We start from the raw sequence: 58,027 nt of genomic DNA on the forward strand, positions 1-58,027 counted from the left end.
ATTCGATCTCCCTCCCTCTTTCTCTCTCTCTCTCTCTCTCTCCCTGTCTCCCTCACTCCCTCTCTCTCTCTCTCTCTCTCTCTCTCTCTCTCTCTCTCTCTCTCTCTCTCTCTCTCTTCTCTCTCTTCTCCTCTCTCTCTCTCTCTCTCTTCTCATTCGATCTCCCGCTTTCTCTCTCTCTCTTTCTATCTTTGACGGGTCGTGGAGAAAGAGAGCGAGATCAGGATGGTGGAACAATCATAGTAATACTGTCACACCCTGATCTGTTTCACCTGTCTTTGTGCTTGTCTCCACCCCCCCCCCCTCCAGGTGTCTCCCATCTTCCCCATTATCCCCAGTGTATTTATACTGTGTTCTCTGTTTGTCTGTTGCCAGTTCAACTCGTCTCGTCAAGCCTACCAGCGTATTCTTCGTACTCCTTGTTCTAGTTTTTTTAGCTTTCTGCCTGCACTGAGCCTGAGCCTGCCTGCCGTTCTGTACCTTACGGACTCTGCCCTGACTACCGACCTCTGCCTGCCCCGACCCTGCCTGCCCCTCTGTACCTTACGGACTCTGCCCTGGACTACCGACCTCTGCCTGCCCTTGACCTGTCCTTTGCCTGCCCCCTGTTTATATAATAAACGTCCGTTATTCGAACTGTCTGCATCTGGGTCTTTTCCTGAGCCTTGATAAATAAATCACTAGGCAAGTCAACTTCTCCCTCTGTGACTTGGAAGTCAGACACCTTCTGACACAGTTTGGGGCCAGCCTTTCACTTTCCACCTCTCATCAGTGTGTTATCAGGAGCCATCCAGCCAACACTTCACTCTGATGGCAGCTCAAGAGAGATGCAGTAAAACCCTAAAACCTGCATTAGAAACCTGCCGTCTGAGTTGGGACCCAGCAGTCTGTCAGTGTTGGGACCCAGCAGTCTGTCAGTGTTGGGACCCAGCAGTCTGTCAGTGTTGGGACCCAGCAGTCTGTCAGTGTTGGGACTCCCAGCAGTCTGTCAGTGTTGGGACCCAGCAGTCTGTCAGTGTTGGGACTCCCAGCAGTCTGTCTGAGTTGTGACTCCCAGCAGTCTGTCAGTGTTGGGACCCAGCAGTCTGTCAGTGTTGGGACCCAGCAGTCTGTCAGTGTTGGGACCCAGCAGTCTGTCAGTGTTGGGACTCCCAGCAGTCTGTCAGTGTTGGGACCCAGCAGTCTGTCAGTGTTGGGACCCAGCAGTCTGTCAGTGTTGGGACCCAGCAGTCTGTCTGAGTTGGGACCCAGCAGTCTGTCAGTGTTGGGACCCAGCAGTCTGTCAGTGTTGGGACCCAGCAGTCTGTCAGTGTTGGGACCCAGCAGTCTGTCAGTGTTGGGACTCCCAGCAGTCTGTCAGTGTTGGGACCCAGCAGTCTGTCAGTGTTAAGACCCAGCAGTCTGTCAGTGTTAAGACCCAGCAGTACAGTGCCTTCAGAAAGTATTCAGACCCCTTGACTTTTTCCACATTTTGTTACGTTACGGCCTTATTCTAAAATTGATGTAATCGTTTTTTCCCCCCTCGCCAATATACACACAATACTCCATAATGACAAAGCAAAAACAGGTATTTGACATTTTTGCTAATTTATAAAATAAAATAAAATGAAATGCCACATTTACATAAGTATTCAGACCCTTTACTTAGTACTTTGTTGAAGCACCTTTGGCAGCGATTATAGCTTTGAGTCTTCTTGGGTATGACGCTACAAGCTTGGCACACCTGTAATTGGGGAGTTTCTCCCATTCTTTTCTGCAGATCCTCTCAAGCTCTGCCAGGTTGGATGGGGAGCGTTGCTGCACAGCTATTTTCAGGTCTCTCCAGAGATGTTCGATCTGATTCAAGTCCGGGCTCTGGCTGGGCCACTCAAGGACATTCAGAGACTCCTGCGTTGCCTTGGCTGTGTGCTTAGGGTCGTTGTCCGGTCGGAAAGTGAATCCTCGCCCCAGTCTGAGGTCCTGAGCGCTGTGGAGCAGGTTTTCATCAAGGATCTCTCTGTACTTTGCTCCGTTCATCTTTGCCTCGATCCTGACTAGTCTCCCAGTCCCTGCCGCTGAAAAAGATCCCCCCAGCATGATGCTGCCACCACCATGCTTCACCGTAGGGATGGCGCCAGGTTTCCTCCAGACGTGACGCTTGGCATTCAGGCCAAAGAGTTCAATCTTGGTTTCATCAGACCAGAGAATCTTGTTTCTCATGGTCTGAGAGTACTTTAGGTGCCTTTTGGCAAACTCCATGCAGGCTGTCATGTGCCTTTTACTGAGGAGTGGCTTCCGTCTGGCCACTCTACCATAAAGGCCTGATTGGAGGAGTGCTGCGGAGATTGTTGTCCTTCTGGAAGGTTCTCCCATCTCGACAGAGGAACTCTAGAGCTCTGTCAGAGTGACCATCAGGTTCTTGGTCACCTCCCTGAACAAGGCCCTTCTCCCCCGATTGCTCAGTTTGGCCGGGCGGCCAGCTCTAGGAAGAGTCTTAGTGGTTCCAAACTTCTTCCATTTAAGAATGATGGAGGCTACTGTGTTCTTGGGGACCTCAATGCTTCAGAAATGTTTTGGTACCCTTCCCCAGATCTGTGCCTCGACACAATCCTGTCTTTGAGCTCTACGGACAATTCGTTCAACGTCATGGCTTGGTTGTTGCTCTGCCATGCACTGCCAACCGTGGGACCTTATATAGACAGGTGTGTGCCTTTCCAAATCATGTCCAATCAATTGAGTTTAACACAGGTGGACTCCAATCAAGTTGTAGAAACATCTCAAGGATGATCAATGGAAACAGGATGCACCTGAGCTCAATTTTGAGTCTCATAGCAAAGGGTCTGAATACTTATGTAAATAAGATATTTCTGGTTTATATATTTAACACATTTGCAAACATTTCTAAAAACCTGTTTTCGCTTTGTCATTATGGGGTATTATGTGTAGATTGATGAGGATTTTATTTTATTTAATCAATTTTAGAATAAGGCTGTAATGTAACCAAATGTGGAAAAAGTCAAAGGGGTCTGAACACTTTCCGAAGCCACCGCATGTCTGCAGTGTGTGTGTCTGTGGGATGGCACTGTATCTGCAGACCAGCTATGCCACCAGTCGTCTCCGCATTGGAGCATAATTACAGCTGTGCCAGTCTGTCATTACACTGGGACAAAGCTATTGCTGGGCTGCTGGAGGTAGCTGACAGGCTCACTCACACACAGACGTTCATAAATGCAGCAAAACACTCACTGACTTCAACGTGCACAGTGACACTCTCAGCCCCTTCTGTCTGTACCGGAAGCTTGCAGTCTGGATAACCACACTAGCTACTCTCATCAAGTGTCTATATATAGGATCGTACAAAAGGCTGATGTATTTCTGTCAGTGTGGAGCGAGAGAAGACAGACTACTGTCTCCTAATGACCAAAGTGGTATATATTAGGTTATATGAGAGAATGAAAGAAATTAAGATTAGATTTCTTTCTCTTCCAGAGGAGAGTGGCGTCTTCACTCCAAAGAGGGGCGCCCAGTGCATTAGGCTCCACATTATTGAAAGCACACGCACGCATGCACCAAACGCACGCACACAAACACGCTAGTGCCCACACAGACACACACACAGACACACACACACACACAGACACACACACACAGACACACAGTTCCATTCTGGCTTAGAACGCAGTCTCTCTCTCTCCAACAAAGCTTCTTCTCAAAACATCTTGAGACTTACATAAACAATAACATAACATTACTCTGACACGGTCTCTCTCTTACTCACCCCCCCTCCCTCACACACACACACACACACACACACAAGCAACCCCTTCCCTATCCCGACCACCCCAACACACACACACACACACATGCCCCCACACCACTGCCTTCTCCGTCTTTGATCACTGGTCCAGTCTTCTCTCTGGAGCCCCAGTCTGAATTCCTTCCTATCATTCTGGGATAATTCAAACGTTTCCTGGTACATATGAGACAGCGTACACCACCACGATCCCTGGCTTCCCTCTCTCCTCCTCCTCTCTCCTCCTCCCTCTCTCCTCCTCCCCTCTCCTCCTCCTCTCCCTCCATTGTCTCTGGTCTTTAATCAGGCCACCGTGGTGCGTTGTCTCGGCCTGGGAAAATGTCTCGGCCGCGGTCCTAAGTGTCTGTTAGGAGATATACCAGAGATCACTGGGACTGTGAGGGATGCAGTGTGTGTGTGTGTGTGTGTGTGTGTGTGTGTGTGTGTGTGCGTGCGTGCGTGCGTGCGTGTTGTGTGTGTGTGTGTGTGTGTGTGTGTGTGTGTGTGTGTGTGTGTGTGTGTGTGTGTGTGCATGTGTGTTTACGTGTGTGCGTGTGCGACTGTGCGTGTGTTTGCATTCGTGTGTGTGACTGGAGTCCTTTGTGCCAGCTTACCGTATAACAGCACTCTGGGTGACGAGGGTGACCATACTCTAGATTGTGGCTCATCACACTATCTGGTATGATATTTAGCTAGCTGTGTTTATTTGCTGTAATGTTCGTGAATAGACTAACAGCTAGCTAGTTATATAACTTAAATATCTCTTCTACTTTACTAAATTCTGAACAGAACATCACAGCTAAGCAATTCGTTAGACAGCTGAGTGCGTTGTATTCGTGGGTCGTTGATTTATCATAATAAATGGTTTTGGAGCTGGCAGTGCCCGCAAATGCAGGCCCATTGCTTCACCGCTCCATCCAGCACATTGAGCGTATTTTCCGAGGTGAGGATCAGCTACGGATCCGCTGAGTCAAACTGCGATAGCACAAATATCAGCACCAGCAATATAATCATAGGGCACCAAGGCAAAAGATTACATAGTGTCCTTAATTTCACCAGCTCACCGAAAGAGAGAGCGTCTAACGTTGGCTTTACACAAACAGCTGCGCTGAAAGTCAGCCATCGAGTACGATTCTCAGGCTGAGGTGGAGGTGAGGGAGCACGTGATGGACATCTCAGGTGGTGAGAGGAATGTGATGACGGCATGGTCGACGGTGGAGAAGATCAACATGGAGAAACACCCATGCAGGGAAGACTGAGTACCCAGCAGCCCAGCGGGGAGTCAGAGGAGGGAGGCAGCTCAGAGAGCGAGTCAGTGCCACCAAGCCTCACCGGCAGCTCTGTCGCTCTCCATGCCTGGACCGGCCCAGCTTCTCCCAGAGCAGCACTCTGCCGGAGCTCCGCCCTGACGACACCAAGGCCGCCGCAGTGCTCAAACATGCCAGCGACAAGGAGTACCAAACCAAGACGGAGTTTGCCTTGAAGCTGGGATACTCAGGTGAACAGGTGGAGACAGTGCTGAACAAGTTAGGGGCTGCTGCCCTCATCAATGACATTCTGGCGGAGCTTGTAAGGCTTGGTAATAAAGGAGAACCGGAAGTTCAAGCCAGCGTTAACACCGGCACGTTCGTCTCCCGTGGAGGCCCCCTGTGTCAAAGAGGCTGTCAGTCCGGAGGTGTCACTGGAAGATGATTCCGTGGATCCTTATGATAATCTCAGGCCTCTTTGTCATTGACGGATCAAATGTGGTGATGAGCCATGGAAACAAAGAGGTTTTCTCTTGCCTTGTTATCCAATTGGCTGTTGACTGGTTTGTGGAGAAAGGACACAAAGACATCACAGTGTTTGTTCCTGCCTGGGGGGAAAGAGCAGTCGAGGCCTGATGCCCCCCATTTCAGACCAAGACATTTTGCAGAAGCGAGATAATAATAATAAGCCATTTAGCAGACGCTTTTATCCAAAGCGACTTACAGTCACGTGCGCATACATTTTTACGTATGGGTGGTCCCGGGGATCGAACCCACTACCCTGGCCTTTCAAGCGCCGTGCTTTACCAATTGAGCTACAGAGGACCACAAAAAAAAAAAGATAAAGAAAATATCCTAGTGTTCTATCTCCTTCCCATCTAGAAGAGTGGTGCGCTACGATGATCGCTTCATAGTGAAGCCGGCCTGTGACTCTGATGGCATTACTGAACGAGAAGAACGAGAAGCTTACAGAACGACTTACAGAACGACTTACAGAACGAGAAGCCGGAGTGGAAGAAGTTCACAGAGGAGCGGCCGCTGATGTACTCGTTTGTCAATGATAAATTCGTGCCACGTGATGATCCTTTAGGAAGACATGGTCCAAGTTTAGAGAATTTCCTCCGCAAGCGTCCTGTTGTTCCAGAGCATAAAAAGCAACCCTTTCCATATGTGAAAAAATGCACTTATGGACATAAGTGCAAGTACTATCACCCAGAGCGTGCAAACCAGCCTCAGCGGTCAGTGGCTGATGAACTGAGGGCGTTTGCCAAGTTGTCTGCTGTGAAGAGAATGAGCGAGGGGGCCCTGGCCAAGTGTGGCACTGGACCCACCACAGCTAAGGGGGACAGTGGCTCTGAGGCTAACCTTGTGGCCCCCAAGCGCCAGTCCGATCCTAGCATCCGCTCAGTGGCCCTGCGAGCCAGAGGAGAGACTGTCTGCTGTCCGTAAGCCCGAGGCGAATTCTGTGCCTTCCCTCGTGTCTGCCCTCAGCGTGCCCACCATGCAGCCTGCCAAGAGCCACGCGGCTGGTGCTTTGAACACGCGATCAGCCAGGCCGGCTCCCTCCAGTTCACCCACAGCTCCCCTGGAGAACATGTCTAGTGTACAGCACCCACACCCACCCATCCTAGTCAACCAACAGCCACGGCGCTTTCCGTCACTTACAGTGAACAGTTTCCTAAGTACGATTCTGTGCGCACGGACCACGGATACTGCTCTATGCTTAGTGATTTTTCTAACATGAGCATGAGCGGCATGCACAACGTGGACAGCTTCTGTAGCATGGAGCATGAGCACGGGGTTTATCGGAGAAATCCCAGCCAGCATTGCCCTGAGCCCTGCCTCAGCCACTCCAACAGTGACTCCTTCTCCTCTTATGGGGAATTATACATGAGCTCAGAGGACAGTAGCCTGGATGAGAGCATGAAGGGGCGGCAGCAGCAGTCTCCTGCACAGAACAGACTCCAGGCCTTCTCCCATGGGGGGGGGGGGGGGGGGGGGGGTTCCACCACGAAGCAATGACCCGGGTGCAGAGCTATGGCCCTGAGGAGCCTAAGCAGGGTCCAAGTGGGAAGCAGTCCATATCCCACCTGGCACCCTGTTGTTGGGGGCCAGGTCCAGCTGCCCATGGGGACTACCCCTTACCTCAGAATGTCCTCCCGTCACAGTCCTCGCAGCCGGGACGCTCCCTGGGCATGACACGCATGGACAGCATCTCAGACTCCCCCCACGGAGACCCCCCACGGAGACCCCCCACGGAGACCCCCCACAGCGGAGACCCCCCACGGAGACTCCCCACAGCGGAGACCCCCCACGGAGACCCCCCACAGCGGAGACCCCCCACGGAGACCCCCCACGGAGACCCCCCACAGCGGAGACCCCCCACGGAGACCATCCACTGTGCCGCGAACAGCACGCCAGCTGGGACCCGCTGCCCTGCGGCCAGTGAATCCTATGGATACCACTCGTACCCCCACTGAGTAACAGCCTGATGCAGCCGTGTTGTGAGCGGGTGATGGTCCGCAAGCATGCCTGACAAGATGGAGCAGATCTGTGGGAGAACCCGCCTCAAGCTGAGCACCAGGAGCGCCACGTCATCCCAGAGCACCAGTACCAAACATACCGCAACCTCTGCAACATCTTCCCCGGGCTTTCGTGGTGCACTCTTGTCATGGAGGAAAAACCCTCATCTAATGGACCCACAACAACTTCGCTGCCGTCATTGTCACGAAGCTGAGGTCTTGCCATTAAGTGTTTTCATTTCATTTTTGAAGCGACAATTGTCTGAATAGTATTATTTGATTGTCATCCAAACAATTTCTCCTCATGAAATTCAGAATCCCAAAATCATTGTAATCAAATGTAAGGGAAAACTTTGATGGTAATACTTCTTATTTGAATTGAAACGTCATCCATCCTTTGATACATTGAGGAATTAGTTCACTATACCTACATCCTCTGTAGCTCAATTGGTAGAGCACGGCGCTTGTAACGCCAGGGTAGTGGGTTCGATCCCCGGGACCACCCATACGTAAAAATGTATGCACACATGACTGTAAATTGCTTCGGATAAAAGCGTCTGCTAAATGGCAGATTATTATTATATTACATAATATTGTGCATATCTGACACTGATGTAAATACTATGGGACTTCATCGTTTATTGTGCAGTGATTTGTGGTAAATGACAGAGGGAAGTGAGTGCAACCGTACCTCAGAGCATGAACTTTGACATTTTAACGGTCTTACATCTGAATGACCTCACTGCTCCAGTCATTGTTTAATGGATTTCAATGAATATCCTAATGTAGTCGAGGTCAGTCTCTTTTGCTTTTTTAAATGTTAAGCTAATGTAAGTATTTAGAATGATGTACATTTTCTCAATCTCACTTTTTACAAAGCTACTATTTTGGTAGAACTTGCGTATATAAGCAAGCCAAACTAGGACTAGGAAAGATCAGACTTAAAAAAAACGCCTGTGACACATTTGACACATGAAAGCCGTTTCAAAGCTGCTGAAATAATGCAAAAAAAAAAGATAGATAATTGACCATGTCATTATAAAGCGATTAAAGTTTTGATGCAGACAATTGATTGGATAATAGTGTAACATCACCCCAGTGTTGTGAGCCTTTCCTATTGGTGTATTGTATGGCTTGCTGTGTTGATTGGTTACACTGATGTAACTGGTACACGGACATTATTGGAACCATTTTGAGCGTGTTTTATATCATTGGGACGTTGGCATGTGACTTAATGGCATGGGATGGCACTTCCGTTGTGTCTAACGTGACTTATATTTGTAATTACTAAGGAACTGGTGAAAGTCTCCTTGGCGAAATGCTTTAAAGAAAAGCATCCGTTTCATTTACATTTACATTTGCATCATTTAGCAGATGCTCTTGTCCAGAACGACTTACAAATTGGTGCATTCAACTTATGATAGCCAGTGGGACAACCACTGGGGAAGAAGGATTACTTTATACTATTCCAGGTATTCCTTAAAGAGGTTTCCTTATTAATGCTGAGAGAACCCATCTAAATGAACACGTAAAGAAAACAAAAAAACATTTCTGAATTTTATTTGCCCAAAATAATTTTGGGCCTTTGTTGACTTTTTTTTTTTTTTTTCATGAACTAAAAGCAGGCCATGTTGGACCTGTTGTCTCTTCGTGAGAAGGTGTGACACACTGCCTAAATGTTTCTTCCTGTGAAACACTCAGAATGCGAGGCTGCCGTCAGGGTTGTTTTCTGCCATTTGGCATTTCTCAGTGAGTAAATTATCATGATCTGAAATCAAGGTCTTGGGCCATATCCCCAATGCACATTAGTATTTAGTTTATTTTGACATAGCATGTGCATGTTTCATACTTTTTGATGAGAGCAGAGAGCCCCCTCCCCCCTCCCCTTTTGAAGTGCCTTAAACAACAAAGCCTAAAATGTCTAGAAATGACCTTTTGTTTGTTGATACAAATTGTATCTATTTCTTGATTGTACAAATATATTTATGAAAATGTACAGCATCGTGAAGTTTCATTTAAGAAAAAAATATATATATACAATGCCGTAATTGTCACGATCGCCAATGAAGTATGACCAAAGCGCAGCGTTGGGAGTGAACATGATGATTTTAATTTTTTGCACACACGACAAAACAAAACACGATCCGTGACGTCCTCAGTTACACCGACTGAATAAAGAACAAAAACCCACAACCACAAGGTGAACACAGACATTTAAATATGGCTCCCAATCAGAGATAACGAGCCGACAGCTGACACTCGTTACCTCCGATTGGGAGTCACTGACCAAACATAGAACGCGAACACCTAGACACTACCCACAGTACACAACACACGGAAATCTACACACCCTGACTAAACACAAAAAGTCCTAGAACCAGAGTGTGACAGTACCCCCCCCCAAAGGCGCGGACTGCGACCGCGCCTAACTACAAGCAAACAGGGGAGGGCTGGGTGGGCATTCCTCCTCGGCGGCGGCTCCGGCTCCGGGCTTCCTCCCCACTTCCTCTCCAACCCCCCAAAGTACCCCTGGTCCTGCCTAGCCCCGCTGGCCGGAACCGGACTGACGACACGCGCCCCTGGCTTGGTGCGTGGATCCTGGCTGGACGGCTCTGGCGGATCCCGGCTGGACGGCTCTGGCGGATCCCGGCTGGACGGCTCTGGCGGATCCCGGCTGGACGGCTCTGGCGGATCCCGGCTGGGCGGCTCTGGCGGATCCTGGCTGGAAGGCTCTGGCGGATCCCGGCTGGAAGGCTCTGGCGGATCCCGGCTGGAAGGCTCTGGCGGATCCCGGCTGGACGGCTCTGGCGGATCCCGGCTGGACGGCTCTGGCGGATCCCGGCTGGACGGCTCTGGCGGATCCTGGCTGGACGGCTCATGGCTGGCTGACGGATCTGGCTGCTCATGGCTGGCTGACGGATCTGGCTGCTCATGGATGGCTGACGGATCTGGCTGCTCATGGCTGGCTGACGGATCTGGCTGCTCATGGCTGGCGGAAGGATCTGGCTGCTCATGGCTGGCGGAAGGCTCTGGCTGATCCTGTCTGGCGGAAGGCTCTGGCTGATCCTGTCTGGCGGACGGCTCTGGCTGGACAGGGCTGACGACGCACCCCGTAGGCTCGGTGCGTTGAGCAGGGACAGGCCGGGCTGGGCTGGCGAAACGCACCACAGACTTGGTGCGGGGCGCAGGAACAGGCCGAGCTGGGCTGGCGACGCACCCCGTAGGCTTGGTGCGTTGAGCAGGGACAGACAGAACCGCACTGGGGACACACACCCCTGGCCCTACACGGGGATCAGGAACGGGCCGGACCGGACTGGAAACACCCCCCAGTACCTCTCGCCGTGCCTCCACACTTTCCATCCCCTTCGTAACCAGTGGCCCCCTTAAACTGGCGGCCATATCTGCCAACCTCTTGCACTCCTCCGGGCCGTACACCTTCTGCCCCGACGTCGTGAGCCCCCCCCTAAAAATTTTCTGGGGGTCTCTCCTCTCGGTGGACCAGGCCTCCATAGTCCTCTCCCAACCTTCGCTCTTCTGGCTCCACCACTCGTTATCCAACTGCTGCTTGGTCTCGTTGTGGTGGGTTTTTCTGTCACGATCGCCAATGAAGTATGACCAAAGCGCAGCGTTGGGAGTGAACATGATGATTTTAATTTTTGAAATAACGACAAAACAAAACACGATCCGTGACGTCCTCAGTTACACCGACTGAATAAAGAACAAAAACCCACAACCACAAGGTGAACACAGACATTTAAATATGGCTCCCAATCAGAGATAACGAGCCGACAGCTGACACTCGTTACCTCCGATTGGGAGTCACTGACCAAACATAGAACGCGAACACCTAGACACTACCCACAGTACACAACACACGGAAATCTACACACCCTGACTAAACACAAAAAGTCCTAGAACCAGAGTGTGACAGTAATGTGTGTGACACTGTGCGTCACTGGGAGTAGTCCATTGGTATGTACCTTTTCTTACTGGGCACAGTCGTTTATTTACAGGGACACTTACGTGCTACGTGGACGTGCATCGATACCCTGTGTGCAGCTGTAAGCATCGTGTCCTCTCTCTATGTGTGTTAATACTGAAACGACCACTCATTGTACAGTTTCAATGCTCTATTTAACTTGTTGCATCAAAGTTTTTTTTTGCTGTGTTGTAACCCAAGCAGCTTAGTAAGAAATGTGACCCCTCTCTAACTTATTTTATCCATATCTGCTCTATTCCTGCGTTGATACGATCTATATTTAAATGTGTAAGTCGCTCTGGATAAGAGCGTCTGCTAAATGACTGTAAATGTAAATGTAAAATGGTATTGGACAGGAAGGACAGAGGTATGGTGCCTTCTGATCACAGATGTGATTTTAGCCTCAGGGTGGCTGGAGACACAACGGTAGGGTTACGAACCTGGGGCCTGATCATTGTCATGGTAAAATCGGTTTATGACATGCTTTGATCAATCAATCAATCAATCAATCAATCAATTGATCTGTATTGTCCTTTTTACAAATGCATTAATTACAGAGTACTAATCAGCAACATAACAGATTGTCTCTATTGATGATCAACCCATCCACCTAAACTGTGGAGTATATAAGAAATACCCAATGCTAGTCTGGAACAAAGATTGGTCAGTCTACTAACTACAGAACTGACATGAGATGGAAAAATTACTGACATTCTGCAAACAGCTGACCATAACAAAATAGCTCCTGACTAAGATGGAGAAAACACAGGGTCAAGGAACCAGTAAGATCATGTGGTCAGGAAAAACTCTGGTCTCCTAGTTCTCTGGGGTGGTAGAACTCTGCTCCGTCATGAACGGGGACACACCATACATAGTGCCTCCACACCACCTCCCTCCATCCCTCCACCTCTCCCTCCACCTCTCCCTCCACCTCTCCCTCCACCCCTCCATCCCTCCCTCCACCCCTCCACCTCTCCCTCCACCCCTCCACCTCTCCCTCTACCCCTCCACCTCTCCCTCCACCCCTCCACCTCTCCCTCTACCCCTCCACCTCTCCCTCCATCCCTCCACCTCTCCCTCCACCCCTCCCTCCATCCCTCCACCTCTCCCTCCACCTCTCCCTCCATCCCTCCACCTCTCCCTCCACCTCTCCCTCCACCTCTCCCTCCATCCCTCCACCTCTCCCTCTATCTATCCCTCCACCTCTCCCTCCATCCCTCCACCTCTCCCTCCACCTCTCCCTCCATCCCTCCACCTCTCCCTCCACCTCTCCCTCCACCTCTCCCTCCATCCCTCCACCTCTCCCTCCACCTCTCCCTCCATCTATCCCTCCACCTCTCCCTCCACCCCTCCACCTCTCCCTCCATCCCTCCCTCCCTCCATCCCTCCATCAGGCCAAGTTTCCAGGGATGGGGAGTTTGAGGACACACCATAGTGGTGGTTTACACTGGGTTATATTTAGGGTTATGAGCGTGAATGGAGTTGTTATGGGGCTCCATAAATTTCATTTTCAAAAGGGGGTATGGCGGCCTGATGTACGCCTACTCAGTGGTTTCCTCAGGCCCACCACCAAGCTTGTGTGTGTGTGTGTGTGTGTGTGTGTGTGTGTGTGTGTGTGTGTGTGTGTGTGTGTGTGTGTGTGTGTGTGTGTGTGTGTGTGTGTGTGTGTGTGTGTGTGTGTGCCTTTGTGTTCTGCCTAGTTTACCACGGGAAAATCTCTACAACAAGTAATACGTCCACCGCCCAGTCGAACCCAGGACCCCTCGGTGTAAAACACACTTCAGAGGGTTTTTAGTGGATTGTGCTGAAAGGGTGCGGTCGGTGCACCCTCAAATAAACTATTTGTTTACTTTCGCTCTGTCCGAAAATAAAAAAGGGAACTAGTTTTACTCTGGAACAAAAGGCAAATGAACGTGCATTCCTCAGACGACAATGTGGCAGGCGCATAGGAGGGTGTGAGGTAGGGCGTGAGGTAGGGCGTGAGGTAGGGCGTGAGGTAGGGCGTGAGGTAGGGCGTGAGGGCGCGAGCTGCCTGTGGTAGCAACAACCCCTTGGATCTGGTGTAGGTCAGAAAGAAATGGATAGAATTCAGCTTCCTAACCTATCTGAAAGGAATGAATAGAGTTCAGCTTCCTATCCCAGTCAGAGTTACTCCAACTCAGGCGCTCTATCCCAGTCAGAGTTACTCCAACTCAGGAAATGCCTCACTGGCATTGTGTGTATTTGCTCAACATTCATGAACTGCAATAACTACATTTCAGAACTGTAAACAACTGAAATGGAATGGACCCCATCCCTGTTTTACCAAACAGGTTAAAGAGAAACACAGGCAACAACCGTATTTGCACATAGAGGTTCATCACTCGATTATGTTGTTGGTTAACGCAGTGATTTTCTGCCCTCTAGTGATGATAAAGAAAACTACAGGATAGAACTTTAAAATCGCAACCCCCCCCCATGTCTAATTTAACATGATGTGATTGGCTGAGCGCCGACACCTGACATTTCTCTCGTCTCTCATTGACCGAATCTTGTGACTCTCACACAGAATGGAGAAATGAGGAAGTGGGCAGTGGTTGTTGTGGTTACCTAGCTGCTGAGGCTACAACAGCATATCAACTTGTGTGTTTACTTACGACTACTTTCAACGTTTAGTCAGGTAACGTTTTTTTTTATACTTGTTTCAATGTTTGTCTTGTATGTTCATTTGTACGGCATGTTTGATAAATGTAACGCTAGCTAGCTATCAATACATATGTTTTTGCTTAGCACGCTAGCTAACTGACAGTGTATTCTAGCATAGACAGTTGGGTTAGTAGTTATTAATGTATTTGATTCTAGCTAGCTACAAAATACAGCTACTTCTTCATCTGTGATTCTACATAAGGTACTGGTGACTGGAGTGGAGAAAAACCTTTCTCCTTGCTAGGTACTATCTCTTGAGTTTAGAGCTTTCTCCTCGGAGACTTTCTATGGTTATCAGTTGTGATTCTTCTCTTCTAGGAAGGGTGGGGGTAGTTTGGTTGTAGACTCACATGAATGTACTGCGCAAGGAGGTCAAGGGCCTGGGGTGGAAGGTTGAGGAGAGTGAACTGGCAAGGGGTTTGTTTACTAATACATAGGTAGCCCTATCCTTTCTACATATCTCTCTGCTCACTCTCTCACCCTCTCTCTCTCTCTCAGTCCCTCTCATTCTGTCACCCTCTCTCTCTCTCTCTCTCTCTCTCTCTCTCTCTCTCTCTCTCTCTCTCTCTCTCTCTCTCTCAGTCCCTCTCATTCTGTCACTCTCTCTCTCTCTCAGTCCCTCTCATTCTGTCACCCTCTCTCTCTCTCTCTCTCTCTCTCTCTCTCTCTCTCTCTCTCTCTCTCTCTCTCAGTCCCTCTCATTCTGTCACCCTCTCTCTCCCTCTCTCTCTCTCTCTCAGTCCCTCTCATTCTGTCCCTCTCTCTCAGTCCCTCTCATTATGTCCCTTTCTCATTCTGTCCCTCTCTCTCTCTCAGTCCCTCTCATTCTGTCCCTCTCTCTCTCTCTCTCTCTCAGTCCCTCTCATTCTGTCCCTCTCTCTCATTCTGTCCACCTCTCTCTCAGTCCCTCTCATTCTGTCCCTCTCTCTCTCTCAGTCCCTCTCATTCTGTCCCTCTCTCTCTCTCAGTCCCTCTCATTCTGTCACCCTCTCTCTCTCAGTCCCTCTCATTCTGTCACCCTCTCTCTCTCTCTCTCTCTCTCTCTCTCTCAGTCCCTCTCATTCTGTCCCTCTCTCTCTCTCAGTCCCTCTCATTCTGTCCACCTCTCTCTCAGTCCCTCTCATTCTGTCCCCCTCTCTCTCTAGTGCCCAATAAGCAGCGTTGTGAAGATGGAGGTATCAGGCTACCACTCCATGCTGTCTTAACTCTCTTCTCTCTCCTCCCTGGCTCTATCTATCTATTTTTATCTTTTATCTTATCTGATCTATTAGAAAGAACTGTGAAGAGGTGTTGTGGAGATGGAGGTGTCAGGCTACCAGTCCAAGCTGCTGTGTGAGCTCAATGTGCAGCGGAAGAGAGACTTCTTCTGTGACTGCAGTATAGTCGTTGAGGGGCGGGTCTTCAAGGCCCATCGCAACGTCCTATTCGCCGGCAGCGGCTACTTCCGCGCCCTATTGGTCCACTACCTACAGGTGAGTTGTTTATGAAGTTTACCTGGTGCTGATGCAGAATACATAGTTAAGGAGCCTGAGTATTGTTTTACCTGGTGCTGATGCAGAATACATAGTTAAGGAGCCTGAGTATTGTTTTACCTGGTGCTGATGCAGAATACATAGTTAAGGAGCCTGAGTATTGTTTTACCTGGTGCTGATGCAGAATACATAGTTAAGGAGCCTGAGTATTGTTTTACCTGGTGCGTTCACTTGTTTAAAAAAAAAGGGAGATTAATAATGGCTATAGTAACCCAGTTGGCAAAGGCACTCCATTTTTTTAAATGGAAAGGACACTGGTATGGGTAAACTCTAATCTCTAATCTAAGCTTTAATCTAAACTCTAATCTAGTTTATAGCCTGTTTACAGTATGCCTTACTTCCTTGAATCGCTCCACCACCCTCCTCAGGACAGCGGTCAGCACCACAGCACGGCCTCTCTGGACATCGTGACGGCCGAGGCCTTCTCCTCCATCCTGGACTTCCTGTACTCGGGCCGACTGGACCTGCGCAGCGAGAACGTCATCGAGGTGATGTCAGCGGCCAGCTACCTCCAGATGACTGACGTGGTCTCCTTCTGTAAAGGCTACATCCGCTCCTCTCTGGAGATCTACAATAGGGATAATGAGGGGGAGAGAGAGAGAGAGGGGGAGAGAGAAAGAGAGAGGGAGAGAGACAAAGGGAGGGAACGGGAAAAAGAGAGGGAGAGAGAAAGAGAGAGGGAGAGAGACAAAGGGAGGGAACGGGAAAAAGAGAGGAAGAGAGAAAAAGAGAGGGAGAGAGAGGGTCCGGCTGACAGTGGAACCCCAGCCTTGCCACCTCCCTCTTCCAGTGCCTCTGTAGCTGTAACTGTTCCTCCGTTGTCACTAGAGGGAGATGGAGTTACTAATGTAAATTCAGAGCCCTCCCCATCCACTGTCACAGACCCGCCATCCTCAGCAGCCCTCCCCAGTGTCCCCACGCCCTCCGGCCCTAGCAGGGACTCGGAGAGCGACGACTGCAGCTCCAGAGGGGAGTTCCCATCTCATACTATCGGGGGCCGGACCCCCCACGGACACAGGGACCACCCGACGAACCCCCTTTCCTCCTCGACCTCTGGGTTGACCTTAGAACTGGTGCTCCCCAAGATCGAGTACGACCCCGATGACGAGCCCGAGGAGGGGTCCCCCGATACCAAAGACCTGCCATTGTTTATGGGACCCCCCCTCCACACCCACCACGCAGACCACCTCCATGACAGGCTGGCGTCCCCCAGCCCTTCCCCCAGCAGCGAGCGCTCCTCCCTGGGCTTCGGGGGCTGCCACGCCAGGCAGTTCGTGGATGTGCTGTTGAGAGGTGGCTCCAGCCCCCAGAGGGACAGAGGGGAGCAGGGCCTGATGTTTGCCCAGGGAATGGGCCTCTGGGGTGGGGGAGGCAGGGTGGATGAGGGCCTGGGGATGGGTGGTTCCTCCATAATGGAGATACAGAGCGACTGGTACGGAGAGGACACAGGTAATTACATTCATTTAGTTTTAACTCTATAAGGCTTTATATTAAACTTTACTTTCTTCTTGTTTCTTCCTACATATGGCGTTTTTTTCTTACCACTATCAGGCTTTGACTTTTAGGGGTTTAGGCCTGGGTTTCTTTCTGCTTTCGTGACAAGAAGATTTGCTTTAAAAAAGACCATATAATATTGTATCATTCTATTAACTTAGTAACATCGTCCTAAAGGACTAACTCATTAATGCTGCAGGTGATGTCTTTCTTGGTGGTGCCAGTTTGTACTGTATAGTGATTGATTCATTGTTTGATTGACTTTTCTCCCCTGCAGGAGATGGCTTGGTGGTGCCGGTGAAGCTCCATAAGTGTCCGTTCTGCCCGTACACTGCCAAGCAGAAGGGCATCCTGAAGAGACACATCCGCTGTCACACTGGAGAGAGACCCTTCCCCTGTGAGACATGTGGCAAGAGGTTCACACGCCAGGAGCACCTCCGCAGCCACTCACTCAGCGTAAGAGGGGGGGAGGGAGGGAGTGTGTGTGTGTGTGTGTGTGTGTGTGTGTGTGTGTGTGTGTGTGTGTGTGTGTGTGTGTGTGTGTGTGTGTGTGTGTGTGTGTGTGTGTGTGCGCGTGTGTGAAAATACAAAAACACTCAGAGACACTGATCTTTCTAAATGACCATCTCTCTGTCTGCCTGTCACTGGGTCTGTCTGTGTTTGCAAGCCATTTGGGTTCTTCATATTGAGGATACACCATCGTCATGTCTGTGTTTGTCAGTCTTGTCCGTGTAAAAATGTGTTTTATGTACTTTCTTTGGGGGGGTAGATCAGCTTTATTATTGCAGATAGATTGTGGCTTCTATCAATGTAATTGTTTGCATCATTGTCTGCACCAATCCCCATATTTTTGTATATATATATATATATATATCTTTTTTGGTGGGTATATTTCCTTCTTTATAATTTTCCCCTAACCCTACCACCCCTCCCCTAATTGGAGTAAACTAATGGACAACAACACTTAGGCTTCTACTTCCAGATTATACATACTATAGACATTTTACAGACACAGTGTATTTGACATTAGTTATCTATTTATTGTTTATCCTTCAGCCTCCCTCAACCCTTCCCATCTATCGCTGTAAACCTTCCAGTTTTCACAAAGGTTCTGAACCTTTCTATTCTCATAGTTTCTACAGATTGTACATTTTAAAGATGATCTTTTTATTTATTTAAAAGTATTATTATAATATTGATTAATTGACAATGGCTTTGAGTCACCCAGCAGTGCTGTCTGCAGGGTTAGCTCCAGGTAAATGTTGCAATTCGTCAGCCATTCCTGAACCTGCAACCAAAAACAAGCTACATATGGACAGTACCAAAACAAATGATCTAATGATTTTCTTCGCAGCAAAATCTGCAGAGCTGGGATGGTTGTATCCCCCATATATATAACATTCTATTGGTTGCAATAATTTGGTATAATCATTTAAATAGAAAAAAGTTTTGAATCCGGCGTTGTTTTGTGTATCAGTTCATAAACCATGTGCCATTGAATCGGCACATCGAAAATCTCCTCCCAACTATTTTGCAACCTGTACGGTGCAGCTGTACATTTTCTTTAACCAATTTGGGTCTTTAATGCCGACGAACAAGTGATCTACCTTCTCCCCCTTCCACTTGCCTCCTCCATTTTTGTGGTAACGCTGCAATCATGTTTTTGTAATATTTTATAGAGCAGACATTTCCAGATATTTTTTAGCTGCACGTGTGACATAACTCCACCAGTCCTTTTTATGATATAATTTACAAAGATTATACCATTTTTAAAGTTTCTTCTGAAAATAATATTTGTTTTTGTCAATTAGTATGTTTAACCATTTATATTTGTAGTAATATTTGTTCTGTCTTTTGTGGTGGATTAAACTGAAATTGCAACCAACTTTCTATGGATTGTTTTAAAAAAAAATAGCGATATTTTGGAGATTTCCTTTTCAAATAACTGAAAGTGAGAGGTTGTAATCTGAATAAAGGGAAAAGGGCCATTTTTTAAACACTGGGTGAGACAATCTTACTAATCTGCTAGAGAACCAGTTCGGATTTAAATATAACTTTTGTATGACTGAAGCCTTTAGTGAGAGGTTCAATGCTTTTAATAATTTTAGCCCTCCGAATTCATATTCATTATATACTGTAGTCTTTGTGTATAGATGTGAGTGAGTGTGTGTGTGTGTGTACTGATTGATGTTGACGTGTCTTTGTCTCTGACACCCAGGTGCACCGCTCCAGTTGGCCCGTGGTATGTAAGGGGTGCAGGTGTAGCTTCACTGGAGCCCTGTCCAACGGACTCAAACGCTTTGGCCTGTGTGACAACTGTACCTGTGTTAATACCACGGGCCACGACGACCACTCACCTCCCGCCCACATCAACCTCAACGGCCAACCAGAGGCCATGGAACGCGGGGACGGAGACAGTGATTGGCCCAGGTTCATGGATGATGCTGATGACATGGAGGCAGGGGGAGGGATCATAGAGGAACTGGGGGAGAAGGGGGAACTATACAGACGACTGTCAGAGATCCCATCCACAGTGGACATGAAGGAGAGGAGACAAGGAAAGGAAGAATTGAACTTTCAGACACAGTTTTAATCCCATCTTGCCGTCTACCTCCCCCAGTGGTTTAATAGGGGAACAATCCATGTCTGAGACAGATGTCCATGTTAACTTTGTATTGGCTACTATTTTGGACCAAAATAACTATGGTACAAAATTGCATGACCGTAAGAGGACTGGGTTTTCCCTAGGAGAAAGACATCTCTTCTAGTTGACTTGGTCATGGTGGCACAATGCACCAGGTGATGTTATACCACAGCAGTTTGTTCTCCACGGAAACAGCAGACATCTTGTCCTCAACAGCCCTCATCAACTCAAAGGAGATGTGTCGCGCTGCATGGTGGTCACTCTAGATACTGACTGGTTTTCTGATCCACGCCCCTATCTTATTTTGTTAAGGTATCTGTGACCAACAGATGCATATCTGTATTCCCAGTCATGTGAAATCCATAGATTAGGGCCTAATTTATTTATTTAAATTGACTGAGTTCCTTATATGAACTGTAACTCAGTACAATCTTTGAAATTGTTGCATGTTGCGTTTTATATTTTTGTTCAGTGTATATTTCAGGATGTTGTGTATCTCCGGAAATAATCAGAATTCATGTAAATTCATCATGTACAGTTTTAAAAACAGAGCTTATCCAAAAAAAGGTGGTCTCTTGGCCCAATTTACCCCGGGTACGAGGTAAATTGATCCGTGGGACAGGGTGAATTAATCCGCCTACAAATGTCTGTAATTAATGAAATATTACCACTGCCTTTTTAAAACCATGTCTATCTTTATTTCCCAAACACAATTCAAGACAATCACAATAGCTTTTTTTTTTTTGGTCTTGTAATAATTTTAAAGCATATTTTAACACAGGCTTAACACCTAACAAACACTTGATACTTTTAACATGGGCCAGGCCCTGTAGCTACCTCACATCCCAGTGATAACGCCCTGCAGTACGCCTGGGAAGAAAACACGTACATTAGCTCAACTTGCCACTGGCTCAACCATTGGATCAACTTACATGGCAAACATGTTAGCCCACGCAGCTACAAGGATGCACTTTCATGCTAGGTTTAGGACCTCATATTGAGGCTTATAGAGACCCCAACTGATGTATTGAACGATCTTTAAATGATCTACTTTGGTTTAGATACAAGCATCATGAAACCTCTTAACACAGTAAATACATTTGACTCGGGTGAAAAATAGTTTTTTGGGATCTAACTTGCTTACCACTTTTTCCCATGTGGTTTCTTCCTTCACAGACTCCATGAAATGATGACCTCTTCCTAAATATTTGGTGTGGTGCCAGGTAAACAACCTCTCCCTCAACAATCAGCAAAACAAGGGAGCTGATTGTGGAGTTCAGGAGGAACCAGGCTGGGCACTCCCCTCATCCTCATCAACCCCTGTGGACATTCCCCAATGGACTCTTACCCCACAGTTGTCAATGTGTATATTTGTATTATTATGATTTTGTCTCTTTGTATTTATTTTACTTGTTCATTTGACCTGCCCGGAGCCGGGAGCATAAGATGTTCACGGTACCCTGCAATTACATATGCGTCCCTGTACATATGACTAATAAAATCTATCTATCTATCCACCCACCTGTAATATTCATATGTGTCAGCATACTGAATTGTAATTGGATGCATTATACTGTCATATCATACTGTGCTATGATTGGTTAAGACCACCCAGGTGGTGAGGTCATTCTAAGATGATCATGGCCAGAGACACATGGACATGCCAGTTACAGCTAGTTAATAAAGAGCTACGTTTATAAATATCCTGTCCTCCTGCATTTTATTATTTTGTACAAAGCATACAAAACAAGACACCACCCACCCCTTTGGCTCAACTTACCCCACTCTCCCTTACCTAGAATTCAGTCATTGTAAAATTCACATAAACAGTGTGTTAGCCTATACATTACGCCTATAGGTAAGTTATTAATGACCCCCGTTGAAAGTGAATCAAAAGGATACAAATAGTGGAATCATGCCATGTTTGGACTACATAAACAAGGTCAGAATGTTGTTATATAAATTCAACAAAAGACAATTTATTTATTTGAAATCGCACTGTGGCTGTATTAGACTTTAGAATTGCGTTGTTGGCGTACCAAATCCATGAAATGGGGGATTGGCCTAGTCAGTGAAACCCACAGATCACAATTCTGTAGAGTTGACACAAATTAGTGTCCTAGCTCATATTAGGGAACTTTAGCTGTGGGAAATCACCTCCCCAGTCAGCCTGTTGTGCATATTGAACATTCATATTGCAATGTACAGCCTTACCTATGGATGTCGGGTACATGATACAGCCTTCCCTATGGATGTCGGGTCCATGATACAGCCTTCCCTATGGATGTCGGGTACATGATATTGGGCTATCAGCCTAGTCAGTGAAACCCACAGAACAGAACTGACGAGTTTTCACAAATATTAGCGTCGTACAGTGTCTCTTATTGCGGGACTCTGAAACCACTGTGAAATGAGCCACATTATACAACCGGTGGGTCTAATCCTGAATGTTAATGGGTTAAAAGTCCCGTGTAGCTCAGTTGGTAGAGCATGGCGCTTGCAACGCCAGGGTTGTGGGTTCGATTCCCACGGGGGGGCAGTATGAAAAAATGCATGCTCTCACTAACTGTAAGTCGCTGGATAAGAGCGTCTGCTAAATGACTAAAATGTAAATGAAAACCGCATTCCAGCCGGTGTCTATTCCACAAGTTACCACCGGCTAAATCTATGACGTTAAAATGCCTATTTACTCTGTTCCATCTTACTGAGCCATCCACTGTCTCCTCAACCCAGCCAGGCACTTTATAAACTTGATCTCCACCATAAAAAGCATCTAGACATTATCTCACATTTCTTTTAGACTAACATTGAGTTTTCTCCAGCGGAGATTTGTATAAACCTTGCTGTCTGTCTCTCCGACATTTGCAACATTGTTTACATTTTCAAATTCGATCTCCATAGCATCTGTCCCATAGTAATGAACGTCGGGCGGCAGGTAGTTTAGTGGTTAAGAGCGTTGTGCCAGTAACCGAAAGGTCGCTGGTTCTAATCGCCGAGCCGACTAGGTGAGAAATCTTTCGATGTGCCCTTGAGCAAGGCACTTAACCCTAATCGCTCTGGATAAGAGCATCTACTAAAACGTGTCGGGAGTAGAGAGGAGGCAGGCGGGCAGCGTTTCTCAGCCAGTCGAAATCATGAATCCGCTGGCATCATTTTTATGGATACAAACAAAGAAATGTCAATTGAAAAAAGGTAAAACGTGCAGTTAGTTTGCAGTCTTTCCAGCTTCAGTTTGAAGTGATTGTGTTCGTTGTGTTGTTGGCTAGCTCCTCTGAACAACAGTGTCCTGATGTGAGCACATTTTAATCGTGCCTCATTAGCTCATTGTTATGGATGTGTTCAAATAAATGTTAGTGGAAAACAGCTTTAACAAATGCAAATGCAGCTACTTTGCTGTTATTCTGGCTGCACTTTTTGACATGACTGTAAATTAGCCGTAGTTGGCAAACTAGCGAGCAAAGGATAAGAATTGACAGCATCCGTGCCAATATATCCTCTAAACACCGGCTTCTCGGGCATTACCACTTCCTTATCTCACCAGTCAACCTACTGTGTATTGAACATTCATATTGCAATGTACAGCCTTGCCTATGGAGCTGTCAAATGAACTAATTATTGTATTTTGTTGAATTTATATAACAACATTCTGACCTTGTTTAGCATTATCTAGTTCAAATATGGCATGATTCCACTGTTTGTGTTGATTGAATCACTTTCAATTGGGGACTTTTATTTTCAAAGGCGAGTCGCGAATTTCACTATTGTGGCTAATCTTTATTGTCGCTAGCTTCACACCGGTGTTTTCACACGTTAGTCCGACGGTAGTTATTCCTGTAAATCCACAATGGTTACTTCCGCCTCCAGTAGTTGATCTAGAAGTGTTGGAGAGACAACAGAAAGATAGGGAGGGGGTTGATCCATCTGGTTTGTTTAAGGGACGTCTGGATACTGGGTATCAGGATTTTGTGGCTATTTACACAGATGGTTCAAAAGATCCAAGGACAGGACGTACTGGGTCAGCATTTGTAGTGCAGGATTGTGGGGTGGAAGTCAGGAAACGTATTACAGATCATCTGGCTGTATATACGGCGGAGCTGATGGACATACTGTTGGCCTTGCAGTGGGTGGAGCTGATGGACATACTGTTGGCCTTGCAGTGGGCGGAGCTGATGGACATACTGTTGGCCTTGCAGTGGGCGGAGCTGATGGACATACTGTTGGCCTTGCAGTGGGTGGAGGAAGTTAAAACAAGACAGAGTAGTTATTTGCTCTGATTTCATGTGCAGTGTTAATGAGCCTCCAGTCCTTTAGCTCACGTAGCAGACAAGACCTGCTTTATGAGGTGCTACAAACCCATGGCAGGATTAAACAGATGGGTATACAGATCAGATTTACTTGGGTCCCAGCCCATGTTGGGGGTGGAGAGGAACGAGGAAGTAGATGAACTGGCTAAACAAGCACTTAGTAGTGGGGATGTTGATGTTGAAGTTTCAATGAGCAAGGCAGAGGCAAAAAGACTGATATATACAGTGATGGTGCAGAGATGGCAGGAGCAGTGGAATAGAGATAATAAGGGAAGGCATTTATTTAAAGTACAGAGGAAAGTTGGGTGGGGAGGACGGCAGGAAGGGACAGAAGAGAGGAGGCTATTTTGACAAGATTAAAGGTGGGACACAGCCGGTTGAAAAATACATTAAATGTGATAGGAAAGCATCCAACAGGAAAGTGTGATTATTGCCAGGAAACAGACACCGTGGAGCATGTATTGCTACAGTGTGGGCAGTATCAGAGGGAAAGAGAGAGGATGAGATCTAGTATGAGGGAGAAGGGGATACAGGAAATTAGTTTAAAGAGTATATTGAGTAGAACGTCATTAGATAAAGTCTCAAATATGTTGTTATCTTTTTTAAGAGCAACGGGGCTGGCAGGTAGGATTTCGTTTCTCCCTGTCTCTGGTCCACACTCCAGTACAGTAGGTGGCGGTAATGCACCATAACGTTGGATGCCAACAGCAGAGAAACCCCACTGAAGAAGAAGGTGTTTTCACCGCAACCGCACCGAAAAAAAGCCAGCGCCGTCTGCCTCACTTCATCATTCTGAAAGAACTGAAAATGATCTCTTTGATTTTTAGGAGTTTGTTACTATTTGCAGTGGTTGCAATCTCGCCGGGTAATGGAGCGCGGTATACGGCCAATTGGACAAGTATCGACTCCCGGCCACTACCCGTGTGGTACGATGAGGCGAAGATCGGGATTTTCGTTCACTGGGGGGTATTCTCCGTGCCCGGGTACGGCCAGTTTAGCGAGTGGTTCTGGTATTGGTGGAAAGGCGCACAGAGAGCGGCCGAGGTTGAGTTTATGAAGAAAAACTACCCCGTGGGCTTTACATACGCAGATTTCGCGCACGATTTCAAAGCGCAGTTCTTCGATCCTGATGAGTGGGCTGAAATATTTGAAGCTTCTGGAGCCAAGTAAGTCGCACACTGTTTAATTGTTAACCAATGGCTTACTTATTCAACTAGGCCTACTCAACACGAGTGCACGAACACTAAGTATTTGATATGGGTTGCATGTTAGGGCGGCAGGTAGCTTAGTGGTTAAGAGCATTGTGCCAGAAACCGAAAGGTCGCTGGTTCTAATCCCCGAGCCGACTAGGTGAAAAATCTGTCGATGTGCCCTTGAGCAAGGCACTTAACCCTAATTGCTCCTGTAAGTCGCTCTGGATAAGAGCGTCTGCTAAATGACTAATTATTATAATTATTATGTTTTACTTCTCGATCACACCGACAGTATTATTGCGCAAAATGGTACGCAACATCATCTGGATATGTGTACAACAAAAGTTCAACATTCACCTTCTGCTACCATTTCTGTCAACCCGTCTATATATACAGTTTGATGCATACGTTCGATAAATCCAACGTATGCACCACACAGAACGCACTGCAACTGCCTCTGCAACGCAATGCTGCAAGGCAAACACAGCGTTCCATTTGAAATCAACGTACTACTGGTGTACCGAAATGTTGTAACGGTGTTGGTGTGATCGAGGCGTTATGCATAAGAAGCACTGAACCTATAGGCTATTAGTATGAATTGTCGTGAAAAGTTGAAATGGGCTGCTGTTAGCCAGGCTAGTTTATCCACATTTGCCTAAATTCAAATTAGGCACTGGGCAGAATTATATTTTTTTTTTTTGTGAGCTGATGACATCCCAATGTTTAGCCCCTCTGCAATACATACACTGTGCATACAACATTTTTTTTTTTACATCATTGCCAGGTACGTGGTGTTCACATCCAAGCATCACGAGGGCTTCTGTAACTGGCCTTCTGCAGACTCCTGGAACTGGAACTCAGTGGATACTGGACCACACAGAGACCTGGTGGGAGACCTGGCAGCAGCCATACGCAAGAGGTAGGACACCTTTCCTAGACACTGATCTCGGGTCAGTTTAGCGTCAGTTTAGCATCTTCCCCTCTAACGACTGGGGGGAGGGGGAAGCTGATCCTAGATCTGTCCCTAGGGGAAACTTCACCCCCGGAGGGTCTTTCACCACAATACATGACCGTTCCCCTGGAATAGGTTACTCTGGTCAGACTGGTTTGGAAACCAAGGCCTGCATTCTCAAAGCTTCTTAGACTGTCTAGGTTCTAGGATCAGTGTTGACTTAAGGGGAGTAGTGGTCCTCTGTAGCTCAGCTGGTAGAGCACGGCGCTTGTAACGCTAAGGTAGTGGGTTTCGATCCCCGGGAACCACCCATACACAAAAAAAAAAAATGTATGCACGCATGACTGTAAGTCGCTTTGGATAAAAGTGTCTGCTAAATGGCATATTGAGTAGACCTGATCCTACATAATTAATCCTACTCTGAGATACTTTGTGAATACCGGGCCCTGGTTGGTGTGTAGAATCTCAGGTCATACCAGCTCACACAACTTTTCACATACATATATTCTGTTTCCATAGGAAGGGACTGCACTTTGGCCTGTACCACTCCCTGTATGAGTGGTTTCATCCACTGTACCTGAAGGACAAAGCTTCCGGGTTCAAGACCCAGGAGTTTGTCTTCCGGAAGGCTCTTCCTGAGCTGATTAACCTGGTGATGACCTATAAACCGGAGCTGATCTGGTCCGATGGGGATTGGGAAGCTCCGGACACCTACTGGAACTCAACAGAATTTCTGGCCTGGCTCTACAACGACAGTCCTATCAAGGTGAGAGAGAGGCTGAGGGAAGATGCAATATGGCGGCGGCCCAAATGGTACCCTATTCACTTTGTAGTGCGCCACTTTTGACCAGGGCCCAATGGAGATAAGACAAATGATTGACATGAGCTTTTACCAGTTATTGTCTAGGTGCTAGCCGACGTCATGACATGGACTTAGAACTATGTATGTCATGTGATATGTGTCACCTGAACTATATGTTAATTGAGGGGTGGAGTTAGAACTATGTATGTCATGTGATGTGTGTCAGTGTCACAAGATGCACCTGATCACATTTAGATCAGGTGACACATGTCACAACAAGACACAAGAACTCTCTCACCTTTTTTTTGTCTTTTTTTTTTTGTCTGAAACCGGTTAGGACAAAGGTTGTCTTGTAAATATGAACTGCACTACTGCCTCTTGTTAACCCAGAACAACACTGACCATTGTTTTCAATCTACTTCCCCAGGACTTTGTGGTTGTCAATGACAGATGGGGGAATGGTTGTTACTGCAAACATGGCGGCTACTACAACTGTGCAGACAGGTAGACTATTCTCTAGCACCAACAGTGAACCCTAGATCATACCTCCTTAGGCACCTACATTTACATTCAGGGGTTGGACGCAAAATTATTATCCAATCGTTTAATTTCCGACCAGCAAAATAAAGTTCTGAACCAGTTCCTGAAATGTAAAATAACGTTATTAACCGGGTTCCCATGCTTTTAAAAATAACGGTTCTGTTCCGGAACAGTATGGATCACTTTCGTTCCCGTTTCTGTTCCTTGAAAAATGTAGTTATTTTCGGTTCTGTTCCCCTGAACCGGTTCCAACCCGTTTACATTTTGGTGATTTAGCAGATAGTCTTATCCAGAGTGACTAACAGTCAGTGCATTCAACTAAGGTAGATAAATGTACTGTATAAGACATATGCCAATAGCTCCACCTTCTCTGATTAGGTGGATTTTTCCTAGACTCCTGCTTACAACTATTCAATCATGTATGATTTACACACGGAATTCACAAACAGACTGTCCCCCTTGGTAGCATATCAGACTTGCAGACAGTCTGAACCAGTGGGATGTGTGTGTTTTTTATATTTTACCCCCCAGGTTCACTCCAGGCTCTCTGCCTGACCACAAGTGGGAGAAATGCCAGTCCGTCGACAACCGCTCCTGGGGTTACCGTAGAAACATGATGCTCAGCGAGCTGATGGACCTGCCCACCATCATAACGGTTAGAGGTCACAGGAATTGAAAGTCATACTGAGGGGACAAACAAAACTGGGGCTCAGTTTGAATACTTTGGAATGTTCTTGTCCTCACTTCTCTCCTTGCGGACTAATCTGACTATAGCTTATTCAGTGAGCTACGGTAATGTCCGTTACGTTTCTGCTCAATTTGTAACAAAGATCAGGATATGACCTCTGTCTCTCTGCACACGGATGACTGGGGGTGTCTATCACACTGATGACTGGGGGTGTCTATCACACTGATGACTGGGGGTGTCTATCACTCTGATGACTGGGGGTGTCTATCACTCTGATGACTGGGGGTGTCTATCACTCTGATGACTGGGGGTGTCTATCACTCTGATGACTGGGGGTGTCTATCACTCTGATGACTGGGGGTGTCTATCACTCTGATGACTGGGGGTGTCTATCACTCTGATGACTGGGGGTGTCTATCACTCTGATGACTGGGGGTGTCTATCACTCTGATGACTGGGGGTGTCTATCACTCTGATGACTGGGGGTGTCTATCACTCTGATGACTGGGGGTGTCTATCACACTGATGACTGGGGGTGTCTATCACTCTGATGACTGGGGGTGTCTATCACACTGATGACTGGGGGTGTCTATCACTCTGATGACTGGGGGTGTCTATCACTCTGATGACTGGGGGTGTCTATCACACTGATGACTGGGGGTGTCTATCACTCTGATGACTGGGGGTGTCTATCACTCTGATGACTGGGGGTGTCTATCACTCTGATGACTGGGGGTGTCTATCACACTGATGACTGGGGGTGTCTATCACTCTGATGACTGGGGGTGTCTATCACACTGATGACTGGGGGTGTCTATCACTCTGATGACTGGGGGTGTCTATCACTCTGATGACTGGGGGTGTCTATCACACTGATGACTGGGGGTGTCTATCACTCTGATGACTGGGGGTGTCTATCACTCTGATGACTGGGGGTGTCTATCACTCTGATGACTGGGGGTGTCTATCACACTGATGACTGGGGGTGTCTATCACACTGATGACTGGGGGTGTCTACCTTTATTTCATAAACAGAGTTTTCACTAACTTGGTAAAATCTAAGTTTATTGACATCTCTCCCCGTATCGTGTGTGTGTGTGTGTGTGTGTGTGTGTGTGTGTGTGTGTGGTAGATACTGCCTGTGTCTCTGAGTAAGCATTCTCTTATCTCTTGTTCTTTCATCAGGACATGGTGTATGTGGTCACTATAGCTTGTGGATATGGAGTGTTTGGTAATGTCAGTTTAGTGATCTCTGCCCCCTGTATCTTGTTTCATCAGGACATGGTGTATGTGGATATGGAGTGTTTGGTAATGTCAGTTTAGTGATCTCTGCCCCCTGTATCTTGTTTCATCAGGACATGGTGTATGTGGTATCTTGTTTCATCAGGACATGGTGTATGTGGTATCTTGTTTCATCAGGACATGGTGTATGTGGTGGCCCTGGGGGGTAACTACCTGCTGAACATTGGTCCCATGGAGGACGGCATCATCTCCCCTCTCTTTGAGGAGAGGCTGAGGGGCATGGGGGCCTGGCTGGGGGTCAACGGAGAGGCCATCTACTCCTCCAAACCCTGGAGGATCCAGGGGGAGAACACCACCGTACCTGTCTGGTAGGAGACAATACAATAATACAAAAACAGTCTGGTAGGAGGCAATACAATACAGTCTGGTAGGAGGCAATACAATAATACAATACAGTCTGGTAGGAGGCAATACAATAATACAATACAGTCTGGTAGGAGACAATACAATAATACAATACAGTCTGGTAGGAGGCAATACAATAATACAATACAGTCTGGTAGGAGACAATACAATAATACAATACAGTCTGGTAGGAGGCAATACAATAATACAATACAGTCTGGTAGGAGGCAATACAATAATACAATACAGTCTGGTAGGAGGCAATACAATAATACAAAAACAGTCTGGTAGGAGGCAATACAATACAGTCTGGTAGGAGGCAATACAATAATACAATACAGTCTGGTAGGAGGCAATACAATAATACAATACAGTCTGGTAGGAGGCAATACAATAATACAATACAGTCTGGTAGGAGGCAATACAATACAGTCTGGTAGGAGGCAATACAATAATACAATACAGTCTGGTAGGAGACAATACAATAATACAATACAGTCTGGTAGGAGGCAATACAATAATACAATACAGTCTGGTAGGAGACAATACAGTCTGGTAGGAGGCAATACAATACAGTCTGGTAGGAGGCAATACAATAATACAATACAGTCTGGTAGGAGGCAATACAATAATACAATACAGTCTGGTAGGAGACAATACAATAATACAATACAGTCTGGTAGGAGGCAATACAATACAGTCTGGTAGGAGGCAATACAATAATACAATACAGTCTGGTAGGAGACAGTACAATAATACAATACAGTCTGGTAGGAGGCAATACAATAATACAATACAGTCTGGTAGGAGGCAATACAATAATACAATACAGTCTGGTAGGAGGCAATACAATAATACAATACAGTCTGGTAGGAGGCAATACAATAATACAATACAGTCTGGTAGGAGGCAATACAATAATACAATACAGTCTGGTAGGAGGCAATACAATAATACAATACAGTCTGGTAGGAGGCAATACAATACAGTCTGGTAGGAGACTACAATAATACAATACAGTCTGGTAGGAGGCAATACAATAATACAATACAGTCTGGTAGGAGACAATACAATAATACAATACAGTCTGGTAGGAGACAATACAATAATACAATACAGTCTGGTAGGAGACAATACAATAATACAATACAGTCTGGTAGGAGGCAATACAATAATACAATACAGTCTGGTAGGAGACAATACAATAATACAATACAGTCTGGTAGGAGACAATACAATAATACAATACAGTCTGGTAGGAGGCAATACAATAATACAATACAATCTGGTAGGAGACAATACAGTCTGGTAGGAGGCAATACAATAATACAATACAGTCTGGTAGGAGGCAATACAATAATACAATACAGTCTGGTAGGAGACAATACAATACAGTCTGGTTGGAGACAATACAATACAGTCTGGTAGGAGACAATACAATACAGTCTGGTAGGAGACAATACAATACAGTCTGGTAGGAGGCAATACAATAATACAATACAGTCTGGTAAGAGACAATACAATAATACAATACAGTCTGGTAAGAGACAATACAATAATACAATACAGTCTGGTAGGAGACAATACAATAATACAATACAGTCTGGTAGGAGACAATACAATACAGTCTGGTAGGAGACAATACAATACAGTCTGGTTGGAGACAATACAATACAGTCTGGTAGGAGGCAATACAATACAGTCTGGTAGGAGGCAATACAGTCTGGTAGGAGGCAATACAATAATACAATACAGTCTGGTAGGAGACAATACAATAATACAATACAGTCTGGTAAGAGACAATACAATAATACAATACAATCTGGTAGGAGACAATACAATAATACAATACAGTCTGGTAAGAGACAATACAATAATACAATACAGTCTGGTAGGAGGCAATACAATACAGTCTGGTAGGAGGCAATACAATAATACAATACAGTCTGGTAGGAGACAATACAATAATACAATACAGTCTGGTAGGAGGCAATACAATAATACAATACAGTCTGGTAGGAGGCAATACAATAATACAATACAGTCTGGTAGGAGGCAATACAATAATACAATACAGTCTGGTAGGAGGCAATACAATAATACAATAGTCTGGTAGGAGGCAATACAATAATACAATACAGTCTGGTAGGAGGCAATACAATAATACAATACAGTCTGGTAGGAGGCAATACAATAATACAATACAGTCTGGTAGGAGGCAATACAATACAGTCTGGTAGGAGGCAATACAATAATACAATACAGTCTGGTAGGAGACAATACAATAATACAATACAGTCTGGTAGGAGGCAATACAATAATACAATACAGTCTGGTAGGAGACAATACAGTCTGGTAGGAGGCAATACAATACAGTCTGGTAGGAGGCAATACAATAATACAATACAGTCTGGTAGGAGGCAATACAATAATACAATACAGTCTGGTAGGAGACAATACAATAATACAATACAGTCTGGTAGGAGGCAATACAATACAGTCTGGTAGGAGGCAATACAATAATACAATACAGTCTGGTAGGAGACAGTACAATAATACAATACAGTCTGGTAGGAGGCAATACAATAATACAATACAGTCTGGTAGGAGGCAATACAATAATACAATACAGTCTGGTAGGAGGCAATACAATAATACAATACAGTCTGGTAGGAGGCAATACAATAATACAATACAGTCTGGTAGGAGGCAATACAATAATACAATACAGTCTGGTAGGAGGCAATACAATAATACAATACAGTCTGGTAGGAGGCAATACAATACAGTCTGGTAGGAGACTACAATAATACAATACAGTCTGGTAGGAGGCAATACAATAATACAATACAGTCTGGTAGGAGACAATACAATAATACAATACAGTCTGGTAGGAGACAATACAATAATACAATACAGTCTGGTAGGAGACAATACAATAATACAATACAGTCTGGTAGGAGGCAATACAATAATACAATACAGTCTGGTAGGAGACAATACAATAATACAATACAGTCTGGTAGGAGACAATACAATAATACAATACAGTCTGGTAGGAGGCAATACAATAATACAATACAATCTGGTAGGAGACAATACAGTCTGGTAGGAGGCAATACAATAATACAATACAGTCTGGTAGGAGGCAATACAATAATACAATACAGTCTGGTAGGAGACAATACAATACAGTCTGGTTGGAGACAATACAATACAGTCTGGTAGGAGACAATACAATACAGTCTGGTAGGAGACAATACAATACAGTCTGGTAGGAGGCAATACAATAATACAATACAGTCTGGTAAGAGACAATACAATAATACAATACAGTCTGGTAAGAGACAATACAATAATACAATACAGTCTGGTAGGAGACAATACAATAATACAATACAGTCTGGTAGGAGACAATACAATACAGTCTGGTAGGAGACAATACAATACAGTCTGGTTGGAGACAATACAATACAGTCTGGTAGGAGGCAATACAATACAGTCTGGTAGGAGGCAATACAGTCTGGTAGGAGGCAATACAATAATACAATACAGTCTGGTAGGAGACAATACAATAATACAATACAGTCTGGTAAGAGACAATACAATAATACAATACAGTCTGGTAGGAGACAATACAATAATACAATACAGTCTGGTAAGAGACAATACAATAATACAATACAGTCTGGTAGGAGGCAATACAATACAGTCTGGTAGGAGGCAATACAATAATACAATACAGTCTGGTAGGAGACAATACAATAATACAATACAGTCTGGTAGGAGGCAATACAATAATACAATACAGTCTGGTAGGAGGCAATACAATAATACAATACAGTCTGGTAGGAGGCAATACAATAATACAATACAGTCTGGTAGGAGGCAATACAATAATACAATAGTCTGGTAGGAGGCAATACAATAATACAATACAGTCTGGTAGGAGGCAATACAATAATACAATACAGTCTGGTAGGAGGCAATACAATACAGTCTGGTAGGAGACTACAATAATACAATACAGTCTGGTAGGAGGCAATACAATAATACAGTCTGGTAGGAGACAATACAATAATACAATACAGTCTGGTAGGAGACAATACAATAATACAATACAGTCTGGTAGGAGACAATACAATAATACAATACAGTCTGGTAGGAGGCAATACAATAATACAATACAGTCTGGTAGGAGACAATACAATAATACAATACAGTCTGGTAGGAGACAATACAATAATACAATACAGTCTGGTAGGAGACAATACAATAATACAATACAGTCTGGTAGGAGGCAATACAATAATACAATACAGTCTGGTAGGAGACAATACAGTCTGGTAGGAGGCAATACAATAATACAATACAGTCTGGTAGGAGGCAATACAATAATACAATACAGTCTGGTTGGAGGCAATACAATACAGTCTGGTAGGAGACAATACAATACAGTCTGGTAGGAGACAATACAATGATACAATACAGTCTGGTAAGAGATAATACAATACAGTCTGGTAGGAGACAATACAATAATACAATACAGTCTGGTAGGAGACAATACAATACAGTCTGGTTGGAGACAATACAATACAGTCTGGTAGGAGGCAATACAATACAGTCTGGTAGGAGACAATACAGTCTGGTAGGAGACAATACAATAATACAATACAGTCTGGTAGGAGACAATACAATACAGTCTGGTAGGAGACAATACAATAATACAATACAGTCTGGTAGGAGACAATACAATACAGTCTGGTAGGAGGCAATACAATAATACAATACAGTCTGGTAGGAGACAATACAGTCTGGTAGCAGACTATACAATAATACAATACAGTCTGGTAGGAGGCAATACAATAATACAATACAGTCTGGTAGGAGACAATACAGTCTGGTAGGAGACAATACAATAATACAATACAGTCTGGTAGGAGACAATACAATAATACAATACAGTCTGGTAGGAGACAATACAGTCTGGTAGGAGACAATACAATAATACAATACAGTCTGGTAGGAGGCAATACAGTCTGGTAGGAGACAATACAATAATACAATACAGTCTGGTAGGAGACAATACAATAATACAATACAGTCTGGTAGGAGTTAATACAATAATACAATACAGTCTGGTAGGAGACAATACAGTCTGGTAGGAGACAACACAATACAGTCTGGTAGGAGACAATACAATAATACAATACAGTCTGGTAGGAGACAATACAGTCTGGTAGGAGGCAATACAATAATACAATACAGTCTGGTAGGAGACAATACAGTCTGGTAGGAGGCAATACAGTCTGGTAGGAGACAATACAATAATACAATACAGTCTGGTAGGAGGCAATACAATAATACAATAGAGTCTGGTAGGAGACAATACAGTCTGGTAGGAGACAATACAATAATAAAATACAGTCTGGTAGGAGACAATCCAATACAGTCTGGTAGGAGACAATACAATAATACAATACAGTCTGGTAGGAGACAATACAATACAGTCTGGTAGGAGACAATACAATAATACAATACAGTCTGGTAGGAGATAATACAATAATACAATACAGTCTGGTAGGAGACAATACAATAATACAATACAGTCTGGTAGGAGACAATACAATAATACAATACAGTCTGGTAGGGGGCAATACAGTCTGGTAGGAGACAATACAATAATACAATACAGTCTGGTAGGAGGCAATACAGTCTGGTAGGAGACAATACAATAATACAATACAGTCTGGTAGGAGACAATACAATACAGTCTGGTAGGAGGCAATACAATAATACAATACAGTCTGGTAGGATACAATACAGTCTGGTAGGAGACAATACAATAATACAATACAGTCTGGTAGGAGACAATACAATAATACAATACAGTCTGGTAGGAGACAATACAATAATACAATACAGTCTGGTAGGAGGCAATACAATAATACAATAAAGTCTGGTAGGAGACAATACAATAATACAATACAGTCTGGTAGGAGACAATACAATAATACAATACAGTCTGGTAGGAGGCAATACAATACAGTCTGGTAGGAGGCAATACAATAATACAATACAGTCTGGTAGGAGACAATACAATAATACAATACAGTCTGGTAGGAGACAATACAGTCTGGTAGGAGGCAATACAATAATACAATAAAGTCTGGTAGGAGGCAATACAGTCTGGTAGGAGGCAATACAATAATACAATACAGTCTGGTAGGAGGCAATACAATACAGTCTGGTAGGAGGCAATACAATACAGTCTGGTAGGAGGCAATATAATAATACAATACAGTCTGGTAGGAGACAATACAATACAGTCTGGTAGTAGACAATACAATACAGTCTGGTAGGAGACAATACAATACAGTCTGGTAGGAGGCAATACAATACAGTCTGGTAGGAGGCAATACAATAATACAATACAGTCTGGTAGGATACAATACAGTCTGGTAGGAGACAATACAATAATACAATACAGTCTGGTAGGAGGCAATACAATAATACAATACAGTCTGGTAGGAGACAATACAATACAGTCTGGTAGGAGAGAATACAGTCTGGTAGGATACAATACAGTCTGGTAGGAGGCAATACAATAATACAATACAGTCTGGTAGGAGGCAATACAATAATACAATACAGTCTGGTAGGAGACAATACAATAATACAATACAGTCTGGTAGGAGACAATACAATAATACAATACAGTCTGGTAGGAGGCAATACAATACAGTCTGGTAGGAGGCAATACAATAATACAATACAGTCTGGTAGGAGATAATACAATACAGTCTGGTAGGAGACAATACAATACAGTCTGGTAGGAGGCAATACAATACAGTCTGGTAGGAGACAATACAATAATACAATACAGTCTGGTAGGAGACAATACAATACAGTCTGGTAGCTATTACATAGATTTCTCAACTGAAATGTGGAATAATTGATCAAACTTGGACAGAGTCGAGTTAATGCTTCTTTTACTGCCATCTACTGGAAAAGTGTTAAATAAGTAAAGACTGTATATGTATCCTTCCATAGGTACACCTCTAAGAACAACACTGTCTATGCCATACTGCTGGCGTGGCCTTCAAAACTGCTGTTCAGCCTCGCCGCACCCAAAACCTCTGAGGCCACTAATGTAAGTATAGCAAACATGGGATTTTACTCTTTATGGTTCGTAACATTGTGTGTGTTATTGAAAGATGCGTTGTGGATTCTGTCCAATAAGGTACAGAGATGTCACGGACAGCACCTTTTTTTTTATGCTAACTGAATATTACCGTCTCTCTTCTCAGGTCACCATACTGGACAACCCGTCCGTACCTCTGAAGTGGGTATCGACGACACCAACCGGACTGGTGGTAGTCATGCCTGACATGCCAGTTTCCCCGGGCCGAGGCTGGGTCCTGAGACTAGAGGGAGTAGCGTGAGGAGGCAGTGAACCAAAAACGGTTGTTATTATACGTCAATCGATTTTATGACTGTTTTTAATGTTTTAGTTTTTATTTTCAGGGATTGAAATGTTCTTTTTAGGACTCCTGATACTGATTGGTTTGTGTGAGGCTGCTGAAGCCTAACTGCCTGAACGTGCAATAGATATCGAGACTGCAGAGCCGCTATCAACAATGGCCTCTTTATAGAGATAAGAAAAACTAACCAAACGTGCGGTTATATCCTTTCAGCTACTTGAGGCAACTATGAGGGATGTGCATTATGTTCAACTTACAGTGGTCTGGATACCAATATATTCAGCAATAAGTACCTAAAAACATGGATTTTCATAAATGGCATACCAAAGATGGTTGTTTTGTTCTCTGGGTTTGGTAGAAATGTGCATTGCAACAGGGTGTACAAAGGGAATGTTCCACTTTTCATGACAATATCTCTGTGTAGGCTACTCGTGCCTTTTTGGTGTGTGGACAATCTTTAATTTAGTTTAAACTATGAAAATGTACGCTATGTGAATGAATGTAAATGTGTTTTACCGGGATGTCTTTTTTTTAATGCCATTTCTTCTGTAGATTGACATCGAGTTTTGTCTTTATAGCTACAATTGTATTTGATCAACTTTTTAAAAGCCGTTATCTGACTTATCACAATCAACGGTCTGCTTGTCTGAAAATTATTTACTTGTACATGTTGTCTGTTAGATTCAGTAGAATACAGAGAACTTCAGTGTGGCCAAAAGGCACTTCGTTTTCATTAAACCATTGGTTGCGCATATCTTTTTATGCACAGCTCTACACGGAACCGGTTTGAACAGAAGTCATGTGACCACAGATAAAACAGTAAAGGTCGTTGCCATAATGTGTACAGTAGATTATGCCTATAAACCGATATGAAACGTTGCAGTTTAGTTTTATTCTAGGTATCACCCCTTGTTGAAGCACCAGAAATACGGTGCTGTCCCTATTCGCAAGGAATAAACTCATAATGGCCCGTGTACACTAGCACGCGACGCCGCGTCCTCTCTCACATCAAAACATACCTGCAGACGAGAGACAGATGGAGAGAGAGAGAGCATGATTAAGCCGTGTGTTTTTAAAAATGTTATTCTAAACACTGTCAGTCATCTTAATCCTCAGGAGGTGAAATGCAAAACTGACCTTGTATCATTAACTCTGGGACTACTGTCAATTTGTAGCTTGTTTTTGGACACAGGTCCAGGAATGGCTAAAGGATTGCAATATTTACCTGGAGCTAACCCTGCAGATAGCACTACTGGGTGATCTGAAAAGTCATAGTCAATCGATCAATAATATAATAATACTTTTAGCAAAAAAATTTATTTTCATTTTACAATCTAATAATAAATAAATTGGTCATTTAGCAGACGCTCTTATCCAGAGCGACTTACAGGAGCAATTTAGGGTTAAGTGCCTTGCTCAAGGGCACATCGACAGATTTTTCACCTAGTCGGCTCGGGGATTAGAACCAGCGACCTTTCGGTTACTGGCACAACGCTCTTACCCACTAAGCTACCTGCCGTGGTAGAAACAATGAGAATAGAAAGGTTCAGAACTTTTGTAAAACATCACAGTACAGTTGAAAAAATATATGGCAAATATAAATCCTATATGGATGGTGTTAAGAGATAGATGGGAGGTGTTGAATGGAGCTGAAGGATGGGACTAATAACAACTAATAACACGATAGCTAATAATGTAAGCATACTGTGCCCATAATAAGTATATAGGTTATAGGTTGGGAGCTTCTGTGAAAGAGCACAGTTAGAAAGATATAGCATATAGAAGCAAACCGGATGGACATCATGAAAATGATCAGGAGAAAAACAAACAAAATATAATTATTGTAAAATTGACTGTGTCCATAAAATGTACAGTGGGGAGAACAAGTATTTGATACACTGCTGATTTTGCAGGTTTTCCTACTTACAAAGCATGTAGAGGTCTGTAATTTTTTATCATAGGTACACTTCAACTGTGAGAGACGGAATCTAAAACAAAAATCCAGAAAATCACATTGTATGATTTTTAAGTAATTAATTTGCATTTTATTGCATAACATAAGTATTTGATACATCAGAAAAGCAGAACTTAATATTTGGTACAGAAACCTTTGTTTGCAATTACAGAGATCATATGTTTCCTGACCAGGTTTGCACACACTGCAGCAGGGATTTTGGCCCACTCCTCCATACAGACCTTCTCCAGATCCTTCAGCTGATATAACCTAGAGGATTTAGGGAGAAAGGGGGGAGAGGGATGAAGTGAAGGAGAGAGACTGTCATTGAGAAAATCAGGTAGTTAAAGAGACGGTGTTCAACAGGAATCTGTGTGTGTGGCGTCACCCCACACTAAGTGGCTGCAGAGTACTTTATACAGAAAAACATGCAGACACACGAGGACAAACAATAGCGTAGTTCTATAAATAGTAATAATGAAGTGTCTTACTATTCTCCATGGTTGGTCCTCTGGCCTATTCTCTGAAGGTGGAAGGAGCCACAGTTATACACCTGAGCCTGCTTACTGCACAACACAATCCATCAATCAGATTGATACACCAGTGTGTAGGTGTGGGTTGCAGGGTGTCTAATTGTTCTAAATGTTTTCAATATGGGTGACTCTTAAAAGAGCCTGTTTTGTTATCGTACAGACATCACCCTTACCTGAACAGCACCCTCACCTGGACATCACCCTTACCTGAACAGCACCCTCACCTGAACAGCACCCTCACCTGGACAGCACCCTTACCTGTCTGCTAAATGGCATATTATTATTATTATTATTATTATTATTATTATTATTATTATTATTATTAAGTAGAAATCAAAGGGAGAGAAACTGGGAATTGAATAACTGCGGTTGGCATAGCTAAGTAAATGGAAGAATACTCATATTGCAATGTGGATGGCTCTTAAAAGAGCCTTTGGTTGTGTATAGTGTAGTCTATGGTGTTGCCAAGGAACAGCACCCTCTTCGAAGAAGTAGGAGGTGAAGATCTCCCGGCACACAGATTGCCTCCCGTGCTGCGTTGTTGCCCCCCCCCCCCCCCCCCCCATCCTGGTAACATCCTGCAGGGAAGCAGACCTCTCCTCTGGCACTCGGCGACGAGCTGCAGACCCCCTCCTGGTCCTCATGTCCATCCTCATGATAGTTATGCAGGACACAGGAAGCCTTCACACACACGCCTGAATTCCCCCAGGAGGCAGTCTCAGATGGCCCTGGTCACCCAACCTTGCAGTGCCCTACACGGTAACTGTAGGCAATCGTTTTGAAGGAATCTCCAGTTGCAAGGTATCTCCAGGAATATGGAAGATAATGCCATTATTAGACTTTCACATCACCAGGTCACTACTAAGTATCATATCTCTTATAACAAATCATGATAACATTGGATAGATAGATAGATAGATAGATAGATACATGTGCAAACACATGACAACAGCAGGATCATATCAAGGATAGCATCACAAATGAATACATAAATACCAGTTGAAGCTTGATGATGAGTTGATCATTTGAATCAGCTGTGTAGTGCCGAGGTAAAAACAACAATGCGCACCCCTTTGAGTCCCCGGGACCAGGACAGAGAACCACCGCTCTTCATTGGGACCTTCAGACAGGCTTTCACAGCTCTCTGTATCTGAGGACAGAAAACATCACAAGGAACAGACTTCATTATACTCAAATTAAACAGCACCGAATATGATGTTACTGTTATCTCCGTCCTCACTTCTAGTGACTGGAACTACACAACATAACCTGCCCTATCCAGAACAGCTTGCAGTGGGGGGAAAAAAAGTATTTAGTCAGCCACCAATTGTGCAAGTTCTCCCACTTAAAAAGATGAGAGAGGCCTGTAATTTTCATCATAGGTACACGTCAACTATGACAGACAAAATGAGGAAAAAAAATCCAGAAAATCACATTGTAGGATTTTTTATGAATTTATTTGCAAATTATGGTGGAAAATAAGTATTTGGTCAATAACAAAAGTTTCTCAATACTTTGTTATATACCCTTTGTTGGCAATGACACAGGTCAAACGTTTTCTGTAAGTCTTCACAATGTTTTCACACACTGTTGCTGGTATTTTGGCCCATTCCTCCATGCAGATCTCCTCTAGAGCAGTGATGTTTTGGGGCTGTCGCTGGGCAACACGGACTTTCAACTCCCTCCAAAGATTTTCTATGGGGTTGAGATCTGGAGACTGGCTAGGCCACTCCAGGACCTTGAAATGCTTCTTACGAAGCCACTCCTTCGTTGCCCGGGAGGTGTGTTTGGGATCATTGTCATGCTGAAAGACCCAGCCACGTTTCATCTTCAATGCCCTTGCTGATGGAAGGAGGTTTTCACTCAAAATCTCACGATACATGGCCCCATTCATTCTTTCCTTTACACGGATCAGTCGTCATGGTCCCTTTGCAGAAAAACAGCCCCAAAGCATGATGTTTCCACCCCCATGCTTCACAGTAGGTATGGTGTTCTTTGGATGCAACTCAGCATTCTTTGTCCTCCAAACACGACGAGTTGAGTTTTTACCAAAAAGTTCTATTTTGGTTTCATCTGACCATATGACATTTTCCCAATCCTCTCCTGGATCATCCAAATGCACTCTAGCAAACTTCAGACGGGCCTGGACATGTACTGGCTTAAGCAGGGGGACACGTCTGGCACTGCAGGATTTGAGTCCCTGGCGGCGTAGTGTGTTACTGATGGTAGGCTTTGTTACGTTGGTCCCAGCTCTCTGCAGGTCATTCACTAGGTCCCCCTGTGTGGTTCTGGGATTTTTGCTCACCGTTCTTGTGATCATTTTGACCCCACGGGGTGAGATCTTGCGTGGAGCCCCAGATCGAGGGAGATTATCAGTGGTCTTGTATGTCTTCCATTTCCTAATAATTGCTCCCACAGTTGATTTCTTCAAACCAAGCTGCTTACCTATTGCAGATTCAGTCTTCCCAGCCTGGTGCAGGTCTACCATTTTGTTTCTGGTGTCCTTTGACAGCTCTTTGGTCTTGGCCATAGTGGAGTTTGGAGTGTGACTGTTTGATGTTGTGGACAGGTGTCTTTTATACTGATAACAAGTTCAAACAGGTGCCATTAATACAGGTAACGAGTGGAGGACAGAGGAGCCTCTTAAAGAAGAAGTTACAGGTCTGTGAGCGCCAGAAATCTTGCTTGTTTGTAGATGACCAAATACTTATTTTCCACCATAATTTGCAAATAAATTCATTAAAAATCCTACAATGTGATTTTGTGGATTTTTTTTCTCTCAATTTGTCTGTCATAGTTGACGTGTACCTATGATGAAAATTACAGGCCTCTCTCATCTTTTTAAGTGGGAGAACTTGCACAATTGGTGGCTGACTAAATACTTTTTTCCCCCACTGTAGCTGGTGATATTTAATTCACTTAGCTAGCTATACAGTATGCACATTTGGCTAGATAGCTAGCCACATTAGCAGCTCATTTGAGTTAGCCTACACTGTAACATCAGCTAGTTCCTGTATATACACTGCTCAAAAAAATTAAGGGAACACTTAAACAACACAATGTAACTCCAAGTCAATCACACTTCTGTGAAATCAAACTGTCCACTTGGGAAGCAACACTGATTGACAATAAATTGCACATGCTGTTGTGCAAATGGAATAGACAACAGGTGGAAATTATAGGCAATTAGCAAGACACCACCCAATAAAGGACTGGTTTTGCAGGTGGTGACCACAGACCACTTCTCAGTTCCAATGCTTCCTGGCTAATGTTTTGGTCACTTTTGAATGCTGGCGGTGCTTTCGCTCTAGTGGTAGCATGAGACGGAGTCTACAACCCACACAAGTGGCTCAGGTAGTGCAGCTCATCCAGGATGGCACATCAATGCGAGCTGTGGCAAGAAGGTTTGCTGTGTCTGTCAGCGTAGTGTCCAAAGCATGGAGGCGCTACCAGGAGACAGGCCAGTACATCAGGAGACGTGGAGGAGGCCGTAGGAGGGCAACAACACAGCAGCAGGACTGCTACCTCCGCCTTTGTGCAAGGAGGAGCAGGAGGAGCACTGCCAGAGCCCTGCAAAATGACCTCCAGCAGGCCACAAATGTGCATGTGTCTGCTCAAACGGTCAGAAACAGACTCCATGAGGGTGGTATGAGGGCCCAACATCCACAGGTGGGGGTTGTGCTTACAGCCCAACACCGTGCAGCACGTTTGGCATTTGCCAGAGAACACCAAGATTGGCAAATTCGCCACTGGCGCCCTGTGCTCTTCACAGATGAAAGCAGGTTCACACTGAGCACATGTGACAGACGTGACAGAGTCTGGAGACGCCGTGGAGAACGTTCTGCTGCCTGCAACATCCTCTAGCATGACCGGTTTGGCGGTGGGTCAGTCATGGTGTGGGGTGGCATTTCTTTGGGGGGCCGCACAGCCCTCCATGTGCTCGCCAGAGGTAGCCTGACTGCCATTAGGTACCGAGATGAGATCCTCAGACCCCTTGTGAGACCATATTCTGGTGCGGTTGGCCCTGGGTTCCTCCTAATGCAAGACAATGCTAGACCTCATGTGGCTGGAGTGTGTCAGCAGTTAATGCAAGAGGAAGGCATTGATGCTATGGACTGGCCCGCCCGTTCCCCAGACCTGAATCCAATTGAGCACATCTGGGACATCATGTCTCGCTCCATCCACCAACGCCACGTTGCACCACAGACTGTCCAGGAGTTGGCGGATGCTTTAGTCCAGGTCTGGGAGGAGATCCCTCAGGAGACCATCCGCCACCTCATCAGGAGCATGCCCAGGCATTGTAGGGAGGTCATACAGGCACGTGGATGCCACACACACTACTGAGCCTCATTTTGACTTGTTTTAAGGACATTACGTCAAAGTTGGATCAGCCTGTAGTGTGGTTTTCCACTTTCATTTTGAGGGTGACTCCAAATCCAGACCTCCATGGGTTGATACATTTGATTTCCATTGATAACTTTTGTGTGATTTTGTTGTCAGCACATTCAACTATGTAAAGAAAAAAGTATTTAATAAGATTATTTCATTCATTCAGATCTAGGATGTGTTATTTTAGTGTTCCCTTAATTTTTTTGAGCACTGTATTTACTTGAATAGGTTCTCCCAGACGTGTGGACGATTGGAAACAGGGCAGCAAAGATTGCTTGTCACCAGAGCGGTTCAGGGCATATTACTATTTACCTGTGATTAAATTCATGACATGGAAAATGGATTAAACTATTTACCCATTGAATAACCAGACTTGCTATGCTGAATTGTTGACGCGAAATCGAACATGTTGCTATATGCTGCTGGCACAAGCCAGCCACTCTGGGCGCAATTTACCGCCTTCTAATGTACACCAGCGGTTTGGACGCAAGACCGCTTTCTATATGATGAAGAAGCCCCAGGGTTCAAGAGTGAGTGGTCCTGGTGGTTTTCGCAAAGCCAAAACCCACCGGACCCGAAGTCTGCGCTCTACATGCTGGAGAACTACCCGGCCGGGTTCAGCTATTCGGACTTCGCGCCCCAGGTCCATGCCCAGTTCTTTGACGCAGATGACTTGACTGACATATTCGAGGCTTCCGGTGTAGAGTCATATTTATGTTGCATCTAGAAAAGTGTATTACATTGTTTTACATTTAAAAATATATATATACAGTACCGGTCAAAAGTTTGGACACACCTACTCATTCCAGGGTTTTTCTTTATTTTTTAAAACTATTTTCTACATTGTAGAATAATAATGAAGACTTCAAAACTATTAAATAACTCATATGGAATCATGTAGTAACCAAAAAAGTGTTAAACCAATCAAAATATATTTTATATTTGAGATTCTTCAAAGTAGCCACCGTTTGCCTTGATGACAGCTTTTCACACTTACATGTTAGTCATTTATCAGACGCTCTTATCCAGAGCGACTTACAGTTAGTGAGTGCATACATTTTTCATACTGGCCCCCCGTGGGAAACGAACCCACAACCCTGGCGTTGCAAGCGCCATGCTCTACCAACTGAGCTACACTTGGCATTCTCTCAACCAGCTTCATGAGGTTGTCACCTGGAATGCATTTCAATTAACAGGTGTGCCTTGTTAAAAGTTAATTTGTGGAATTTCTTCCTTCTTAATACGTTTGAGCCAATCAGTTGTGTTGTGGCAAGGTAGGGTTGGTATACAGAAGATAGCCCTATTTGGTAAAAACCAAGTCCATATTATGGCAAGAACAGCTCAAATAAGCAAAGAGAAATGACAGTACATCATTATTTTAAGACATGAAGGTCAGTCAATCCGGAACATTTCAAGAATTTTGAACGTTTCTTCAAGTGCAGTCGCAAAAACAATTAAGCGCTATGATGAAACTGGCTCTCATGAGGACTGCCACAGGAATGGAAGACCCAGAGTTACCTCTGCTGCAGAGGATAAGTTCATTAGAGTTACCAGCCTCAGAAATTGCAGCCCAAATAAATGCTTTACAGAGTTCAAGTAACAGACACATCTCAACATCAACTGTTCAGAGGAGACTGCGTGAATCAGGCCTTCATGTTCGAATCGCTGCAAGGAAACCACTACTAAAGGACACCAATAAGAAGAAGAGACTTGCTTGGGCCAAGAAACACGAGCAATGGACATTAGACTGGTGGAAATCTGTCCTTTGGTCTGAATGTAGACAAGATCAGGACAAAGGATCCATATTAGCACCAGGTATAAACAGGGCTAGAGTGAGAGAAGTCATGAAGGAGTCACATGACTTTTGGAAAAGAAAACAAGATGTCACCTGGTTCTTAACACTTCATCTGCACTTGGGGCCTGATTCAGACTTTAAAATGGTATTTAAACGTACGCCTTTCATACGCACTTCTCAGTAGTTGGTATTCAGACTTACCTAATGCAGGCGCGTAATGCGCTTTACAGGTGTGTCTACCTTGCTTGCACTGAATAAATGAAATTCAACCGCTGAAAATCCTCCCACTTGCTGGCCAACAGATTTTCTCGTGGAGTTTTCATTACATTTATCTGAGTCTTTACATACGGTGTACCTTTTAATTAGAATTAATTTTGTCGACAGACTCACTAGAATACATCTCACTAGAATACACCGAGAGAACAGGTTCAGAATATAGGGATCAATGAAAGAAAGCCATCTAAATATATGCATTTTCATCTCTGTTTCAGCACAAACTGGTAGATTTTAAAATACTCAGATCTTGTAGATTATTTAGGCAAATTGTAGGGTTAGGAAAGTATGAATGAATCATTGATTTGAAGAGCCTTTACACACTAAATATATTGATGAATCAAAAATACAGTGGTTATCCTGAAAGTTGCCCATATTTAAATTAAATCCACTGGAAGGTGGAAAAAAAAGTGTCCAATAGGGGTTGAACAATAGTCCTATAAATCTGCCCTAATCCTCACTAATCATGGAACTGATGCTGTTCTGATGCTGTTGGAACACCTAAGTCATTCAGGGTCAGAATACAGCGTATCTGTGGACAAACCTTCATGTCGTTGATCTCCACCCCGAACGAATAGTGGGAGAATAGCATGCTATTCTCATGTTTAAGTTCAAGGTCAGAATAAGAAACGAAAAGTGCCAAAAAAAAAAAAAAAAAAAGATAATTACATTCATTTGCTTAATTCAGGTCGGAATTCCGGTTGGAATTTAAAAAAATTGGTCAGTAGACTGTTGCTTTTAGAAATTCGACACAAAGAAAGACACAGAGACACGCGTCATTTTTTTGTTTCACTCGCTAAAAATAGCTTTATAATAATCGTCGTATTAATATTAATCATAGTAATTAGCCATTAGAAAAAAGTTTACAAGGTGTACAGTGTTACATTCTGTGTTGGGTAAACCACTTCACAGTGTGCCCTCTCTCTGGGGTCAGCGCTGGGCTAGCTACCCGTGTAGCTCTACACATCTATCCCATAATATACAGTGCATTCGGAAAGTATTTATACCCCTTCACTTTTTCCACATTTTGTTACAGCCTTAATTTAAAATGGATAAAAATAAAATAAATTCCTCATCAATCTACACATAATAATAATAAAAAATAAACAGAAATACCTTATTTAGACCCTTTGCTATGAGACTCGAAATTGAGCGCTCAGGTGCATCCTGTTTCCATTGATCATCCTTGAGATGTTTCTACAACTTCATTGGAGTCCACCTGTGGTACATTTAATTGGTTGGACATGATTTGGAAAGGCACAAACCTATCTATATAAGGTCCCACAGTTGACAGTGCATGTCAGAGCAAAAACCAAGCCATGTCGAAGGAATTGTCTGAGACAGGATTGTGTCGAGGCACAGATTTGGGGAAGGGTACCAAAACATTTCTGCTGCATTGAAGGTCCCCAAGAACACAGTGGCCTCCATCCTTCTTAAATGGAAGAAGTTTGGAACCACCAAGACTCTTCCTAGAGCTGGCCGCCCGGCCAAACTGAGCAATCGGGGGAGAAGGGCCTTAGTCAGGGAGGTGACCAAGAACCCAATGGTCACTCTGACAGAGATCTAGAGTTCCTCTGTGGAGATGGGAGAACCTTCCAGAAGGACAACCATCTCTGCGCTACTCCACCAATCAGGCCTTTATGGTAGAGTGGCCAGAAGGAAGCCACTCCTCAGTAAAAGGCACATGACAGCCCGCTTGGAGTTTGCCAAAAGGCACCTAAAGGACTATCAGACCATGAGAAACTAGATTCTCTGGTCTGATGAAATCAAGATTGAACTCTTTGGCTTGAATGGCAGCGTCACGTCTGGAGGAAACCAGGCATGGCTCATCACCTGGCCAATAACATCCGTACGGTGAAGCATGGTGGTGGCAGAATCATGCTGTGGGGTAGTTCTTCAGGTGCAGGGACTGGGAGACTAGTCAGGATCAAGGGAAAGATGAATAGAGCAAAGTACAGAGAGATCCTTGATGAAAACCTGCTCCAGAGCGCTCAGGACATCAGACTGAGGGGCGAAGGTTCACCTTCCAACAGGACAATGACCCTAAGCACTCAGCCAAGAAAACACAGTAGTGGCTTCGGGACAAGTCTCTGAATGTCCTTGAGTGGCCCAGCCAGAGCCCAGACTTGAACCCGATCGAACATCTCTGGAGAGACCTGAGAAAGCTGTGCAGCGACGCTCCCCATCCAACCTGACAGAGCTTGAGAGGATCTGCAGAGAAGAATGGGAGAAACTCCCCAAATACAGGTGTGCCAAGCTTGTAGCGTCATACTCAAGAAGACTCGAGGCTGTAATCGCTGCCAAAGGTGCTTCAACAAAGTACTGAGGAAAGTGTCTGAAAACGTATGTAAATGTAATATTTCCATTTTTTTTTTTTTTTTTATGTCTAAACCTGTTTTTGCTTTGCCATTATGGGGTATTGATTGATCAGGGAAAAAAACAATTGAAAACATTTTAGAATAAGGCTGTAATGTAACAAAATGTGGAAAAAGTCAAGGCGTCTGAATACTTTCCAAATGCACTGTACACTATATACAGTTGAAGTCGGATGTTTACATACACCTTAGTCAAATACATTTAAACTCAGTTTTTCACAATTACTGACATTTAATCCTAGTAAAAAATCCCTGTATTAGGTCAGTTAGGATCACCACTTTAAGAATGTGAAATGTCAGAATAATAGTAGAGAGAATGATTTATTTAAGCTTTTATTTATTTCATCACATTCCCAGTGGGTCAGAAGTTTACATACACTCAATTAGTATTTGGTAGCATTGCCTTTAAATTGTTTAACTTAGGTCAAACGTTTTGGGTAGCCTTCCACAAGCTTCCCACAATAAGTTGGGTGAATTTTGGCCCATTCCTCCTGACAGAGCTGGTGTAACTGAGTCAGGTTTGTAGGCCTCCTTGCTCGCACACGCTTTTTCAGTTCTGCCCACACATGTTCTGTAGGATTGAGGTCAGGGCTTTGTGATGGCCACTCCAATACCTTGACTTTGTTGTCCTTAAGCCATTTTGCCACAACTTTGGAAGTATGCTTGAGGTCATTGTCCATTTGGAAGACCCATTTGCGACCAAGCTTTAACTTCCTGACTGATGTCTTGAGATGTTATCCACATCATTTTCCTTCCTCATGATGCCATCTATTTTGTGAAGTGCACCAGTCCCTCCTGCAGCAAAGCACCCCCACAGCATGATGCTGCCACCCCCGTGCTTCACGGTAGGTATGGTGTTCTTCGGCTTGCAAGCAACCCCCTTTTTCCTCCAAACATAACGATGGTCATTATGGCCAAACAGTTCTATTTTTGTTTCACCTTGACCAGAGGACATTTCTTCAAAAAGTACGATCTTTGTCCCCATGTGCAGTTGCAAACTGTAGTCTGCCTTTTTTATGGCGGTTTTGGAGCAGTGGCTTCTTCCTTGCTGAGCGGCCTTTCAGGTTATGTCGAAATAGGACTTGTTTTACTGTGGATATAGATACTTTTGTACCTGTTTCCTCCAGCATCTTCACAAGGTCCTTTGTTGTTGTTCTGGGATTGATTTGCACTTTTCGCACCAAAGTACGTTCATCTCTAGGAGACAGAACTCCTTCCTAAGCGGTATGATGCTGCGTGGTCCCATGGTGTTTATACTTGCATACTATTGTTTGTACAGATGAACGTGGTACCTTCAGGCGTTTGGAAATTGCTCCCAAGGATGAACCAGGGTCTTGGCTGATTTCTTTTGATTTTCCCATGATGTCAAGCAAAGAGGCACTGAGTTTGAAGGTAGGCCTTGAAATACATCCACAGGTAGACCTCCAATTGACTCAAATTATGTCAATTAGCCTATCAGAAGCTTCTATAATCATGACATATTTTCTGGAATTTTCCAAGCTGTTTAAAGGCACAGTCAACTTAGTGTATGTAAACTTCTGACCCACTGGAATTGTGATACAGTGAAATAATCTGTCTGTAAACAATTGTTTGAAAAATTACTTGTGTAATGCACAAAGTAGATGTCCTAACCGACATGCCAAAACTATAGTTTGTTAACAAGAAATTTGTGGAGTGATTGAAAAACGAGTTTTAATGACTCCAACCTAAGTGTATGTAAACTTCCGACTTCAACTGTGTGTATATATATATATATTACTACCAGTCAAAAGTTTGGACACACCTACTCATTCAAGATGTTTTCTTTATTTTTACTATTTTTTACATTGTAGAATAATAGTGAAGACATCGAAACTATGAAATAACACATATGGAATCTGTAGTAACCAAAAAAGTGTTAAACAAATCAAAATATATTTTAGATTTGAGATTCTTCAAATAGCCACGCTATGCCTTAATGACAGCTTTGCACACTCTTGGCATTCTCTCAACCAGCTTCATGAGGTAGTCACCTGGATTGCATTTCAATTAACATGTGTGCCTTCTTAATGCGTTTGAGCCAAACAGTTGTGTTGTGACAAGGTATACAGAAGATATCCCTATTTGGTAAAAGACAAAGTCCATATTATGGCAAGAACAGGTCAAATAAGCAAAGAGAAATGACAGTCCATCATTACTTTAAAACATGAAGGTCAGTCAATACGGAACATTTCAAGAACTTCAAGAAAGTTTCTTCAAGTGCAGTCGCAAAAATCATCAAGCGCTATGATGAAACTGGCTCTCATGAGGACCGCCACAGGAATGGAAGACCCAGAGTTATCTCTGCTGCAGAGGATAAGTTCATTAGAGTTACCAGCCTCAGAAATTGCAGCCCAAATAAATGCTTCAAAGAGTTAAAGTCACAGACCCATTTCAACATCAACTGTTCAGAGGGGACTGTGTGAATCAGGCCTTCATGGTCAAATTGCTGCAAAGAAACCACTACTAAAGGACACCAATAATAAGAAGAGACCTGCTTGGGCCAAGAAACATGAGCAATGAACATTAGACCTGTGGAAATTTGTCCTTTGGTCTGGAGTCCAAATTGGAGATTTTTGGTTCCAACCGCCGTGGCTTTGTGAGACGCGGTGTGGGTGAATGGATGATTTCTGCATGTGTAGTTCCCACCGTAAAGCATGGAGGAGGTGTTATGGTGTGGGGGTGCTTTGCTGGTGACACTGTCTGTGATTTATTTAGAATTCAAGGCACACTTAACCAGCATGGCTACCACAGCATTCTGCAGCGATACACCATCCCATCTGGTTTGTGCTTAGTGGGACTATCATTTGTTTTTCAACGGGACAATGACCCAACACACCACCAGGCTGTGTAAGTGCTATTTTACCAAGAAGGAGAGTGATGGAGTGCTGCATCAGATGACCTGACCTCCACAATCCCCCGACCTCAACCCAATTGCGATGGTTTGGGATGAGTCGTACCGCAGAGTGAAGGAAAAGCAACCAACAAGTGCCCTGCATATGTGGGAACTCCTTCAAGACTGTTGGAAAAGCATTCCAGGTGAAGCTGGTTGAGAGAACGCCAAGAGTGTGCAAAGCTGTCATCAAGGCAAAGGGTGGCTACTTTGAAGAATCTCAAATATATAATATATTGTGATTTTTTTAAACACTTTTTTGGTTACTACATGATTCCATATGTGTTATTTAATAGTTTTGATGTCTTCACTATTATTCTACAATGTAGAAAATAGTAAAAATAAAGAAAAACCCTTGAATGAGTAGGTGTGTCCAAACTTTTGACTGGTAGTGTATATATATATATATATATATATATATACATCAATAAAAAAAATAACATGTAAAACCACAACACAATAAATCAGAAACATGATTTTACAGTTACACTTTCACTGTGCAACACCCTTGCCCCATTGATTGGTTGGCACATATTTGGCTCCACCCCTATCTTTTCGACTCTCGTCCAATAGGTGTGACGAACAAAATGGGCGTGTTCTTTTTCTACGGGGGGGGGGGGAAGTCACTATTTCTATTTGCTGCAGTCAGTCAATCCACAGATCAACACCACCATCATTCATTTCAATTCAAAACAAAAAAAGAGACGTTGATTTCAGCTCATCTGTGTATAATACTGGACAATGGCACTGTATCAAACGACAAGTGTATGAATATAAAACAACAAAATGAAAACAGCAATAAAATGAGTCAAGGAAAAGAAAAGACTCTGTAGCAACCTGTCCATTGAGGAACCATGGCGTCTGTCCGTCAGAAAGGGAAAATGGGAAAGGAGGTTGCTAGGTGTTTGGTTAAGGACGCTACAATATACACGGAAGAGCTCTGTTGGTCTTCCACAAGAGCCTTCTGTCTTTATGCATTTGGTTTGGTCACTCTGTCCCATCCACCTATTCATCTTTATATCCAGTTATCCTTCCGTCCATTTTAGTAAATCTCTCAAACAACTACTAGAGGAGAGACGGGGACGGGGAGTGAGAAACGATTACTTTCCTTCCAAAATCTGGCCTCTCATCTACAGTATCAGCAATAAGAGAATCTTCTAGATCGACAGATTTATTTTTGACTTGACTTTACAAACTGAATAAAGAATAGTGTTATTATTATTATTATTAAATATTATACACCCATAGCTATAATCGAAGTAACAAACACTATTGACAATAATGACAGTGATAGTAATAATCCATAGTAATTTTGTAGTAATGATAATAATAATCATACTAATCATAATAATTATAGTCATTGTAATAACACGATTAATGAGAGTAATTGGAGAGATATTTCTATGTGGTACACGTTCTACGGGTAGGAAGGGTATTTGTAATTACACAGTAATTGCTCAGTAATCTCTGACCCATGTCGTTATGGTTCTGAAGGTTCTGAAGGAGTTTGTCATTGGAGCCTGCTAGAGGTGGACGTCACAGTGTGGTTACACACACACACACACACACACACACACACACACACACACACACACACACACACACACACACACACACACACACACACACACACACACACACACACACACCACACACACACATACACACACACACACAAATACAATACATACACACACACACAAATACACACACACACACACACACACACAAATACACACACACACACACACACACAAATACACAAATACACACACACACAAATACACACACACACACACACACACAAATACACAAATACACACACACACAAATACACACACACACACATACACACAAACACACACACACACGCGGCTACTAGGACCCAATAACCTCCCTCCATGGCTGCTGTGCCGTTTGTCTGTCTGTGATTGTAGGGTTCGTACCTGTACACTAAAAACCAGGTGACCAGGTCGACCCGGTGGAGGGTTCAACTCACTTCAACGGGTAGGAACAGAACCGTTGGGTCACTTTAGAGTGGAAAAAGGTTCTTGGAACTCCTGGTTGAAAACGTTCTTGTTTTAGATTCCAGGGTGGCTCCACCGTTGTATTTCCAGAAAGCCCTGAAGACATGTGACCAGGGTCAGGGTTCGAGATACTGCTAGAAATTGAGGTACTGGAAGTTTGATCTTCCGTCTGAATGATGTTTGCAAAATTTGTAGGGGGTGAAACTGGCCACTTGTTTGTCCTGGTGCTGTGTCCAGAGATGGCTATTGACCCAGTGTGAACCTGGAGGCAAGACCCAGGCCCATTAAAGAGTGAGCCTGTCTGGTTGAACAAAGGAAGGTCCAGCAAATCAAATGTACAGTAGAGGAGTTGAGAGTCTATCACACTTACAGTGGAGGAGTTGACAGTCTATCACACTTACAGTAGAATAATTGACAGTCTATCACACTTACAGTAGAGGAGTTAACAGTCTATCACACTTACAGTGGAGGAGTTGACAGTCTATCACACTTACAGTAGAGGAGTTGACAGTCTATCACACTTACAGTAGAGGAGTTGAGAGTCTATCACACTTACATTAGAGGAGTTGACAGTCTATCACACTTACAGTAGAATAATTGACAGTCTATCACACTTACAGTAGAGGAGTTGACAGTCTATCACACTTACAGTAGAGGAGTTGAGAGTCTATCACACTTACAGTAGAGGAGTTGACAGTCTATCACACTTACAGTAGAATAATTGACAGTCTATCACACTTACAGTGGAGGAGTTGACAGTCTATCACACTTACAGTAGAGGAGTTGACAGTCTATCACACTTACAGTGGAGGAGTTGACAGTCTATCACACTTACAGTGGAGGAGTTGACAGTCTATCACACTTACAGTAGAGGAGTTGACAGTCTATCACACTTACAGTAGAGGAGTTGAGAGTCTATCACACTTACAGTAGAGGAGTTGACAGTCTATCACACTTACAGTAGAGGAGTTGACAGTCTATCACACTTACAGTAGAGGAGTTGACAGTCTATCACACTTACAGTGGAGGAGTTGACAGTCTATCACACTTACAGTGGAGGAGTTGACAGTCTATCACACTTACAGTAGAGGAGTTGACACAGTCTATAGCAGTCGCACCCATTACCAGAAAAGGTGTTTAAACAGACCAAGAATAACCAGAGGGATGAAAGTTAGGTGGTAAGATATGATAGCTGTACCGAGGCTGAATGGAACATCCCTCCCTGTGTAGTGTTCATGAAGCTGTACCGAGGCTGAATGGAACGTCCCTCCCTGTGTAGTGTTCATGAAGCTGTACCGAGGCTGAATGGAACGTCCCTCCCTGTGTAGTGTTCATGAAGCTGTACCGAGGCTGAATGGAACGTCCCTCCCTGTGTAGTGTTCATGAAGCTGTACCGAGGCTGAATGGAACGTCCCTCCCCTGTGTAGTGTTCATGAAGCTGTACCGAGGCTGAATGGAACGTCCCTCCCTGTGTAGTGTTCATGAAGCTGTACCGAGGCTGAATGGAACGTCCCTCCCTGTGTAGTGTTCATGAAGCTGTACCGAGGCTGAATGGAGCGTCCCTCCCTGTGTAGTGTTCATGAAGCTGTACCGAGGCTGAATGGAGCGTCCCTCCCTGTGTAGTTTTCATGAAGCTGTACCGAGGCTGAATGGAACGTCCCTCCCTGTGTAGTGTTCATGAAGCTGTACCGAGGCTGAATGGAACGTCCCTCCCTGTGTAGTGTTCATGAAGCTGTACCGAGGCTGAATGGAACGTCCCTCCCTGTGTAGTGTTCATGAAGCTGTACCGAGGCTGAATGGAACGTCCCTCCCTGTGTAGTGTTCATGAAGCTGTACCGAGGCTGAATGGAACGTCCCTCCCTGTGTAGTGTTCATGAAGCTGTACCGAGGCTGAATGGAACGTCCCTCCCTGTGTAGTGTTCATGAAGCTGTACCGAGGCTGAATGGAACCTCCCTCCCTGTGTAGTGTTCATGAAGCTGTACCGAGGCTGAATGGACCGTCCCTCCCTGTGTAGTGTTCATGAAGCTGTACCGAGGCTGAATGGAACGTCCCTCCCTGTGTAGTGTTCATGAAGCTGTACCGAGGCTGAATGGAACGTCCCTCCCTGTGTAGTGTTCATGAAGCTGTACCGAGGCTGAATGGAACGTCCCTCCCTGTGTAGTGTTCATGAAGCTGTACCGAGGCTGAATGGAACGTCCCTCCCTGTGTAGTGTTCATGAAGCTGTACCGAGGCTGAATGGAACGTCCCTCCCTGTGTAGTGTTCATGCAGAAGGTAGATAATCCTTAGGAACAATGTCTTCAGGTTTGGAGAATCGTTCACAGTGGAAAGAGCAGCAGCTGTCTGTCTTTGTGCTTGTTTGTCTTGAGAGGTTTCAACACTGTAACACAATATCTCACGATGCAGGGGACATTTGAAACTTAGGCAGAATTGCATCTGTGATTGTGGTTACAGGCATTGCAGCTTTTAAAGGAAATGTCCTATCGAGCCAATATATGCAGCATTTACTGTGAATGGGATCTCTGCGAACGTGGGAACATTGCCTTTTAAAGCTGCAAAGCCTAAAACCCGTGATCGGATTGAATCCCGGCCTAAACCATCTGTGGTAGGCTATTCAGTGGATAAATAAAAGTATTACATTTATTGATATCTGAACAGGAAAAGGCCCCGAGATATATATATGGGTCTGGTTTGTGGTTAAACTAACGGCCAAAAGAGAGACAGAGATCCTTTCTGGGCATCTTAAAAAGCATGCAAGGACTACAGCGATATCGGAAGGAAAGAAAGACCTCTGCCTAACTCAACTAAACCTCATACTCTTCTAGAATATTTATCTCCAGAATATTTACATATTTGTGTATAAACCTTTAGTATATTACAAGAATAACCCCACATCTAGCTGGTTAAGCACATGGAGAGAAAAATAGAAAGAGAGGGAGCGAGAGAGAGAGAGAGAGAGAGAGAGAGAGAGAGAGAGAGAGAGAGAGAGAGAGAGAGAGAGAAAGAGAGAGGGGGATAGAGAGGGGGATAGAGAGAAAGAGAGAGAGATAGAGAGAGAGAGAGAGAGAGAGAGAGAGAGAGAGAGAAAAGAGAGAGAGAGAGAGAGAAAAGAGAGAGAGAGAGAGAGAGAGAGAGAGAGAGAGAGAGAGAGAGAGAGAGAGAGAGAGAGAGAGAGAGAGAGATGCCATTTATATCCTGTGATTTGGACCATACCACTCCTACATATTAATTCATCACATTTGAAAAACTACTTCTGCATATGTCACATAGCAGTAATATTACACAACGCTATAGTTTATAATACTGTGTTCCACATCTTTCTCTATGTATTTTCTTTACATACAATCTCTACTAATCTAGAAATGTAGGTAAATAACATTATAAAATATACATCTTCCATTAAAATATAAAAATGTTCAGCTCATTCCATTTTCCGATTATATAAAAAGGAAAGGCAGGTCGTGCTAACATAATCACTTCACAATTAGGCCTCGAAGTATATCGCTCAAAAAGGTCCCGCGCCCACACACTGCAAACGCAGCCCTTTTTGTTCATCACAAAATGTCACCCATCGTTGAGAGTGCAAACACACGTGCACACATCATATATTTTTGTTTCTGTCACTTTAAAAATGTTTTTTCGAATCCACAGCATCCACAGCCCCCCCTGGGTAACACACACCTCAGTATTTCCTTGGTTACTGGAGACAGATAGACCATGTGACCCGTAGAGCATCCAGACAGCCTGCTGTACTGTACCCTGTTTCCTTCCCTCGTTCCCTCATTCCCTCGTTCCCTCATTCCCTCGTTCCAGGGGAAAAGAGGAGAAACAGTGAATTAGGTTTTAGAAGAGTCTGTAGAGGAAGGCTTTAGTTCAATTAGAGTGGATTTCACTGTATAGGGTTAGGGTTAGGGTATAGTATAGGCTACACATGACAAAGCTTCTGAGAGAGGGAGAGAGAGGAACAGAGGAAGAGAGAGAGAGAGAGGGGGAGAGAGAGAGAGAGGGGGAGAGAGAGAGAGGGAGAGAGAGAGAGGGAGAGAGAGAGAGAGAGAGAGAGAGGGGGGGGGGGAGAGAGAGAGAGAGAGAGAGAGAGAGAGAGAGAGAGAGAGAGAGAGAGAGAGAGAGAGAGAGAGAGAGAGAGAGAGAGTTAGAGAGAGTTAGAGAGAGTTAGAGTGAGAGTGAGAGTGAGAGTGAGAGAAAGGAGAGGCTTAACAAAGCGATCATCCTTCTCTCAGCCTGAGGGGTGTGAAATTGGGGGATTGTCTTCGCCACCCCTGAAGAG

At 44.4% G+C, this 58,027-nt stretch overlaps 2 protein-coding genes and 1 pseudogene across 3 annotated transcripts; all 3 read left to right on the plus strand.

Moving 5' to 3' along the window:
* Positions 1-4,633: 4,633 nt before the first annotated feature.
* On the plus strand, positions 4,634-7,770 carry LOC311119407 (putative ribonuclease ZC3H12B; annotated as a pseudogene). The gene is made up of 3 exons: positions 4,634-5,749; positions 5,902-7,250; positions 7,292-7,770. The product of its transcript is annotated as a putative ribonuclease ZC3H12B (transcript).
* Positions 7,771-14,079: 6,309 nt separating this feature from the next.
* LOC311119408 (zinc finger and BTB domain-containing protein 8B-like) lies at positions 14,080-20,555 on the plus strand. The gene is made up of 5 exons (XM_084194107.1): positions 14,080-14,179; positions 15,477-15,677; positions 16,106-17,186; positions 17,509-17,687; positions 19,450-20,555. Exons 2-5 carry the CDS (start codon positions 15,504-15,506, stop codon positions 19,822-19,824), a joined length of 1,809 nt encoding a protein of 602 aa, XP_084050233.1. The 5' UTR covers positions 14,080-14,179; positions 15,477-15,503; the 3' UTR covers positions 19,825-20,555.
* Positions 20,556-24,905: 4,350 nt separating this feature from the next.
* On the plus strand, positions 24,906-38,119 carry LOC311119406 (tissue alpha-L-fucosidase-like). The gene is made up of 8 exons (XM_084194106.1): positions 24,906-25,345; positions 26,157-26,291; positions 26,844-27,090; positions 27,554-27,630; positions 28,198-28,321; positions 29,774-29,964; positions 37,055-37,154; positions 37,312-38,119. The coding sequence occupies exons 1-8, from the start codon at positions 24,987-24,989 to the stop codon at positions 37,444-37,446; spliced, it is 1,368 nt and encodes a 455-aa protein (XP_084050232.1). The 5' UTR covers positions 24,906-24,986; the 3' UTR covers positions 37,447-38,119.
* The last annotated feature ends 19,908 nt before the right edge of the window (positions 38,120-58,027 follow it).

Source organism: Coregonus lavaretus (assembly GCF_964263955.1).
Source record: "Coregonus lavaretus genome assembly, contig: HAP1_SCAFFOLD_3803, whole genome shotgun sequence".
Taxonomy (NCBI): Eukaryota; Metazoa; Chordata; class Actinopteri; order Salmoniformes; family Salmonidae; genus Coregonus; species Coregonus lavaretus.

What these genes read in the sequence shown, in the direction of transcription:
- LOC311119408 (XM_084194107.1), top strand. Translation starts at nt 15,504, where the DNA reads ATGGAGGTGTCAGGCTACCAGTCCAAGCTGCTGTGTGAGCTCAATGTG. An exon ending in CTGGTACGGAGAGGACACAG is followed by an intron (nt 17,187 to 17,508) that starts GTAATTACATTC and finishes TCTCCCCTGCAG; the next exon opens with GAGATGGCTTGGTGGTGCCG. An exon ending in TCCGCAGCCACTCACTCAGC is followed by an intron (nt 17,688 to 19,449) that starts GTAAGAGGGGGG and finishes TCTGACACCCAG; the next exon opens with GTGCACCGCTCCAGTTGGCC.
- LOC311119406 (XM_084194106.1), top strand. Translation starts at nt 24,987, where the DNA reads ATGATCTCTTTGATTTTTAGGAGTTTGTTACTATTTGCAGTGGTTGCA. An exon ending in ACAACGACAGTCCTATCAAG is followed by an intron (nt 27,091 to 27,553) that starts GTGAGAGAGAGG and finishes CTACTTCCCCAG; the next exon opens with GACTTTGTGGTTGTCAATGA. An exon ending in ACCTGCCCACCATCATAACG is followed by an intron (nt 28,322 to 29,773) that starts GTTAGAGGTCAC and finishes TTGTTTCATCAG; the next exon opens with GACATGGTGTATGTGGTGGC.